This window comes from Accipiter gentilis, chromosome 12 (genome assembly GCF_929443795.1).
Source record: "Accipiter gentilis chromosome 12, bAccGen1.1, whole genome shotgun sequence".
NCBI lineage: Eukaryota > Metazoa > Chordata > Aves > Accipitriformes > Accipitridae > Astur > Astur gentilis.
The window spans coordinates 25,174,218-25,240,313 of NC_064891.1; the positions used below are offsets into that span (position 1 = coordinate 25,174,218).

The 66,096-nt window shown below is 42.6% G+C and overlaps 1 protein-coding gene across 2 annotated transcripts; it reads right to left on the reverse strand.

Annotated features, from left to right (window-relative positions):
* Window positions 1-33,982: 33,982 nt before the first annotated feature.
* On the reverse strand, window positions 33,983-57,372 carry LOC126044874 (glycerol-3-phosphate acyltransferase 3). Of its 2 annotated transcripts, XM_049815182.1 has the most exons (13): window positions 57,148-57,256; window positions 55,411-55,551; window positions 46,827-46,899; window positions 41,312-41,582; window positions 40,751-40,825; window positions 40,163-40,252; window positions 39,865-39,958; window positions 39,325-39,440; window positions 37,782-37,837; window positions 37,208-37,293; window positions 36,545-36,673; window positions 35,974-36,053; window positions 33,983-35,154 (listed from the first exon to the last, which is right to left on the reverse strand). In XM_049815182.1, exons 3-13 carry the CDS (start codon window positions 46,849-46,851, stop codon window positions 35,028-35,030), a joined length of 1,149 nt encoding a protein of 382 aa, XP_049671139.1. In that variant the 5' UTR covers window positions 46,852-46,899; window positions 55,411-55,551; window positions 57,148-57,256; the 3' UTR covers window positions 33,983-35,027. The 2 variants fall into 2 exon arrangements, with proteins under 2 accessions (XP_049671139.1, XP_049671138.1); XM_049815181.1 differs by lacking the exon at window positions 55,411-55,551 and having other exon boundaries at window positions 57,148-57,372.
* Window positions 57,373-66,096: the final 8,724 nt, after the last annotated feature.

Below are 66,096 nucleotides of genomic sequence, written 5' to 3' on the forward strand. Positions count from 1 at the left end.
ATATATTGATAAAATCTTATCTGTTCCCAGGTGTAACTTACTAAAAGAAATAAAAAATATGAGTCTTCGTAAGCTGGGGATGAATGCCACTGTGTATGTAGCACTTGCGCTCTTTACATTACATATGCTGATGCAAGGAAACTATTAAGCTAATATTTTTAATACTTGTTCAGGATTCTTTTCTCATATATCTGTGTTTATTTTGCTATTGACATTTTACTCTAAGTCTACTAGTAAAATCTCAGAGGGATGGCAAAGTTAGAAATATAAAACATGTCAAAAAATGATCTAAAACTATTCCACCCACTAAAAATGCCCTTATTTCATGATCATACCTTCCATTACACAGAATGTTACTGTATACAGCACCTGCCTAGATTTCTTTATAGAAATCCCTTTACTGGACTTCGCCAGACCACTGATGTCCCCTTACTACAAAGATTCCCAGATGTTTTAGACTGATGATTGCTGTCAATCCCAAATTTTCTCCACTGCCAGCACTGCTGCTTAGAAATCTGTGATTATATGAATGTTATTCCAGGTTACAGGTCTGCAGAACTGTCACAGACCACTTATCATGACCTCACGGACCGCAGACTACCATTTGGGAACCAGGGCTTTGAGACTCAACTTCCAGCTGTGCACGTTTACATAGGGTCCACCAACTGTATACAAGAAACATCTATGGAATAGATAGTATTGCTGCTAAGCATTCAAGGACACCCATATTAAGAGGCACAACTCGGCTCTCGATTACAGCACTGTATATATAAAACCACTGTAACATATCTTTTTTATTTCCTGAAATCTTTTGGGGGCATTTTTTTTATCATCAGCAGACTCTTAAAGAAAGTGGAATTTCAGACTTCAGTTTTTGCCCATCAGATTTGACTTACAGTGCTTCTGGCTGCCATTCTGCAACACTGCCACTCTACGGGAACCCAGTCCTCTGCTTGGAGTCCCAAGATTTTCAAAACTCTTCTGAATGCTGTTTCTGATTTGGAACCTGTAACATTAGAATCCATGACAGTCACAGTGCACTGGAATGTGAAATTGAAAAATATCTGTGTTGGTGGGTGATAGTAACAATTAGCCCATCAAGCGGGAAAACACACCCTAGCACCCTCATTGTCCTCTGCAAGATTAACACTGCTTTGTGAGCCACCTGGACGTCAGCAGCATGTCCCAAACAGGGACATGGCAAGCATAGTTGTTACGCTCTTCCCTAGAAAGTAGTACTATTAATGAAGACCTGACATCCCTCAGCCCCTAAAGCTAACATTTTCAAAACTATTTGGACAAAACTGCATTCTTTGGTCAACATTTTAATATTTGATGTTTTGATCTTGCAAAGCACGTACTCATTCTTTTCTGTGTGACAGTATATTTCACTGCTAGAGGGCCGCTGCTCCACTTACAAAGTTGATCACTGTTTTCAATGCTTTGCTAAGATTCCAAAAACTGATCTAAGGATACCACTGCAGGAGGTCTGCGCAGGACACAGAGCCTCCATCCAGCTCCCTTTAGCTACAGTATCCCTAAAGGCATAGTCCTGCACATCCCCCACCACCCACAAAACCCAGGGGGTGCAATTTCTGGAGGAACTATGAATGTCTAACAGAGCTGGTCAACTTACTCTTGTAAGTTATCCAGCAAATTGAGTGACATTATTTGGGTTCATTAACCATTTCTGAGCAGTCTTCAACTTTTTACCTATTCATTTACTGTTTGTAGCCATGTAAACATAGCTAACACAAGCAAATTTTAGCAAGCAGAGAAAACATCTAAGTCTCACTGCTTATTTAAATTTCTTGAATGCATGACTGTCGTGGTTTAAACCCAGACGGTAACAAAGCACCGTGAAGCCGCTCGCTCACTCCTCCCCGCCCAGCCACGGTGGAATGAGGAGAACATATAAAGAAAGGCTCCTGGGTCGAGACAAGGACTGGGAGGGATCGCTCCCCACTTATGGTCACGGGCAAGAGACAGGCTCAACTTGGGGAAGAAACAAAATCCATTTAATCTACTACAAATCAAATCAAAGCAAGGATATTAGGAAGTAAAACCAAACCTTAAAACACCTTCCCGACTCAACCCCACTCCCGGTTCTCTCCACCTCCTCCCCCCGGTGTCGCAGGGGAACAGGGGACGGGGGTTGGGGTCAGCTCCCCACACCTTGTCTCTGCCGCTCCTTCCTCCTCAGGGGGAGGACTCCGCACTCCTCCCCTGCTCCATCGCGGGGTCCCTCCCACAGGAGACAGTCCTCCGTGAACTTCTCCAACATGGTCCTTCCCACAGGCTGCAGTTCCTCACAAACTTCACAGGCGTGGGTCCTTTCCACGGGCCGATCTTCAGTCACAGGCTGCTCAGCACAGGCTTTCCCATTACGGCAGTTGTCAGGGGCATCTGCTCCCCTGCTCACCTCCATGGGCTGGGGGGGGACAGCCTGCCATCTCTCCACAGGCTGCAGGGGCATCACCTCCTCCTCCACTCCTCATCCCCCTCCTTCACTGACCTCGGTATCTGCAGAGGTGTTCCTCACATTCCAATCCCCCTACTCACTGCAGGTTCCCCTTCTTAAATCTGTTCTCCCAGAGGCGCTACCACCGTCACTGTCTGGGTCGGCCTGGGCCAGAGGCGGGTCCGACTTGGAGCCGGGGAAGCTTCTAGCAGCTTCTCACAGGAGCCACCCCTGCAGCCCCTCCAGAAAAAAACCCTCACTACACAAACCCATAACAGTGACTTAAAACATTTGAAATAATGAACACAAATAAAGAACATAGCAAAAAGTATAGAACAAATATGGATAAATATACTTTTATACAAAATTTTGTTTACATAAATGTAAAAATATTGTTTATGTAACTAAAATATCATCAATATATAATAACAGAAGTATATATACAAATACAAATAAAGAAGATAAAAAACAAAGAACATAAAAATCAAGCTAGACCCTATAAGTATAAAAAAAAAAGGAGGTTCATCATGAACAAGTCATCCAAAAAGAGAGTATACTTTTGCAATATCTGACCCATTATGATTTCTAAGAGCAAGACTGACCATAGAACACCACAGTTTGTGACCATTCAACCTATATAAATCTATATATCAACTTTCAAGTTTCCCTCTTAGTTTTTACCCTCATTCAATACTTTTTATCCTTGATATGTATGTATTCACAGGTTTGGGATTTTCTAATACAGCTGTTTAGACTGGATTATTCTCATATATCACTGAATACAGTATTGTGCCCTTTAAATTTTATCTCAGCTGGGACAGTATAGTGACCAGAATCAGAGAGCGTGTCTGTCAGGGTGCAGAGCAAGCATGTCCCATCACCTTCTCAGAGGCACTCCATGCTCCAGTGACTGTGTATTTAAGGATAGAATATGATTTCCTTGTGGTACTCTTTTTAAGTAACACATGAATACATACTGGCACTCAGATACAGTGATAATGGATATGGGCTGAGGAAAAAAGGAAAACAAACCTGTATAGAATGGAGGATATTGATATTTTTCATCAATACAAGGACACTAAAAACACATTTAAAAAAGCTTCATCAGACCGCCTGTGTGCATTCCTGCCACAAATCACCACTGTTCTCATGAATTTACGGAGGAACCTAGTTAAGTAAATACCTCTTCTTCACTTCTATAGTAAAAATGGAAGAAAAAAAAAAAAAAAAAGGTTGTGAAGTGTCTGCTTGGGAGTATATACAAACTAAATCAAAGGTATTGTTCAAAATTTACAGCAGGTCATCTCTTCTTTTTTCCTGTTTCTTTTCAATATCGAATGAAGGGCTGACCAGCAAGGTCAAACTTTCCTTATTAATGAGGCATTGCTAGAGCTTTGTCTCATTAGGGCACTCAGAACTATGCATTTACTGCAATTTGCAGCACTTAATAGAGAAAGGTCAGAGCGGGTTACGTTCAATTTCCACTTGGCAGAGGGAGAAAAAATGGAAGCAATTCATTTGCACAAATTTGAATAATTCTTCTCAGTCTCCTTTTCTTTATCTCTGTCTAGATAATTCCTGCATCTTAGCCCACTCACAATCATCCCAAACCTGCCAACAGCCGGCTTTCTATGAAGGCTGTAATGGAGCTGACAGATTCTATGAATCCAGGTGTCAAAATAAAGCCATTCAACTCCCCCCCCTCACAACAGGGAATAGGAGCTGCCTCTAGTGAGCTCTTAAACTTCTCATAAATGTATCAAGATTGCTGTGGGCCATGAAACAGCTGTAGACAATTAATCTTTCCACAATTCTTCGGCATAAGAATTGCTTTCCCCGTGAAGTAACATCTGCCATGCTGAGGTGATTATTCATGGGCAATGGGCGCCACCATAGTTTTATGCATAGAGCCATCAGTGGCAATGAAGCAAAATTTATAGTTTTCCCTGGTTCAGTAAAAATAACATTTCAGCTGCATTAAAATGTCATCCATCAGCATTGTCCCAGAGCACAGAGCCCCATCTCATCCAGAGAAATTAAAAAGTATTCATTTTAATGGTAACTTGCGAAGCTTGCAGTGACATTGCTTCCCCCCCCCTTTTTTTGTAAGCAATATTGAGGAGGAGGACTGAAGGAAAAGGTTATGTGGTGCAGCGAAGCTGAGGATTAAATGTGCTGCTAGGGAGTAATGATATACCAATTACTGGGCTGCTGGTTCTTATTTATTCATAACCCCTGAACGCTTAATCAAAAATCCTTGAATCAAATTGAACAACTAAAGAAGGAAAGTTATTTCACAGAGATAATGTAATTCTTCAACTTAAAAAAAAAAAATAAAAATATACAGAGCCAAATGGATATAAAGGCAAGATGTGGCTCTTGCCAGAGTAGTAGGGTTAGTCTTTTAAAACATTAGCTTAAAGGAGTAGGGAAATTTAAGCCGGAAATGTAATGGTCGTAATTTACAAGCGAGTTGCTATTCTAACTCCTAGAGTAAAGCTGATTAATGTCTGCTTTGGCAGCATGCTCAAGGGAGAGAAGTGTGCAAAAACTTACTGTGTGAGTTTAAAGTGCTCTGTGTTGCTCATGTGTCACGGGTAGATTGCAACCATCGGGCTGTTCTGGTAGCACCTTGCACTGGCAAGCACCGACAAATTAAGGACTGCTTAGGAACCAAGGTGCCATTCACATGAGCAAAGATAACACCCCCCAGATTTAAGATTATTAAGTATTTGGATACTTACATGGATGAAAGACATCTTTCCTTGGTAAAGAAGTGACTGAAACAAAGACTGGACCACATCCGCACTTTCTGGAACTAGACCTGGTCTGTAGAGGCTCCATGGCCGAAAGGCTGTGGAGAGCTGTGGTGGGTCTAATTCACACTCCTGAGCCACTACTAGTGCTCTCGATTCATTTTAGGGTGAAAGAAACAGTGTTTAGAGCAGGATATTATGTACAGAAAAGGTTTCAAAATATCTGAGAGCTGAATCTAAATACAGCTACATTCAAATTTTCAAGAAAATCAAGCTGACTTAATATCTAAAGCATGTTAGTTCAACAGTGGTAGCAATCTGCACACACAAAGTCTTTTGGAATGAGAATTAGAAGGTATCTTATCTTAACCTTTAAGAACAGACTATTCACAAAGACACATCGGCAGTGAGATACTAGATGAAGCACAGCACGGACGGAAGAGCTTCCCCACTAGAGCAGACTTGGCTCCAGGCAGCCTGGAGCACACCCAGAGCAAGTTTTGTCTTTATCTACTAGATTTACCTCAGGGTGTCCACAGACTGATTTTACTGATCAGTTTCAGAGTTGTACCTTTACCCTCTCAGGGTTTTTTTTCCATAGCGTTTCTGTGGAGACAAGCTTTCCCTGAGGGTTCAAATCCTCCCCCTCATTACGACATGAGTGCCCAAAACAGAAATTCAGGCTTGGACCAGGAGTCAGATCTCAAATCCTTCAGAAAGTTAAGTGATACCAAAATATATGCTGCTGAGTCTGGAACAGCTCTAATTTCAATAAAACAACCACAGCAGGTAAATGAACATTTTTATTACACTACCTAATTCTGAAAGTACATCTTGCTCTACAAAAAATACCTCCTTCTCTCTTCTGAAAGTCTCTAAAAAATGCCAAATGCACAGTAAGAGACAAATTTCTGGTCTAGTGCCTTTACCTAGGAAGGCAATTAATTATGGTCTAAAAGAAAAACTACAGTCTCTTAAGTGAGAAGCAGGGCTCTCAGGAGCTGAGTGGTGATGAGCGACTTCAATGAGGAACAAGCAGGCTTGTGATAAATTGTTACCAAAAATGTTTGGGTTTAGCTTTATTCTTGTGTTTCCTATGCAGTAGGAAGACTGACTCAAGGCCCACATCTAGGATGAAGGAGCCTTGAGCTCATGTCTAATGAACCCTACACTTTTTACTGTTTGCTGCGGAAAAGAAAAAACACTTGTGACGTTATGAGACGTATCCCCAACACGGGAACAACCAAAATCATTTTGATGGTTTGCATAAATTCTTTCAGTCCCACTGCTGATTCATTGGAAAGGACAGGTTCAGCTCTTGGGTCCTGACTGACCTCACTTGAATTATGAGGGGCCTTGCCTGGAAGAAATATTACTGTTGGCAAGATCAGAAAACAGCAAGAGTGCCTGCCAGGCCCTCTTGAGACTTCAGCGATCAGCTTAAGTGGCACACTGAAGGACACGAGACTCAAGAGCAAAGAAAATACCAAAGGAGAATTGCAAGTAACAAATCCTGTATGGATTCAGAGAGAGAAGGTAACAGCTAGTGAGAAATTATCTAAGAAATAAATTTGACTTGAGGAGAAAATACAGATCAACTCATCGGTGTGGAAAGGATAAGACATCTGATGTTTACTAGACTCCTTTTTTGAGTGAGAAAGATGAAGCTTAAGGAGGCAAAAGAAACCACTATGAGAAGAAGCCAGAGAAGGAAAGCAGAGGGAAAAGCTCTGGGAAAGGTGGGAAGGCAAAGTATTTAAAATTAAAAAAAAAAAAAAATAATAAAAAAATCACGTGAAGGAGAACAACTAAGATAAAAACCTAGTAGAGAAAGCAGGCACCTGATACAGTGAATTTCCAGCAGTCAAGGCACCACCATCTGCAACCTTCACACAACTCGTGAAACTCCATCTAGGGAACACTGATCGAGATCCCTCCTGGTTTCCACAAGCAACCTGAAATTTCTGGATTCGGCCTATGCACAGGAACAGCAACCTTTGTGTCCTGCTGCAGCTGAGAAAGCACAGTAATCCAGAGAAAGTACACACTTTGCTTTTTCATAGAGATTTTACTTTCATCTGATCTTGGACTGTATTCCTTAATCTTAAAAAATATGGGGTTTGGCTTATGAATATGCAGCTCTTTATGAACAGAAAAAGTCCACAGACTGTGTATGACTAGCTCTAAAAAAAAAAAAAAGAAATTAACAAAAAAAGTAAAAAAAAATGCAAACTCTTCTTATTTTTTTTTCAGTCAGAGAGGCCAGGATAAAACAACCCATAAACTTGAACAAACAAAAAACTCTGCTAAATTTCATATGCTTAACTCTGGGAATGAAAATAAAGCAACCTTTATTTTGCGAGCTATGGAGCTGCCTGGAGGATTATATCAAACTATTTCAGTTATAAGGTAAGAATTGGGTTTCACAAGCACTAAGAACGAACTCAAGATCCATTCAGTACTGCACTTATCTCTGACAGCTACAAGTAGTAGACTCCCCAGGAAACTGCATAAGATCAAGATGGAGCATTTGTTCTCCTGGGTGTTATTTTGGGTTTCCAGCAATGAATGTTTCGGGGATCTCCTGAGCCAGAGGCTGCCTCTTCCACACCACTCCTAATATCCAATCCTTCTCAACAGTGTAATTGTGCTTTTGATGAACTAACAGTTTTGAGCAGCTCTAGAGAGCTGCCCTTAACTCAGTGATATCCCTACCCCTTCCCACTACCACTCACCTCCGGAGAAGGGCATTAAGACATCTGTTGGTCAGTGCTACTGGCAATGGCCGAGGAAGAAGAGCATCATGTGAAGGGCTCATGGAGAGGCTGGCCTTCCTCAGCAATAACCCACCTTAAGCTCTCTGCTTTCCCCAGCAGCTCCCAGGGCATTTGCCTTCCTAGGAGTCTAGGTCTCTTGTGCATTCAGAGAAGAAACAGAACTCCTCCACGTGACTCCTTTGAGTCTCAAGAGGTGAAATTTGCTGAGGTGTTTAAGTAGGTGAATGCTTTTCTGGAAGTTAACAATACAAGCATGATTTGGCTTTCAATTAAAAACGTTTCAACTCAAATGGTAAGCCACAAGGCTTTTAAAATTTGGCTCTTTTTTAAGCTGTACAATTACCCTTCCCAAGAAACGTTAGGACAAGACAATTAACCATGTTATTGATTTTCTAAAACAGCAATCTTACTGTGACTTCATCAGGAAATCTGCTGATGCCGGGCCATAACTGCACTCACTGGTCACACCAAGCCATCTTTTCCAAGTGAGAAGGTCTCTCTCACCTTGAAGAGGCCTGGGTTTCACCATGACACAGGTTGAATTCTTCGAGCGATTGATTAAGAGCTTTTAACTATCATGTAGTATCTGAGGCCCAGAAACCCCAATGGCAACTCATGCTCATAATACAGATCAGCACAACATTATCCAACATCCCTGTGCTAACTAGCTCTAACAGAGTAAAAATGTGCAGGGAAGCGCCAGTCTCATAAGCTGCAGCACATCCTAGCAGCATGGGTATGTCCCCGGGGTCCCCAGGGAACCTGCGTCTGAGTCGCTCAGCCAGGATGAAACTGAACCTCTGTGTCCTCCCATCCAAGGTAAGTCGTGCATTGGATTTAAGTCACCAGGCTCCACAAAAAAAGTACACCTGTACTTCCCTTTTGCTGGGCAATCTACCAGTGTAATTAGGAACAACGTGTCAGCTCCAGCTGGAGGAGCTACCCATAGGCAAAAAAACATAGGGAAATCCTGGCAGATAAGTGCTCTGTTAGGCACTTGACAGGTGAGGTGATGAGGACATTACAGATGATCTGCTTAAAGTCATGTGAGACTGCAACCAACCTGGGAACTGTCCTTAGATCTGCAGTCACACTCATCTATCAAACACTCCTTCATACTCATCTTTCTTCTTGGTACATGGCAAGATGCACTACCATCCAGCAATTTCTCAGCAGCAACAGCCATGTGCACTGAAAGAAGCAATTTAAGGAGAGCTGGGGGTCTTCTGTTAATTTAGCAAACTGCCTTTTTTTCTATCCTGCCAAAGTCACTGCAAGGAGAGAATCTGCAGTGAGAAGGAACAACATGTTTCTGCAACGTCAACTCTCAGCCAGCAGCACCCATTCGTTCACTTTCTAGCCATAACAAAAAATATGAGGTGTTCACATTTGGAGCCAAGGAGTGGACAAATTAAATCTTTTCTCATATTCTTCCCATAGAGCTAAACACCCTTCTTTTTTTTTTAATATGGTTATTTACTATAACCTTACTTCATTAGTGTTAAAGACATTATTTCATGTTAAATGTTGTGGGTCTTTTAAAATAGGAGACACTGGGAAAAAATAGAGGGTAGCTTTATCAAACACATTAAACTCTATCCCTATCTGATTTAAAAAAATTGTGAAGCACAAATTATCCGGAGCTTAGCACTCAGTGTCTCTTCCTTGGCCTATAAAGTCAACAGTTATGGTGTTAAAGTTTAATCAATCCCATAAAATGTTACTCAGAAAGTGACCCTGATGTTATGGCTGAAGTACATCTCCTACATTAAAAAGCACTTTCGTGGAAGCCAGAGCAGTGTTATTGAAAGAGAGAGCTAATAGGTATCTAGATGAGGTTATGAAAGGGAGGTGGAAGTAAAGGAGAGCATTGGGAAAGGCAGTGGAAGGAGGAAAGTAAGAGGAGAGGGAGGACTGTGGCTCCAAGTGGCTCCCTACAGAGCTAAATGTAAATACATGAATGTTCAGGTTGGAAGGACTAAAAGCTTTTTTGACAGTTGCTCAAAAGCAGAGTTCTTCATGAATTTCATAGCAAAGCCGGATGCAATTTTCACAGTCAACACAGGAAAATTACAGCAAACAAGACCGATGGTAACATCGCTGTAGACAGATGACAGGGCATGACTGATTCCTGCAAAGAATAGGGTTTTGGATGCTGTTAAGATGAGGTTAATTAAACTACAACTTCATCAGAACATTATATTTGTTGGCCAAAAAATAAATCCAGAAGATCACTAATTATGGTCCGTGAACATTCTTTTTGATAATTATCATACCGGCTATCGATTCATTTCCTAACATCCAGCTACATTCCACTGCAACATGCAAGCACTAGATAGGATATACTAGCCCTTGCCACACATTCTACTTCATACATGTTTTGGGTTAGAAGAGCCAGCATCCTTCGATATTTATATCACAGTACTTGATAACTCTCTTTGGATATCGTCATCGATGAAGACAATGAAAGCACACAAACACTTCCGAGGGAGGCAATATGGCTTAAAATCACAACAGTTAAGCCTACCAAGAAGTTCAAAACTGCAGAGCGTGCTGCCAGATCTCTGTATTTCACCCAGAAGAAGTTAGACTCCACCATTCACCAATAGATTCGTAAAAGTCTGCCAGATTTCAGGTCAAGATTACTAACTATGCTGAACCTTTGGTGCAATATATCATGTCTTCCAGACCCATGTCCAAGCATATGCAAACCACTAACATTATCAGAGGCATTCAGAAACTACTTAAGTTAGTACCTTACCAGAAATAGTCCCCTATGTTAGATGTTATGCAGGAGGAATGAAATAGAGACAGAGTCTGAGGACAACTCAGTTTTAAGAAGCAGCTGAACAGAAACTTTAAGACAGAAAAAAAAAGATTTGTCTTTCAAAGGCCTCTGTCTCCAAATTACCTGCCAGTGATTAGCAGTGTAATCCCAAACCCTAAAGAAAACAACATTTGTTTGCTTACTACCTATGAGAAATTCCAAGTGACTGTTTTCTCAGCGCTACGGATGAGGGGAAGGCCATATTGTAGAGATTATTTCAAGTTAGTTATACCCTGAAGGAAGAATGTCATCTGTAGCATCATCACATACTAAGGTGCTAGTGTTTCAGCCTATTTTAGCTAAGGTAGTTAGTACTTGCTATTTTATTAAAAGATTATCCAAGCCTGATCTGGGGTGGATTCCAGTGCTGCTATTCCAGAGGATCTTTGACCGCAGCAAGGATTTGCGTGTAGTTCTGAAGAGGAAAACAGGAAAGCTCTCATCTTAAGGAAAGCAAAAACCTTATTGGAAGCATCATCGTTGCAAAATTCGGATCGCGAACAACGCTGGACAGCTCCCTCAGCCTGCCGGGCCCTCCACGACAGACCCCTCGGCAGCCATCTGTTACAGCATCCAAAAGGAAACATTGTCCAAACTAATTTCGGTTACATCTCAAATAACCATATGTTGATTATCAAGTGAATAATTTACAAGGAAGCAGATACCTGCAATGACTCAAGGAGAAGTACTGACTCCGAGGGTTTTGCAGATTAGACTGCATGTCAGAAACGAGCACAATCTAAGGAGTAAATTATGACGAGTTATTCGCACTTCCTTCACATTTGCAGTTCTACACAAGTTAATCTGTAAAGTCTACTATATGCTAGAACTCAGCTGAACAAACTTGACGTATAAAGGCACCAGAATGTATCGTCCAGGCTCATACCAAATTATATTAATCTGAATTTCACTTTGAACCTCTCAGTTCACACAATTTGGAATTCTTCCAAGTTTTTATAGTGTTCAGAGCGGAGGTTTGGACTAGTTTAATCTTGAAATGTGTGGCAGTGCAAGAAAGATTTTAATAAATGTAATCCTTTAATCAGAAGGGAAATCAGAGTAAGAATTCAGTTGTTACTTCTAAGCAGCACTCACAACTCAAACGCTGAGGCATTCTGTACAGTGTTTATACCTAACTGTGCCAAACTTGTCTTTGATTCTGACCGCAAGGCAAAGGTATTGTATAAAATGATGAGACAACCAACCTTATTAACTCAAAGACCTTGAATTGTTCAGGTGAATTTGCAAACATGCAGAATTTGACATCAATGAAACAACTTCAAAAGTCGTCAACTTGCTAATGGGTCCAGATCTCCAGCATGACCAAAGCTGCAAGCACAAAAGACCGATTAACTACTTGTATCCATCTTCCAGTCCGCTGGGGCAGTTTATATGCTTTTTTTTACCCACCAGGCTGTCTTTAAACAGCTTTAACCACAGATTTTCATCCCTGCCAAGAGAACACTGCAAAGCCACAGCTGCCACCACCAAAGTTTTCCTTCAATATTTAAACTAAACATTTGACCCTCTTTTTCATCTTGTTATTCTAAATTTTTATGTCCTATATACAATAAATAATTCTTTCCCCTTTTTAAATTTTTTTCCTGATGAAAAATATTTGTAGACTATGGTTTCTGGCTCAAAATGGAGATGTTTGTAAGGTAAATCATTCGTCTCCCTGCCATGACTCAGAATAACAAAAATCAAAGTGAAGTTCTCTTTAAATAATTTCACACCAAAATAAAGCTCTTTATCGTCATCTTGACTAGGACCATATTGCTAGTGAACACACATATAATCTCCAATGGGAGGAAGGTCTAGTAGTTAGCAGAGATGGAATGAATTATGAATAAATAAATATAAGTAAGCCTTCACTACAAAATTTAGATACAGATTAGTGTTTGAATCTCCCCAGCACAGAGGGAGGGTTGCTATTTCAATATTCTTCTGACCAGTCTATTCAAATTATGAGCTTAAAAGGGCTTCCTTTTTTTTTTTTTTTTTTTTTTTTGTTCCCTTAAATAACTTATTAGTTAAAAGGATGTGAATTAACTTAGAATGAATGTTCAATTCATATAGTAGAATCGCCATCATCATTATTACAGGAAGCTCTAATCATTACGCAGCCACTAATATAAGACATTCTGCTAGCTTGCCTTTAATGAACATGACTCACATTTCACTTTAATGATTCTTACACCCGTGTCTCCTCTGCTCCTTCTCCTTCTACCCAACCATGGGGGAAGGGTGGCCTCCATAGCTTTTTAAAGATGAAAGGCTACCTTTTAAGAAGGGAGTCACTTCCAGTACCTTTATTTTATAGGCGCTCACACTGCAAACCCCTGGGGAAATCTGAAGTCCAGAAAGTACTCAGAGCCATCTCCTTTCAAGGAGTCTCCAACTCAGCCACCCCAAATAGTGGCGCAGCAAATGAGTGATCTCCTCAAAGGGGTTAAAGACTCTGCAGCATTTCCTCCTGAGGAGTCACCTTCTCATCTTGCTCAGTCAACTCACTATTTTCTACAGGAGAATGCAGCAGCTTAAGCAGAGCAGAGCTCACAGGGAAGAGGCTTGCAGAGGTGACAATACAGAGACATAAGCACATTGCATTAAGGACACACCATCCAAACAGCTTGTGGGATTATTCCAAAAAGAAGCCCAGCACCTCACACCCTCCTTTCTCACCCAAATCTAGCCTCACTGCAAAAATCAGGTATTGAGATACTGAAGCTTCAGATGGCTAAAACAGTCCACATGGTCCACTTACCTCCACCTCCTAAGGGCTTAAATATCTTCACAGCATAGACCATTTCTCAAAAATTCCACCTCAGTCAATCACGTCACAGTCAGAATTATCTCTGTGGCAACAATAAGCTATTGTTTGAGAAGCATTACTAACAACAGCCAGGGATAAGCACAAAGCTCTTCATGTGTCCACCACACAAAAACCCCCACCCAACTGCATTCATGGAATGAGGGATAAATAAAATTACTAATTTTCACAGGACTTCCATTACATTCCTTAAACTTCTGTTGCCAGTAACTACACAATTGAACTGCAGAATTAATTTCACTACAAAGCCCATCATTCAAACAGAATGCTACTCCTATTAACCTGACTGCTAGAGCCAATTCTATGCCCTGTGTTACCATGGCCTTCCCAAAGGATAAGACTTTTAATAGTTCGACAGAGTCAGGTTCTGGCTTTATGGGTGGTGGTTACAGGTGTAAATAAATTACTTTTTTATAAACCAAGAAATTCTCTATTGCATTCCTCAGTCAAATAGACTAAAACATTTTACAGCATCCCTGGGAAACAGATAAAGGAAAAGCAGAGACAACTTCACAGAAGTTCCCTCACATCCATCCCATCCCGGTGTGATGCCTGGCACCTGACCACAAAGCGCCCACCCACCTGAGGCCAGGGCTGAACGATACTACACCCACTTAGAACATTGGCATTAGTCTAGGGGGAATGATGTCATCACTAAAACTGGTTGAAAAGTTTAACATTACAGTTTGCTTCCCTTTATTCGGTAGTCTTTGGGGTTTTTTCTTAACTTTTACAGACATAAACTCCTTTCCTCCCATCATTAAATATAGAGAGGCTGGCAAAGCTAAATCTCACTAACTTTCTTAAATTACTTTAATTGTCCAGAACCTGTTTAATATTCAGTCTTATAGGCAGCACTGTATAGGAATGAGGCTTGGTCCACTTCTGACTTAGAGGCTCAAAAATATAACTGTCATTCATACTCCACGGGGTGCTCCTAGCAAGGGACAAGGATGGGGCACAGAGTGCAGTTCCCTTGCCAAGACACTTGACCGCAAGCAGGACAAACATAACATTTTAGGAACAGCACAGGGAGCAAAAGGGGTCTCTGGTACTGCATTAAAGCAACAAGGAACCCCCTCCTAATTACCCAAGAAAGACAAGAGACTGCCCTTTGGCTACCGCTATACGTGACATTTATGCCCATGCTTAGCTCCCCAGTTTCATTTGTTGTCTGTTTACACATCCCTTTATGCCCAGTGCTCTTAAGAGATACAGGACTGTCTTCCATTTTGGTTTTGGAGGAACAACAAAGTCAGCTAAAAAAACTGTTTTGGTATGAAATGTTGACTAAAAATTTTAGTGATCCTAGAACAAAATGTTTTCCTTTTTGATTTTGATGATAACAGAATTAAGATCCTCTCCCCAGTACTCACGCATTGCTGTCACCCTGCTTCACGTCTGTTACAACCAAGAACAGAAGCAGAACTGCTAATTACCACCAGAAAGACCGTTTTCTAGGTTGACCGACAGAAGGAAAAAACAGTTAATCCAGAAGAAAATGCTGTACAAGTTCAGAAGTCTGCAAAACCATTCCAAGACACCCAAGCATTGCCTACATAAAGTCCCCGAGTCTTGCGGGCCAAATTCAGACACGTCAGCTGGTGCTGAATAGAATCTTTCTCAAGTGGCTGCATAACAAGTGACTGTGAGCCCGCAAGTTAGACTGACTCTCACAGGCTTGTTCAAGTTTGCAATTGTCCCAAAATATATCCTTGTCAACCCCACACAATTTTCAATACATCACTTGCTTTTTGAGTCAAATTAACACTTCACAGTCAGATTCTGCTTCCTAGACAACTCTATCCTAATTGAGACTTCCGTGATTTTATTTCAAGTGAGAGAAAGAACTTTCATTTGTGATTTTAGCTGCAGAGACAGATAGATAATGAACTGCGTAGGTTTCTCCAAACAAAATATCACGTCCCCTGAACGCAGCTACCTGACAAAAGACATTAGACTACAGGAGCTGGAACTGTGCTTAAGCTCAGACATGTATTGTTAAATGTGACATGCTCAATTTATCATTAGTTATGAAGTGAAAACGGATGAATACACATTCAATTTAGTTCAGCTGCTTTCTTCATTTATCACACTCTTTCATCATCCATCATTCTTCCCTGCCACCCTTTTGATTTCAACAAATAACACACTTTCATAAGTTTAATCTAATTAATCATAATTGTAAGGTAATGTTCCCTTAATGAAGCGTATATTGGGCTTTATAAAGTTTGTTGCAATTTTAATAAAATCTGTCCCAGATAAAATCTACAAATGTTTTCCATGGAGCCAAAACCAGCCCTATCTCTCTCCCACTCATTACTAAGGTTGATGATGATGTATCAGTACAAAGAGTTGCTCAAGCATATTGTTCTTTTATAGAACCACTGTTTCAATAAATTGGAAAGCGTTCATCATTTTATGAGACAAGACATGCAGTTAAAAAAGTTAATTGAAGTAGAAACAAATTAGAAAACCAACCTAAAAGATTTTTCACACATTATTGCTATGAAATATACAATAATCACTATCTTCTGAGGGCATCTTGCACGCCAAAGACAGTATAAAGAAGAAGTTGCTACTTCGCAGCAGAAGCGGTGTACAGAGCTACTAAGTTTTGTTGCAGTTCTCCAACTGCAGTTAAGCCAGAAGAGAGACACTTTCTAGCAACTTCAGTGAACATGTATCTTTGTGCATCAGATCAAGCCAAGAAGTCTCAGTTCTTCTCAGGACAACTCGGCTTTGTTCACTGGAAGTTTTTGAGTCATTATGACATCAGATTTTATTTCCCACCACCACTGCCTACGCTAGTCAAAATTTCTTACCTCGTCTTCCTGTGATTTTCAAAGGTTCATGAAACATTTCGGAGCATCTGGGTGGAAAGTGCTGTGGAGATCAATATTGCCTACAAAGACTATTAATGAGCACTTTTATTTGATCATTATTAACATACATGGACTCTTCATACCAAGATTAACATAACCTCCATTTGCGAACCATAGCATACTCATTTCTATCTGTTTCCACTTTTATATTGGCAATTATTTCTAAGTTGCAAAAGCAGAAGCAGCACAGTAGAAAATTTACTTATTTTCCCACTGACAGGATTTCACATCTCTGGGAGACTAATGACAAATGTCCATCCTTTTCAAAATCTGGTTGAAATCTGTACTTCTTCGCTCCAGGGATTTTTGCCCAAGTCGCTACCCTGGTCATAAAGATTGCTGCAGAAGTATTGGCAAGTTCATGCTCCACCCACCCAAAAATTTATCCACAATGTAATGTCCGTATATTCATTTTCAAGTGCAGTTTTACTAGGTTTACTTCAGCCTTTTTCCAAACTAGTGAGAAATTTCAGCAAGAGGACCAATTCTAACCATTATGTGCTACTACCACCACCTCCATTGAGATGGTGGCAAGATGACGGGTGAACAGCCCAGAAAGCATCTATTCCAGCATCTTATTCTGATGCAAGTCATTATGGATCCTTTCTTCTTTCATCAGGAAGGAGGAAAGACAATGTAGTTCTACAGCTTGTTCCCTGGTTTATGTTGAGGAGTTGCAGAGCTTTTTCCTTCCACTTTGTGAAATGAATGTGTGATGGTTTCTGGCAGACTGTTAGACAAAATGTGATTGAGACTCTCCCTTGTTGCACACAAGATTACAGCTGCACAGTTGCCACTGCTCCCTTTAGACCTGGCAAGTTATTTTACATACCACACAAACAGTGGTAGAAAAATAGGGATTTACTGATTACAAACAAAGACAAAGGCAACACTAACAGGAACTAACTTAATGTCTAACATTGACTTACTGTGGCCGATTGCCTCTTTTAACAGCCGCTTATTTCTGTAACTCATCCCTTGAAACACAGAAGTACAGGGTTTAATAATCCCCCAAGGACACAGAACACCTAAGCAGTAATGCCAGGGAGAGGAAATAACACACCGGCAGTAACTAACCCTTGTAGCTGGAGCTCACTGCAATAAATTCATTTGTAAAGGAGCAGACACCCAGGAGAGATACCTGGGTCAGTCTGTTTCTAGAGAGGCTGAAACAGTGATATTATGTGAGAGAGAAACTTCAGACATTTGACATAGTTCTGCATTCTTCTGAAAAGAGAAAAATTGAGGTCTCAGCTGGTAATGGAGAAGAATGCAATGCAAGCCCTTCTCTCCAGACAGGGGAGTTTCCACATCTTCCCAGCTGGGAGCATTCCTGCTGTAGTCCCCTTTCGCAGCTCTTCCCCTTCCTCCCATTTTACCCACAACAATTATGTGGGCCAGTGAGGTGGCACTTTCTGTTCCTTGTCCTATGCCCCTTCAATTTTTTTTTTTATTTTTTTTTTTTATTATTATTTTTGACTCAGAATGAGTAAATCCTCTAAGGCCAAGTTGCTACAGCAGCCAGTGTGGCCAAAGCACTGCTACCAATTAAGTTAAGTACAAAATATGAGATCAATTAATCATTCATTATCTTTACAATGCAATAGTTGAAGCTCCAGGGTAGGCAGCCCAATAATCCTTACAACCCCCAAGGTGCTCATATTCTCCTAAACTGATCATTCATTATCCAGAGCATATCAGCATAGAAAATTCTTCATTTTTCAAGGCAATCAGTCTAGTAGAAATGACAAGTCTTTGAAGCTCTGGTCCATTCAAACACATGAAGTTTAAGAGGCCTATAAACGCATGTTTAAGATTAAACAGGTTTAAAGCCTCGTCCTGCTTTCAGTGAAAGCAAAGGGAAAACTCTTACCGAGCACATGGTATTCAGGCTCATTTCACAATACTGACAAAACCAAGTAATCTTTACAAATGCACTGGTCAGCCCTAAGCGCTGCGTCTGTCCTAAGGCAGACATACCTAAGAATCCAATCCAAGAGATGCATATGCAGTGAAGAAAGCTGCCTTCAGTAAACTGAATGTAGGCAAGAAGTGCCTTCAGGTTTCTGGTGTATGAAAGCTAGAAAGCACATGTGCAAAACATCACAGCTCCGACCTTCCTTGCTCTGAAATGACCTGCAACCTCTGACGCAGAACACATAGCAAGATGGCAGCACAAATCGCAGAAATCCCAGGAGGTACACATGTAAGTTAACTCCCTACTAGAAAACATTCAGACAGAGTGTGATACTAATTGTCTTGGGGTATGGTGCACCCATTCACTTTTTTTAACAAAAAGGTGCTTTACAATGAACCATTTCAACTTTACAAAGAAAGATTCTGCAGGGGAAAAGGTAATGCAATGCATCTCTGCTCCTTAAAACAGGTCACTAACAAGGAGAAGAGAAAAAACAACTCTATGGAAATGGTGATGCCTGTGACCTTAAGCTCTCGAAACAAGACCATCCAGAGCAATATAGAGCATTATGTAGAGAAAAGTCACTGCCAAAAAGAGAATAACTTAGATGATGTAATGGGAGTGTCCAATTCAAAGGAACATGCTGGTCAGCACAGACTTTGATTTACCACCATAAGATCACACAGCTGTCTCCTCCTACTTCCCTTTGCCCCCAAAACCTCCTTTCTTTCAGACTCCAACCTCCAAGGCCTCCCACATAACCCTGTGTCCCAGTCAAACCACAGTTCCTGACATGGAAGTTGCTGCACAGGCCACCAAACAGCCAGAGAGTCTGGGACCATTCATACCAGGGCAAGGCAGGCATCAGGGCGGGATGGGGGTGTCTGTGTATATGTGGTCCATAAGCACCACCTGTAAAAGATGATTTAACCCAAAAGTGAAGCAGCAAGCAAGGAAACAAGAGTGTTTTCAGCGCTGGGGAGCATAGAGAGCTCACAGATTTGCAGGGGCTGTAGGGCTTGCACACGCTGTCCAGAGATGACTACTTACCCCAGTAGTTACAGGAGAACTTACACAGCCAACTAAGTGCCCTGGATCCTATGCAGCTCTTACCTAGCTGTGACTTTGCCACAGTTTTGGAAACTTTTCAGAGGTAGGATGGCATTCAAAGTCCACTCAGACATCAGTCTAAAACACCTTGCTTCTAGCCCTTTCCCTCTCTTTGTGGGAGCTCCTTCCATACAGTAGGACTAAAGAAGTTTGCTCACATCTGGGAAATGTAAATGAGTAGCAATGATATTCCCCAAACTGGTAAAGAAATCTGGTTGATCTCCCATGTAAAAAAACACACCTTTCTTCTTCTTCAAAAAAAAAAAAAAAAATTAAAAAAAACTCAGAATCTACTGTCTTTCTATCTTTTCATAATTTTTTTTGAAGGAAACTGTTGAGTGGGAAGATTTTTCTGGGTGTCAAAGTATTTCTCCTCCTGCTTTTCCTTGGAAATGAAAGGGGAAGAAAGGAGAAACCTTAACACAGCTGAGGTCTAACACAGTATTTTTGCTAAGATTCTTCCAAATTAAATTCTTTGTTTCCTCCAAAGCACATAAGAAAAGGAAATGTGTGGGTTTTCCATAGCAGTTTCCATAAGATTTCCGCCAGCTCTCATGCAAAGAGGTAGCATTCCTGGAGCAAACTGCATCCCTCTGAACATATTCAAGCTAAGGGTCTAGATGCACCTTCTCCATCTGAACAACAATACTGCCCATGCGTGCTCAAGACACAATTGCTGCAGCAGGGCTGTTTCTCTTCCAGTACAGCAGGCAGCGAGTGTGCAGGAATTAGCCACACACTTTGACTTCACCTGCCCAGCAGAGATTAGAGCTGCTGGGTGGCTCCCCTCACAGCTAGACTTGGCACTTTGCTCGGAGCCAGCGGCCAAGACAACCTCAGCGCCTATCATTTTTTCAGTAATTTCCTCTTCTCATTTTCCCACCCCTACAACTCACATACCACAAAGGACTTCAGGCCACTCAGGGGTTGTGTTCTACTTATTATTGGCAATTGTGTCCACTTCAGTGCACTCATTGAGTCAGGGGGCTTCATCCAGGGAAGCTGGTGGAAGACCCTTCTATTTAAGAACTAATTTGTTACAAAGAACTATCTCTTGCATTGGGTTGTTGTTTGTCCAGGGAGTTCCTTTGTCATTTACTTGCTTGGTGCAAGGTATTTACGGAGCACCGCATTCTTGGCAGCAGCACAGAAACCTCTTGGACTCAATTCATTAGCATTTAACATTATATTCATAACAAGATCCACCACTTAAAAAGCACTAGCAAACATTGCCACCATATTATGCTGCAAGTACAAGATAAGAAGCGAAGAAAATGCACTAAATATCATCTTTGTTACGTATCTGCCAATGCTAACTTTGCTGTACGTGGCCATTATAACCTTGCTTTCAACTCTACTGAAATAGCTCATAAAATCTGCCTCTGCCATACAGAACTGTCTGCTCACACAGTGCTAATGTTTAATTAAATGGATACTTCATAAGAAAAGCATAAGGAAGGACAAGTACCCTTCCAGTTTCAGCAAGACCGTAACTCACTCACTTGCACACAGACATATCCACTGTTTCAAGTTTCAGCATATAACAGCACACAATCAACACATCCCAGCTCCTGAGTTATGCAGGTGTATTTGTTCAACACCCATACTCAACAAAAGAAAACATTTCATTTAGGCAAGGGCTTGACTTAAAAAAAAAAAAGTTATAAAATCTTAACAGCGTGTTAGCATTCAAATTTTCTTAAGCAAGCAATTATTTTTTCTTTTGTTTTCCAACTTTTTGTTAAAAAGGTGTTTTCTTGGAATTGTTTAAAAGAAAATTGCCAGGGAATGGAGCTGACCAATTAACACCAGGAAAGAAGAATGGCATGCATATGGGTAAATAGGGAGGAAGTGCAGGGAGAAAAAGAAGTGGTAAGGAAGGGATAGAGAAGGAAATGAGTTGAGCTTTCCTGTGAACTGTCGTCTGTATGTTGGCGCCTTATCCCAGCTTTTAAAAGGAGAGATACAATCTAGAGACAAAATTTAGCAGTGTCTACTTGACAGGTAAGAGTAAACTTAGACCCTGACAATTACTAAATAAGAACATAATTAATTATTTCTTCAACTGAATAGTCCTGAATCCTACCACAAATCAATCAGCTCTTCTTGCCTAAGAAGCTCTGACTCTATTTTAGCTCAATGAAAACAAAATCAATGAAGGCCAATTATAGCCCATCTCGTTAGAGTATGCAAATAGTGCACCAGATAGACGAGCTGCTATTGCTTAGGGCACCGCCGAGGAAGACACCTGTCAGGCAAATGCAAACGTGAGCTGGTGCTGGCCCCTAGCTGCGTGTGCTGTAAAACACCAGCTCCTTTCCAATTTATTTGAAGGGGATGCGAAAGTAGCAGAAACCAAATGTGCCCAATAGCAGTTCTTCATCAGCTTCCTACTCAGTGATTTCAGGTGCAGAAAGCCCACCAATGTGTCTCAAAGCAGATTCAAGGTTAGTTATGCGAAACGGTGCGTGCAAAGCTACAGAAAACTGAGTGAGCCTACCTTCCTTTCGTTGTCTTACATTAAGAGGAAAAGGCACTTTAAGAAGCACATAATTATATTCCAAGGAAAGGATTTCATCCAACTGCCACCTACATCAGCTAAATACCTTGCCCTCTCAAATGACAGCTGAGACCTCTGAATATCTAGAACAGATTTCTGGCTACCAGCACGGACAGCACTATACATCCACCCTGCCACCACTCTAAGCTGAGCCTGCTTTTCCCCCAGCGTAACCAAAATCAAAGCGGTAGCATTTCAGGAAGCTCTGTCCTCTTCCCTGTGAAAATTCAAAATGTGAAGGAAAAGTTTGCCAAAATTTTCACGCGTGCCACGTGTGCTCCATAGCTGTCTGGTTTGAGTTGAACCTTTTTTTCCTGCCATGCTTTACAGCTCTGCATAGCACTGCCACTCGGAATTATTGACAGCAGTGGATGCAGCATGCGTGGGCACTTGCCCACCAGACCATCAGATCCAATTTCATATACCCGCAAAAATCTGGCCTTCCTGGATCCTGTTCGTCCTGACTGATTTTCCCATAGTTTGCCCACAACAGACAGGATTATTCCTTTCAAGGAGTCACCTGCAGTGACTGAGTTTCCCAGTTCTCTGGCTAAAGCCCAAGTAATTTTTGGCCAAACGCCTCCTGCACAGTGGCTTTCTGCCCATGTAGTGGGAGTCTACTCTTGGCTTTATAGACAACTTTGATAGACAGCTTCATCTTTCCAATAGTTGTCTAAAAATTATGATGTAATACTTTCTTTACCACCACACTTATCGGTGTTGCCAGAACTTGCAGTAAAATACATAATGGCAGCTACAGAAGGACTTAAAATGAGGTATGTGACTTTCGCAAGATCAGGGTGCCTCCAATTTTGTTTGTGGTGTTGAAACTCTGATATCACAGCATAGTCCAGACTTTTGGGTTGTGTGTGTTTGGGGTTTTTTTCTCTTATTGTTATTTTTATGTTAGTCAGATTATAGCTAGGGGGTTTTTTTGGAGTACCTTGAAAAGGAACATAATTATGCTATGTTTGAAGCATGGAAGGAAAAACCACTACTGCTTTTAACACTAAATTCTTGACACACATACCCAAGAGATGCGAGAAGTCAAACCTGGGGGTTCAGCTGCTCCAAACACAGTTGACCCTTACTCCCTTTGTATATTTGCAGGTAACTGATTTCTAAGCTAAATCCAGACATTAGCATTTTTGTCATTAAAAAAAAAAATCTTCCTATTTAAATACTGGACGTCTCTAACCTCAAGAACTGGAAGTGTTAGAACTGAAATCTTTAAAGCAAAAAAAGTGGAGGAAAAAGAATTGTTCATTAAGTTATAAGCAGCTATATGCAATAAAAGGCATCCTCTTCAGACAGATTTGAAAACAATGAGCAAACCCTTGCGCAGCGTAACATGATGCTCAATAGCATAATAGCCTCCTTGAAATAGTATCCTTAAAGAGTTTATTTTACCTTTCTGCTAAGAGTATAGTGCAAAATAACTACTCTCATTTCAGGATGCACACATAAATGCACGCAATTAGAAGGCTGCCTAAGACACTGCAGTAAGGGAATTCTATAAGCTGTAATGAGGTCTGCTGGAATTGTCATCACAAGCCCATGAAAAATATTTCAGGGCTATCAAGGGCATTCTTGAGACAGCATTTCTCCTGTTGCATCCTGGGATGTATTTCTTCTGTTTTCTCTCTGGGTCACAACCAATTCAAGTAGCAATTTTCTTAATGGCCAAGAGTTTTACTCCCTGCAGAGTCCATCTTCTTAAAGAACCACAGCAACATATACAAGCAACCTTCTTCTTTATCTATTTACTGATATCTCGCTCTCTCTTTTTTTTAAGCCTACAGGAAAAGATGCTCCACAAACAGCCAGAACATAACAGCAGAGGAGATGAGGAAGGCTGCCTTACTGATGGAAAATCCCAAGGACAGCAGCAAGCCTGCAATAAGCCCGGATAATTGGCAGGAGTAACATAACTTGCTGTGAGAAAGGCAGCCCTATGTAGAGTGGGCTAAAATGCAACACCATGCAAGTCTTAACAGCGGGCCCATTTACACAGATTCCAACTTTGCCCAATTTAATTTCAGTTGGTGATGTAGCAAGGCAAATAAAGCTATCTCAAGCAAAGATTAATCCAGCTTAAGGTCCCAAATTGTTAAGTCACTTCAACTCTGCAAAGCTGGGCAGTACAGATTTAAGTAAATAATTTTATCTTTTTGACAATAAGCCTGTACTTGGCTGACTTCCTAAACTGGATTTCTATTGTATGAGTTTACTATGATTTAGCTAGATCAAACTCAAACTCTATGTGAGAAGCTGATGTGTATTTCTACCAGGAGGAGCCAAATGGTCTTATTTGCTCCTACAAAGTAAAGCCCAAAGTGAGAGTACCAGCGTCCCCAAAGCAGCACAGTAACTGGTTCCTGGTGCTGCAATCACCAATGACTGTAAAACTCCCACATTCCATGCAGTCCATCAGAGAAGCAAGGTCTGATTTGCTACATACAGATTTGAATAATCTTAGAATATGAAAAAACCCCACATTTTCTTATGTATCTGATCCTCTACAATACTGCTACAATATTTGTCATTAAATTATTGGTGCACACAATTGGTGGGGTTGGGGTTTGGGTTTGTGGTGGGGTTTTTTTGGTGTTTTTTTTTTTTTTTGGGGGGGGGGGGGGGGGGGGGGGGGGTGGGATACTCTAAAGCCTCAAAAGATTCCAGTGCAAATTATGTCATTGGCATAAGCCTTGAGGCCACAGGGGAAGCATGTGGATCTGGTTTTACCAAGTTACATGCAATTGTTTAATTCTTTCAAGAAAATTTACAATTAATCATGTCCCTAAAGCTTGTCTAAAGAGCTGGAAGGGTTGCTAGTGAACCTCAATGGCCCCAATGACTTGTGAATTTTCTTTATCTAGGAGTGCTATCAGAACACAGATTTCCAGGAGCTTTTTGCCAAGAAATCAGTCAAGATGTGAAAATGGAGCCTGGTCGTTTTATACCATGTACATGACTACTTACGTCAAGGGCATATTCATTTTTCATGAAACATGGCAGATTCAAAGCGGTAAAACTTATCTACACAGTTCATGGTCTGAGATTTTGTCAATGGATTCTGGCAGTATTTTTGGTTCATATCCACTCTAGGCTGTGTGAAATAGATAACGATCATAAGTGGAACTTGAAACTTTATTATCTATCTATATAGATAGATTTTGAAAAAAACCCAATCAGACACTCACTGCCAGTGTCCTGCTGGAAAACGCACTATCTGAAAAGAACCTGAAGTGAGGAGTATATGCAGTTTAAAAGGATGTGAAATTCATTTGACAGAAATGTAGTTATGGCAGAGACTGATTATTGTATAAAACTCATGACAGTAAATAAAGTAACAGCATGCCTTAATTTTGGTAACTGGAGATCACACCTATAGTGGTGATTAAATAAGACAGGCTTGTTAGTACTTGCTAGTGAGCACACACATACACCTCATCTTAATCTTTTCTCTACACTATATAGTAACATGACAGTGATGCCACTCTGGGTAAAAGTTAATTCTCAGTCTTAGCCCTTAGTACAAACCTTAGCCCTTTTGCCTAACCACGCGAAAACCTCTGCAAACACAGCAGTAAACACCCTGTTCAAATAACTTAAGGACCAGAAATCAACATATCTATGGAAACTGGAAATCCTAGCCCCGAGATAGCACTGATTATCAACTCCCCATGAATTCTCTTAAGGAGATAAATGAGTGCATGCCATTTCAAGGGAGGAGCAAGATGCAAGACAAACACTGCTGCCATCCTCAACATTTATTTTGAGCTTTGAAACATAGTAAATCCTGTACTGACTGAAGTGGAAGCACAGGTGAATCCTAACCAAAACACATTCAAAACCATGAGGACAACATCTCAAGCTCAAACACAAGTAAAGGTTTTGCCCCTTTGGTGCATGAAGAGGTGGTTGTTAGTCTACCCAGCACAGCTCCAAAAGATACCGAGATGAGTACAAACTAAGGATGCAGTGTGGCTTGAACACTGCATTTTCTGAGCAGCAAGTTATTTCAAAAGCCATAGCAGCACTCCCTTCCCAGTCATGTCTTCTTTTTAATTCATGTGTGGTTTAGGGTGGTTTCAAGGATTCCCGAGAAGGCGAACACACACACACTGACTATAAGGGGAAAAAGCAAGCATTTATTAACTACAGATGTGCATTACGCTAAGGGTATTTTGCAAAGCAAATTAGCCTACTGGCGCGATGACTCTGAGGAAGATGGACCATCCGTACATTCTTGTGCCGCCTTGCGCCGTGAGCTCAGCCCAGCAATCAGTAGGCATCAGCTTTACGTGGGCATCCCCACGGAGGCAACAGTGGCCTCACCATACACCAGCCCCGATGCTCTTCAGAAAAATCCCGGTATTTATACCTTTGCAGAAGAATGGGTTTCGGCACACATAGCCAGCGGGTACCAAAACATGCCTCGATCGTAAAATACGGAGCCTATGACGCATGTGCTGCATGAGCCACAGCCACCCTGTCTCTTGGTTCTTGGGCTTTGTACATGCAGCATATTGTCATCATCCAGCCGTCACGCACGATCATGCACACAGCTGTGCTGTGCAACAGCCCGCTGCCCGTCCTCCCCCGGTATTGCTCAGCTCTTATCTCTGTGGTCAGCATTCCAAGCAACAGGCAACAAACCATCCATTTTCTGTGCTGACTGCATTTTCCTCAGCTATCTACCTCTCCCCCAGTGTTCATCCACGGACCAAAATCCCATCATTTAACCCATCCGTATACAATGCGTTATCTGTATTTTCACAGAACTAGTCCGAGCCTATGCTACTTCTGAACTTAAGGTTGAAGACTTACATTTGGGTGCTACCTTTCTCAAGGTGTCAGGGACAATTTCCAAAGATCTTTTGGCACCTGAAGATTAAGATACAAGGTTTTTAGGCATCCCAAGCCAACATCTAATACCCACCAGGCACTTATCAACCCTAGAAGCCTAAGTATATGCTCCCTCACTCCCCAACTCCTCCCCAAAACACCAGACAAAATTATTTTTTTACCCTACGCCAGCCCAGCTAAATAAAGAGGTGGGTTTGGGACTTCAGCTGATCACTGGTTTCTTCATATGGCTAACTTAGGGATTCATTACCTCCTGAACAAGATTATTCCTCTCCCTCTCCAACAGGTATCGTCATTATTATCAAGCAAGACAAGGAAGAATTTTCTTCTGCTGACAAGAGACCATGCTTCTGAATTCCCATCCCTTCCCCTAAGCACGCACCCAGCATTAGAGTGCATGAGTGGAAGTTTGATTGCAATTGTTGGAAAGGATTAATCCTTGCCCAGGCAGCCGACTTCCACAGTGCAATAATTAAGTGGAACCGTTGCGCAAGATGAAGCATGAGGAAGAAAATTAGAGTATGCCATGCAAGGGTTGTTTTGTGCTAGAGCTGTCCCCACATGGGTTTGCACTCCATCACGCTCACTTTATGCAATGCTGTCAAGCATCTGGACTAATCCATTATCCTAGGATGAAGTGAGGAGAACACAGGGCCAATCTCTTCATTCTTCTATGTAACTAATTGCAGGAGACAGTGACTTGCTATTGTATGGGAATGGAGATAGAGAGACAGAGCCCACAGGCAATCAACATGAGAAAATCAAACCTGAAAGTACATAGAGACATCATTCTTCAGTGACAAAACCTGGGCCTTCCTTTTGGGAAAAAAGAAATCAGACATGAAATTGCACAGCCAGAGAACATTTTAAAAAAAAAAAAAAAAAAACAAACAACTAGGTTACAACAAATGCATGACAAAAAAAAATATGGAAAGGTGGGAAGCCCTGATAAACAAAGCACACAAAAACCTGCCACTGTTCAGTAAAGCTCTGACTTGCGTCAACAAGTCCTTTCAGAAGCAGGAAGTCTTGGCATGTCTAGCCTAACACCGACACAGGGCCCCAAACTGTAGGTGGCAGTGCACTGATAAGAACCCTCTTTACCTGAAAGCTCCAAGAGCATCGAGGAAGATTTGTAAAAGGCACGAGTCCCCCGCTCTCATCCTAACTCAGCACCAGTTCATCCCCAAAGCCCTCTTTACTACCCAAAGCAAGAACGTTTCCGCCGTTTTGTAGAAAGATAAAGTTATAAGTTACCCCCCAGCCAATTCATTGCACAAGGATGTAACTTGGAGGGGGGGGAGCAAACCACAAAACCCAATAAACCTTCATGCAGTTGTCCCTTAAAGATGGGACTGCTTAGCAAGGAAGTCTCTTTCCTGCAATGTATTCAGTATGTGGCTGGATTAAGGCAACAGCCTCAAAGTTCCAGAGCAAATTTCCTTTAGATTTCTGTGCAACTTGCTTTTACATGAGACAGCTCTGGAATTAGCAGGACTTAAAATCTTAAGTACTAAGACAAGACTCATATTCAAGGTATAGCTAAAAACCTCACTCCTGAGATCCATTCTTGTTTTAAACTGACATGACTCCAGTAAAATGAACCAAGTTACACTGGGGTAATAGCATCAAGACATCACATGCCAGAGCAATTCGCAGAAGTTACGGGTTATTAATCTCTCACAGTCTTTCTGAAATTAAAATCCCTTCAAAGTTAGGTCCCCAAGACATGCTGTGCACACAGAACATCATCTGGTGCATGAAAAAACCACCAAACAACTGGATGTAGTCCAGCCCATGAGTTGTACGCTACCATGGCATAAGGACATGACAGTCACTGCTGCTGATGGGACCACTAGAAATGTCCTGGAATTCAGTGGGGCCAGGTCCAGGCCAGGTGGCCCTTCTCACCATGGAGATGCACAAACTGCAACCCAGCTACTGCTAGCAGTTTCCACCCCTGTGCCATGCCTGGCCTACAGAGGAGAGGTAGGAAGCCGGCAGGGAGATTTCTCTCTGCCTCACCATTTTGTGGGGCAGCTCCACACTCCCTTACCCCAAATGTGGTCTCATCGCCAGCTGGAAAACTGAGCCAAGCACTTGCCCGTCCCATGGTATTTAACAGAAGTATCAGTCTTATCTATGGAACTATCATATCTTGTGTCTGTCTTGTATTTAAAAACAGTATCATTTTTCTTATTAGCTAAAGGGTAAGAAGAGGTCACACAAACCATTATAGAGCCTAAAAGCCCGATATTAATTTTGAAAGACTGTAATAGCTTCATGATCTGTGCAAAAAAAAAATTTAAAAATCACCATCATTCTAGATGATGTCTTACATGCACTGACTTCTCTGTAAAATGCATTTACCTTTTCATTATTATTTACTGACTGTGCTTGTATTTCATTTGTATGGATTTTATCCAGCAAATCGGGGGGAAAAAACCAGCCTCAGAAAATCTAATAAAAAGATGGAGACAGTGAACAATCATTGGAGTCCGTATCTTGACTCTTGAGGTCACATTTCTGCCTTTTTTGTTACATTCATTTTGGGGAAACAAAAAAAAAAACCCATGCTGGATGGGAACAAATCAGAGCTGGTAATGGCATGGACACATTCTTCAGGAGCAACAGTTCCAAAAGGCACAGCTGTGACAAAATCAAGACTCACTGTCACTGTAAGCCTTGAACAGCTAGTGTATCATCCAAATCAATATTAAATACCCCCAAGACTTTTTAGCAGCTTCCTAGTCCAACTACATATGCTTACACATGGCTGAGTCAAGATCCATGTTTTGCAGCACATACTGGCCTACATCTATGCTCCAAGTGGTGTCCCTCAGGGGGCCGTATTAGGACCAGTACTGTTTAATATCTTCATCAATGACATAGTGTGATCAAGTGCACTCTCAGCAAGTTTGAGACAACACTAAGCTGAGTGGTGCTGTTCACATGACTGATGGGACAGGTTGCCATCCAGAGAGACCTAGACAAGCTCAAAAAGTGGGCCCATGTGAACTTCATGAGGTTCAACAAGGCCAAGTGCAAGGTCCCACACCTGGGTCAGGGCAACCCCTGGTATCAATACAGGCAGGGGGACAAAGCAATTGAAAGCAGCCCTGCAGAGAAGGGCTTGGGGGTACTGGTGGATGCAAAGCTGGACATGAACTATGAATGCGTGGTCACAGGCCAGAAAGACAATTGCATCATGAGCTGCATCAAAAGAAGCATGGCCAGCAGGTCAAGGGAGGCAATTCTGCCTCTCTACCCTGCTTTGGTGAGACCCCACCTGGAGTACTGCATCCAGCTCTATGGCCCTCAGAATAGGAAGGACATGGACCAGGTGTCCATAAGCTGGAGCAGGTCCAGAAGAGGGCCACAAAAATGATCATAGGAGAGGTGTTCCATCCCTCTGAAGACAGGCTGAGAGAGTCAGGGTTGTTCAGCCTCGAGAAGGCTCTGGGGAGACCTTATAGCAGCCTTCTGGTACTTAAAGGGGGCTTATAAGAAATGGGGACAGACTTTTTACTAGGGCCTGTTACAATAGGACGAGTGGTAATGATTTTAAACTAAAGGGTAGATTCAGACTAGATACAAGGAAGAATTTTTATGATGAGGGTGGTGAAACACAAACAGGTTGCCCAGAGAGGTGGTAGATGCTCCACCCCTGGAAACATTCAAGGTCAGGTTGGATAGGTCTCTAAGCAATGTGATCTACTTGAAGATGTCCCTGCTTACTGCAAGGGAGTTGGACTAGATGACCTTTAAAGGTCCCTTCCAACTCAAGCTATTCCATGAATCTATGAAACACCGTATTATACCACAACTTCAATTAGAACTTGCAGTCTAAGTTGAGGCACAACTACATATAAAATCAGGCTTCATTAGCACTAGTACTGATAAATTTTTTGCTTATCCAACAGCTACTCATGTCCAACATTCACAAAAAAACAGTAACTAGGAACCTCCTTCTAGGGCATTAGTACTGGTACCTTGGACAAGGCTTCATAGCTGAAGTCTACTTTCATCTTAGTTATGTGTCTTTAGGGTGTTCTTTGGCTCTTTCTCTAAATACCTCAATGCCAATTAAATCCTTTCCATTCCTCAAGGAAGAATTTGCAGATTGGGTAACATCTGGACTGTCCAATTCTTGAGAAGTACTAGTCAAAACAAAGAACAGCAGGAATATATCACATTTGCCAGCCTGGTGCTTAAAGTCTTTTACAAGTTATATTAAATATGGAGCTGGGGGGGGGGGGGGGGGGGGCAGCAAAGACCTAAATCTTAACCAGAAACCTCTATCAATCTGCTCAGTAGTGGAGAGGACAAGGACATTAAGTACCTTACATCTCAGGGTAAAGCAATTTAGATTTTGGTCAAGGAGCTTTCAGAGTCAATACTGAGATTTTTGTAACAAGATTCCAAAGACTCTCAATTTGAGTATTTTCATTAGTCTTCAATGTCAAGCATGAGTTTTCTATAATGGCAGCCTACATATGTTTAATGTATTTGAGGCAGAGCAACTTAATAGGATACAAACAGAACCCTTGGCTAAACCCACTGTGCTCATGGTAGAAATAGCATGAATACTTCAACAATAGGAAAATAATTAATGACATTTGAATTGGACTCCATCACCATCCTTAAAACCAACTACCTGGTTTTTTGCCAAAGCCACTGAGGAACATACATGTTTTGTCAGACCTTGAAAGGGGCCACCCCTTCTCTAAACATGAAGGTCTTCCTCTAAATCTAAACAAAAATACTATGTACGTAGGTCCTTAAAGAAGAATCAATGTTCTATGTGCCCAGCACTAGGAACTAAGACTTCAACTGCTGCATGGATTTCTTGAGCTGTCTCTACTGATCCAACCCAATTCAGCTGCAGTATTTCCACATCTGTCAGGGGAAAAGGAAGAAATTGTACCAAAAAAAACTTTCCAAAGGCAATAGAGAGTAGCTTAACTGGCACTGAGCCAAGTGGTATTTTCTATTCACTGTCCTTCTGTTATTAGCCATTGTGGTACACACTGCTGCTCTATAAAAATACTTCTCCAAAGTTAGACTCATTTCCAAACCACTCAAAGAATGCAGATCTCACATCTAATTTGGAACATGGTCCAGAGCCATCTATTAGTAGTCATCACTGCTCACGCAACCTCCCTAAACACAATGTTTCCAGAGATATGAGAAGTCTAGGGACACAATGCCGAAAACCTATCAAGTCTTGCCAGGAATAGAGTCAAAGAACAAGCATGACAACATTTTGCTTAGTAAAGATGTATGAGCAACTGCAGCTTCAAGAAGCCTCATCAGCTTATTCATTCACCCACGTCTCCTCCATTCATGCAGCAATTAACTGAACTCTGCCTCTTCTCATGGCCATACAGATATACTCAAGCAGTCCTTAGCACCACTCATACAGCTAATCTACAAGTTTTCTTGATAAATTCTCTCCAAAATAAGGCAGATTTTGTCTGACAATGAGTTCAGTAGAGACTATTTGTAAATCTGTTGAAGTCACAGATTCTAAAAAAGTCACAAAACTCCATTTGGCTTGCCAGACAACATTTCATTACAATGTCATTGTATTACCTTATTGTCATCATCCTTTGACTTAGCAGGGCTTTTTACCTTAAAATCCAGTTTTGCCCTAAGCAAGAAGCAAACTGCAGTTTTTGGCACTTCTCCCCAATCTCACAATCCTGTTGCTGTAAACATGTGCACCTAACAGGGCATCCCAGTGAGCAGTTGAGATTTCAAAAACCACTGCAATTCAATTACTGATGATCAACTCCAACAGCAGGAAGAAAGCAGAGGGACATCAGCCCCTAAATTGACTGTGAAAATACTCTTAGGAATCATATTTAAGCCTTTACAAAAACAATTCTGCTCCATCTACAGAAGATTACATCACAATCTATACCTTCAAAGAAATATTCTATACATATATACACACACCAATATTTATACATAATAGATTTTTAAATGTGCTACCTGAATTGTATTTTATGTGTGTATGCATGTGCGCACTTGCAGGCATGTTTTTAAAAAGGTAAGTTGCCCTTACAAATCTTCCTACCATAAGTGCAATCCAGGAAAGCTCAGGCTTGCAGCTAATATCCATAAATTACAACAAACACATTCCTTAGCCAAAAGTTTGCATACCAGTTCATCTTAATAGCAATAATATAACTCCGTTCAAAGTTGAACTAGGCTCACATTCAGCAAAAAACCTTTGCTGTGTCTCTCTTGTCTTGCCACTCTAACACTTTTAATATAATCAATTTTATTCTTAAAGGCCTGCTATGCTATGCCTGAAAACATTTCTCTAAGCGCTTCTTCCCAATGTTTTCTTCTAAGGTCACATACCGCCAGCAGGCTTCACAACCAGATTTCCAAGACAAAGTATGATAGGCTGCATGCCTATATAATATTCAATGAATAAATCTATTTGTCCTTGTGTAAGTGCATGGGCTGAGGGGTAATGGAAAACAGATCAGAAGCCATTTTTTGGGATACAATGTTCTAACACATTTTTAAACTTGATTATCAGCTGTGGAACAGTACTTCTTTGTTAGCATTAAATTGAAAATATCTTTGCTACAGGAAAAGACTACTTACAAATTAACTCAGTTGTTATAAATTTAGCAGCTTATAATTATTTTCCAGTTAATTAGAGATTCATTAGTTGAGTCTCCCTGATGTGTCTTCATGTTGTAATTTCAAGTTCAGAAGTTCAGTCTGCATGAGTCACTCCTACTCCAGAAAGGATAAACACTAAGCCATATATATTCCTTAGAGTCAGGGTGGGGCAGAAAAAAAGTCCAGTCAGAAATCAGTAAGAGCTCAACTACAATTGGTCCTTAATGTCACAGTGACTGAAGTTTCCACAACCCTAATTTTAAGCTTTCAGGAACTATAACTGTTTTATTTACACACATTTAGAGAATAATATAAATGTCACACAAGACCCATTAGAAATATAGAATTTATTTCTCTTTACATTCAGACAGCAATATATTGTAGATTTGAACATGCCACGTCTTGTATCATAGGTGACTTACAGATCCTATGTTTATAGTTGTGACAGCTACTGCTAGCCCAGATCAACACAAAATGTGTTTCTGGAGTGGCTCTCTTGAGACCTTTAAGCCATTAGCAGTAATTTTTGCAGAAGGGTAGTCTTGAAAAAACACTTCATAACTCATCTGTCATAGTCTACATTATCCAGCTGCTTACCATATCTTACCTTTACAGCTGCAGATCTCAAGAAAGCAATTTCAACAGTAGCAGCAGACAGGGAGATTGAGGACTTGCCCCTTATCTTCCCTCAGGTAGCAGTTCTCAGTAAAGGCAATAACATGTTATAAGGCCACCAAATTCCTTGTGTTCCATGAACTGTGCTTTTGGCAGGGCAGCTCCTTTCCCATCCTTTAGGGTGTGCAGCAGCCCTTGCTTCCCTTCCCTCCTTGCACATCCAGGTGCAAGCTAACCAAAAGAGTCAGTCTTGCAGTTTTGACAATGTCCTAAAACATGTTAAGTCATCTACAACTAAAAGTCTGTGAGCAACAGGAAAAAAGACAAAATTTTGTTATGTTTAAAGCCTCAAAGTACCGTGAACAAGAGGTATCTTCACAACCAGTGTCCTGAGAGCAGCTGTTCAGTGTACTTCCCTTCATCCTTACGAACTCAGAAAAATCATGGTGCTTTTTTCCTTTTGTCTCTTAACTCTCCACACATTCAGCTCAATAACACCAGGAGCTACAGTGCATCATCTCATGAAGATGGGGAGGGCCAGGAGAGTGAGAGGAGTAAAAAGGGAAGGAGAGATACAGAGACACTGCTCTTGGCAGGCTCTGCACCAGCCATACAGAGAATATGCATACACATGAGAGATTTTGTTGCTCCAGTTTTTGTGGGTTTGGGGGGTTTTTGGTTTTGTTTTTGGTTGGTTTTTTTTTTTTATTAAAAACCATTATTCCTGCTAAGGCTGGTTGTGCAAAATTAATTCTCAAGAATCACCATTCAGTCTGACTCTGTTCCTGTAGACAGACTCCCTATTGATCCATTTCTCACTAGCATCTTGCTGTAGTTTTTTTGCTGTTCTTCTCTGAACATATCTTTGACTTTCGCTCGTTTCAGACCTCCATCCCTGGAACAGAGCAAGAGAGAAAAGTAACCCATCATGATTGTTACTACTATTGTTATCGAACTATGTATTATATTAGCTACCTTAGTCAACTCGAGAATCTTAGCCTAAAAGTGTTTTTTCTTCAGAACTTCTAGAACATCCAAGTTCAAGCATGTTTATTAAAACATTTACCTTAAGCCATAATGCTTATGCAGTCCAAATTTTGAGTTTAGCCCATTAAAGCAGCCTACTCATGTTGGTAACAGGTTGCACCTACCATAGAAATCTTTGCCAATCTGGGATGCTATTTCCCTAGACTGTAGAGGCAGTCAATCTTGTGCACCACCATAGTTGTCTCCTGCCTTACATCATTCAGAGGGCCACCTGGGCATCATAGTTGAATCTGTTTGCCCATTCTCTTCATCAGAATCTTGCTCTCAAGTTTGTTTCAGTCCTATGAAATCTAGGCTTTATGCTGTTACTGAGGTAGGACACGAGAAAGTTGGACTAGAAAGCCTCAAGCCCTGTGTTTTTTGCCAAATAACTTCACTTCTGCTCCTTAATCTCAGCATGACTCTTAACATGAGAAAAACTGTGAAGGGACCCTCTTCAAAAGCATCAAGTCTTTAGATGAAACTCACTGCATGAGAGCTACATACTCCAAAGACTTCATGCATGTTTTTTAATTTTTACTTTTACATACACATATGTGCTCCCTCATTTTCTCCTGCGTAGAATAAAGTTATGTAGAATGTTATCTGTCACAAAGCTAAGGGAGAAAGCACCTCTCAAACTAACAACAGATAGTCCATGAAGCCTAACAAGGATGGCATCACTCACCAGGGAAGTTCAGTCAGTCCTCCTTGGCGAGCAATGGCTGACTTCACTCTGTTGGCAAACTGAACAGCATCTTCACCTTCCTTCAGGGGTCATAAATTCAACATGATCAAAGCAGAGAAGTGAATTGAACAGACTTCCATAACACTTTTCATCTGCTGCCTCATTAAATTAACTCACTGCCAAACAATCCATTCCTTATCATGCCAACACAATCTGATGTTCCAATGTGATGATAATTTACCTCATTTTTCCCCTAAAGTGATGAAATTAGGGGAAATTTTTGCTCCCACAGGATGGAACATTAACAGCATTGCTACTGTGAATAGCACTATAGTTACTGCTATCCTTTACATATTTGATGCACTGCTGATGGTACCAAGCTGCATCAGAAAAAGCTAAGTCCAATCATACAAAGTCAACACTAACAAAAGTCCAGTATAAAACTGATTTGGAGACATGGGGTGGGTAGGGGGGGGTTGGGGGCAGGGGCAAGGGGGGCAAGAGTAAAAAGAGGCACTTGCAGACACAGTCAGGTTCTTCTATAGCAATCAGTAAACCAGATGCTAATTACCTTTCTAACCATTGGTGGCATGTACCACACATTGCAAACAATGGCCCAGCTGGTCATTAATCGCAGCAGATAGCTCACAATGTTATACTTGCTGCTGTTCCAGAATGCATCTCCAAACTGAGGATCATACTGTAAGGGATCACAACAAACAACTGATAAAACCCTTTCCCCACAGACCATCACAGCCTGCCTCAGATCTGAGGTAGATGCTTTTAGTCACATGCCAGAGTAAGAAAAAATTCACAACTGACATGTTGCTTAGAATGAGGCTTTAGAAAAAGTAGCCTGTGCTTATTAGCACTGCTTGTGATTACATGACAGAAGCAGCAGCAGATGTCACCCATTTGCCTGAACAGCCAAAAGAACCAAGTCTGGTGCAAGCTGCATGCTTCTCTTCCCTTCAGCTTTGGGAAGGACTAGCTGGATCTCCCTTCCTTCCATCTTTCTGGAAGAAGCAGCTGACCCCACCAAGGTCCTACCAGCCAGGCTCTATAGGCTGAAGGACTTCACTTTCTCATTTTGGCTGGTTATACTCTACAGCATGTAGCCAATTGCCAGAGCTACTGTGCTTTTGTTAGCAGTTGTGCTGAGACAGCTTACTACCACCTTGACAAAAAACAGATCCCAAACTTTGAAATTCAGCAGTCAGCTATTTCCACTTACTTTGATTGCAACAGGATAGATTGTCCCTCCTATTTCAAAGCTCCCCTTCTTGAACATCATCACAGATGTGTTGTTTATGCAGGTGCCTGTCCAGAAGAAAAACTGAAGTCATTACTTCACACAGCTTACCACGTTTCAGCAGCAATACTACATCAATGTACATGTCTTACGCTCACTGAGGAGCAAACACAGGCCCTTTATGGGCAAGTTAAATATTTACTCCCCTGCTTACTTTCATTCTTTGTCCTGTGACTGACTCCCTGAATGAAGCCAGAACATGTATGAGACAAAATGCACAAGGCTGATGTTAGATCTGTAGGACAGTGAATTGATATTCACAGGGGAAAAGAAACAATCTTCCCATTCTTCTGTCTTCAGCTTCTGCCAGGAGACCCAACAGCCAGGGACAGTATTGTGTTGTCTTTGTGTAATCTCATATAAAAGATGAAAAATAGGAATGCCCTAATAAAATCTAAGCCAGAGGTGAAGATACATTTGAGCACCAGAAGCTATGAAAAGAGAACAGGGATGACATCTACGCTGAATGGACATAAGGAGCAGTTCAGCTTCTTACCTTCTGGAAAAATTAAGATCGGGAGTTTGCTTTTATCTGCCACATGTTCCCTGAGCCTGTGGAAGCAGAAGGAAAGCTTAAAAAACAGCTCCTTTCCACCCTTCTCCAGGCAGATGCATTAAAATATCTTTATGCATAACACATTTGTTTGAAATCAAAACCTTTTACTAGACACTGATTTGTACTTGCTTTTCTGTTTCTGACAAACCTGAAGCTTTGTGCAAGCCATCCCTCAGGCTCTTGGTGCATTACACTGAAGCAACATCCTGTTTCCTTTCCTCCATATTATTTTATTAATGACTGTCAGGGAAGTCAACAAATGTATGCCATTAAGTCAGTCCAACTAACTATGATCAACTCAGCCTGCAAGAAATTGCCTACATAAGAAAAAAAAAGTCTTGTGTAGTGGTCCATCCAGACTCTGCTTACTTAACATTTCTTAAAAAGAGGACTCCTAAATGCCTACAGCTCACACTACTTGAATAGCACTTGGATGACTTGGCAGAGCTGTCCTGCTGTGCAGAGGCCAATGAGGTGGTAAAGAAGTTAACCTCACAAAATTAACCTAAAAGTTTTTTAAAAATCAGGAAGAATTTCTATCACTGTACTACAGTATTCATGGGTATGCCTTTGATGATATTCTGCAAAAAACTGCCTTTGTAAGCAGCTCAGTTTTATAATTAGACACATTTTTGCCCCTCACCCAAACAAGCAAAGCTTGTTATTTCTAGTGGCTCACAATTTTGAATGAAGTCAAAACAGTTCATGTCACAGAAAGCCCATTTTTTCATCAGTACTTCTCTTCAAGAGAAAATCCCAGAATTTGAAGTATCTTCACATCCTTTCAAAGTGTATACCTGAATTCACCAGACATTAGTTATTATGCTGATGGATACCCAAATGAGATGTTCTGTGACAGTCTGCTGCAATCCAGACCTTACCAGAACCTTTGGTCTGAACCATTTCACCCTGTATAGACTTTTCAAGCCTTCCTTGGTGACATGGGAACCTGACATTTTGACCACAGCCTACTGTACCAAAGCCCACACAAGCAAGCATATTCAGATCATTCTGAACGATCTGATTTGCTGCATACCACCCCTTCAACTCACTCCAAGATCTGCTGTTGAGCCACTACTATACTGGCTGCTTCTACTCCCACCTACATCTTTGCAATACCTTGCATCATTCCAGCCTACAGTAGTGTGGAATTACAGGTAACTCGTAACCCTGTGATTAGCATTTATAAGCAGCAGTCATCATTTGGAATAAGACAACTAGATATGGCTCCTGCTGAAAGAAGATGCTTTTGCAAGTCAGCCTTTTGCCCTCTTGAGATCCCAATGTTCGAAGATCCCCTTTTCCCATTGCAACCTCATCAGCTTCTTGGGCTTCTGTCTTTCCAAAGCTTTAATTCCTCATCAGGGTCTTTGATTGTTCAATGACTCTTTGGAGATTACATACCCAGGCGTGACCTCTCAGGCAGTAGTAGGTACTGGAGTTACATTTGCACTGCGATCCCCTGCTCCAACCCACTCCTCACCGTTTTGTCACTAGATGGCGGTCTTTGATTTCCGAGCGTTCAAACCAGACATGAGGACAGGCCTTGACTGTGGCTCTCTGAATAACTCCCATTAGTCCACCGTGAACCTGGCCAACCTGCAAGCCCAATAAGGTATATCAGCATATGAGACACCTGAAAAGCATTCTGCATTCCCCTCAGAAAAAAATCCAAACATACTGAAGACTGCAAACCAGGATTGGGCAGTGCCCACAAAAACTGTTAAAATGCATTCACTTGAAAGGATCGAGACACACGCATGGAAGCATCTCTCAAGCATATGGAAGCAAATATCTGTATTTCACCGGATGAAGAGCCTAGCATTGACACTGCCAGGACAACTTCACCAGCATGTAACTTGTCAACCAACTTCAACACAATTCATACTTTTCCCCACTGAATAGTGCTCAAGTTTACTTTCACAGTAGAGATGTTGAGTACTCCAGAATAACCAATACCCCACAATCTTTCTTTTTCCTGGTCTCTCCCCCTCTGCTGTGGTCATCATGGATCTCCTCATACCATTGCATAGCATCCATCATTTGTCAAAATGATCGCGTCTATCGGTGATGTATGGTTGGCAACACAAATTCCTCCTTTCTGAGGTTTGTTTTCCCTGCAATTACATTAATTTTTTGTTAGACTACTAGTGCACTACATACCACATTACACACACAACAGTTCCATAAAGCTGTCAGGTGAGTCAGTGTCTAGTGTGACATTAACCTGCAGGTCAGGAAAGAGCTGCCCCATTTCAAATGGCATACTCACAAGATGAAGAATACACAGGCTTTTGCTATCATAACATCAGGTCACTCACTTGTTATGGTAATGGATAGTACCAGACAGAGCTCTGACAAGGATGCGGGAGCACGTGAGGTGGACCACTTCACTCAGATAGTTTTTCACACTGAAAGAAAATCACAGGCATCTGGAAAGCAGCTAGACACACATGCAATATTCTCCAGCCTACTCAACACAACTCAGGGCTGAAATTTTCCTGGTACTCTGGAGCACAGAGGGATATACCCAGCTCTACAACTCACTTGCTACAGCAGCTCAGCCAAGACATGTCACACCCTTGGTCTCACTTACCTAGACAAGGCTGTCATCTCCTCACTAAGTATTTTTTATCCCAGCACCATTATCTCCCATCGGACACTCCCTTTGAGTTTCTCATGACAGCAAGAGGAGCCCATCCAAAGTCACCAACCTCAGTGCCAAGCCTGGCAAGAAGCCAACCTCAGCCCAAGTTCAAAATGCCACCAAAAGCAAGGGCCCAGGTTTGTGGGTGGAGTGGACTATCAGTAGTTTGTCACTTGTAAAATCTGTCCAGTCCTAATCTTGAGCTGTTTGCACTGATGCAAGTTGGCAAATTCATTCCTCACACACCACACACAGCACCTACCTGCTGTTTGGCAGCTGTCCCACCATTGTTGTCCCCACAATCATTGAGGTAATCCCAATGGCGGCAAGGGTAAAGCTACGGAAGAAATAGACGTTACATCAAACTAAGTAGTTTTGCTCATTTTAATATCACTTTCCCCTTTAAAGTGGAAAGGGATTGCAAGAATTCAATTATTCCTCAGATACTTGAAATACCCAGCTCTCTAACAGTAATTCCCTGACACATTGCTCAAAATCATGGTCTAGCAAAGGCAGGAGATTCAGATACCCCAACGCATATAGTTTTAGAGCTCGCCCAACTTACACTAAAGCTGTCAATAGACATGACTTAGGGGAAGAATCCACAGAACAGATGACCAGTAGCCCTAATCTACTCTCCACAGTAAATGGCAAGATAGAAGTGTTCTGAATGGCTTCTTAACTATTTACAGGAGAGTTTAAGCAGGTTCATCTTCTCTATCTCCTAATGCTGCTTTTGGGTTAAAAAAGCTCAGATGGCATTTCCCAAGAAAACACAGCATGTTCCAAGACTGACAAAATCCCTCAGCACCCATAAGCTTACCGTAGGGGCAGCAGGAAGCAGTACCGCACTATAACCCCAATGACCCACACAACAGTCAGCCTCAGGCTGATGTAGTGGAAATTGACATTAGTCCGTGTGAGGAGATTCCAGGAGACCAGCTCTTCAGAGGAAAACCTTTGGGTGACTTCATCTTCCACAATGGCCTCAAACCCTTTTCTGCAGAAGTAGAATATGTCAGAGAATTCAAAGTCCACTCGATGTAGATGGGCAATTTCTTTCTCCATAGGCGTTTCATCTCTTTCAATGATACCTTGGGACAGAAGGGGTAACCATATGAGGAAATGACTCTATACAGTAACAGTAATCCTCTAAATCTCTCACTGCTCTGCATTACTCGAGGAGACAAATTTACTGTCAGAGCCCCTCCTACAGGTAGGAGATGGATAGTTGAACATAGCATACTCTTCAGTAGGCCAGTTCTAGCTCCCCTTCCTCACATAAACACCTTGAGCAGCAAATATGTCAAGTTCTGTTCCGTACTGAAGATGAAACAAGAAGGCAAACCCTTTCCCACCATCTGACAAGTCCTCAACTCAGCAACTTTATCCAAGGCCATCTTATGCTTCCAGAGGAAACCAAGTGAGACCTTGGCCTTTCCACTCCCCTCTCCTGGTGATTTGTGTATTTAAGAGCATTCAGTCTCCTCCATGAAGGCTTCCCTGTTCCCTAGGCCCGTCTCGTCAGACATTATGGTGTCCCACAGCCACATTGAACTGAGACATGCTCTACTGCTACCTGCCAAAGCCCCAGACTGCAACAGCTACCTGACATCTGCGCATGGGCCAGCTTTGAACCAAATGCACCTCCCTCCCTTCACAGCACAAGTCTTTTCTATAAGCACAGACAGGAACACACTACTGTTTTATTTTAATTTAAATCAAAGAAAGAAAAACCCTCCAAAAAAAACACAAAGAAAGTTGTGCCTAGACATAATTTAGTTCAGCTCTAAGAGTTGTGTTTCAGTTGAACTCTGCCCACATAATGCCTGGCACTAGAAGAGAAGCCTGGAGAGTTCAGAATTGCAGTATAAATAGCAAGTATTCCCTCTCCTCCCACCTTTTCATTTCTTATACTTATGGTCTGATAAGCACCAATTTCTCACTAGAGCTTTCAAAGGCAAGGACAAATTGTGTAAGCTAAATATAAAGATCAAGTAGCTGCTTTCTGGTAAGGAAGTCTGGCTTTAGAAATTGATGACTGAAGAAATCTAGAATAACATTTAACCAGAATCATCCCCTGAGACACTCAACTAGGATTACAGAGGTCCAAGTTCAGATCGCCACTCTGTCAGACACCCTCTGACAAATTGCATAATCTCTGTGCTTCCATGTTGAGATAAAATGAGAAAGGAGTAAGCACAACTGTTTCAAGCTACTAGGCACTTTCCCACAAATACACATCCCACAATGTGGAAATATGCATCCCAAAGAAGTCTTGCCAGCAGAAAAACTCTGTAAATGTATTTGCTGTGCAAATCACGTGCAACATTTAAATTACAAATGACATGGAAAATCTTTGTATTGCACTGTACCATACATATGGGATAACACAAGAAGCTCCAAGATACAACTCCTTCAAATCACTGAGGTAAACACTAAAGAACAACATGCAAGAGAGAAGTCGCACTGCAACAAGACCTATTAGCACCTTCAGCTCTGAACTTGGCAGCCAGGACTTGTAATTCCACTAGCGGACCATCTCAGTACATTGTCCCATTACAAGCCTAGAAATATAAATGGTTAATATGGCACACCCAAACACCTGCATGCCCTTCCGGATCTAAATTGTACAAACATGCATCACATCAAACATCTAGCAGGATGGACTACACTTGTGTCATATTTTAAACCCAAACCAGAGCTCTAGTTTGTGGTTCAATTTTTCTCTGTCAGTCCCTTAAACCTCTAAGTTCTGAAACACCCAGCCCACCTGTCTGCTCCATGCTGCTGCTGGAGTGGGAGACAGGTTATAGCCAAGAAACTGGCCAGGGGAACTCCCCAGCACCCATCACACAAGTACCACTCTTCTCTCCAGTTCCCAGGAGAACTAGGAACACTTCCTCCTTATCCAGCCCCCAGTTCAGCATCACCCAAGCAGTTGGCTTCCCTGGCTCCTACTTCTTGGCTGAAACCAGCCAAGGGTTCAAATTTAACACACTGCTGGCACAGGCTAGATAGCACACATGTAATGTCTTGCCTCACCAGCCTGCACTGTCATTGTCACATGACACCCCCATGGACAAGCTGCCCTGCAACCCTGGGACAAGCTACTCCAAGCCAAGATCTCAGCAGCACCTGAAGGTATTATGAACAGAATTAAAACACATGCTGCTCAGGTGATGTACTTAGCCTTCTTGTAACCAGAAGGAACATTTAATGGTCTTTAATCCCTTGGCCGTGGGCAGACCCAAGTTTGCCAAAGACAGCTAAAAGGCAGCATTATGCAGAAGCACAACAAATATCACTCTTAACCAAAAAAGCTGTAGCCACTGCTTTACTCAGCATCACAGCACAAGCCCAAAGCCTTCAAGCTCACATACTCTAATCAGCTAATCATACCAGGCTCAAATTTGACACTATCTATTTACAGTCACATTATTTGCATAAGCTTTTCTTTTAGTGGATGTCACTTTCAAAACTCTGACTACACAGTATTTTTGTGGTTTTTAAACCCACCAACTTGAAGAGGACTGCCTTTTGACACAGCCAACACCCACAGAGAGCTGGTTATTCAGCTGCAATGAGATAGACATGTAGCCTCCAAGTATCTGCTGAGCCAAGAGCTAACACTGGGCCCAGCACATAAACATGCTGCACTCTTAACACAGAAGGACCTTGAGGCAACAGCACCAACTAATTCCCCACATAGCAACTACACCACCCGACATTTTTCTTGGGTCTACTCCTTATCATACAACCAATGCAGGGGCACTGGCTGCCATTTCTGCCAAGAGATGTGAAATACACTAGATTTAGTACTGCAGAGAAAGGTGGTGTCTCCTCAGTCATGCTCCCTCTTGTCTTTCATATTGAGGGACACTGGATTTTAAGGTCTTTGGAGAGGACTATTTTTGCTCTGCCTGGGAACAGGAAAACTCGCCCATGCACATTCATCTGCAATGCTCCCTCCTATCCTGACCTACCTACTAGCGAGGACTGGATGGTCAAGAAAGATGGAAGAAGTGCTATACATTCCCTTTCAGCACTTAACACACATATGTGTACACACATATAGACATTTAACCTTTAGCCTGTTTTAATCAGCTACTCCATAATTCATTATCACTGTGAACTTCTCCCTCATTAAATATTGTGTAATGCAGTTGGGCCTCTCCACCTGCTCATGTTTGGTCACCTCAGGGGATGCCAACTTACACACTGCACTGTTAGACCTACACCTACCTTGGCCCTCAAGTACTTTCACCCGCATACAGGAACCCAGACTCCTAATCACAAGTCAGTCCTATGCTTAAAAAGCTCCAAGAGCAATATACAGAGCACAGCTTGGCACTGCAGACACCACATCTCCCCTGCTCCCATACTTTCTCAAGTAAGGAATAGTTAGACTCCAGCTTACTGCAGTAAGAGCCACCTACAGTGGGGAAAGGTTTTAATTTTAATTTCAAATATAAAAAGGACATCAAAAAGTGTGCTTCAGGCTACCATTGTGATTGTGTATCCCCATCCACAAGACTGCTTGGACATAGCCTGCATGCAATCATCTATATGAATTACCTCAGGCCATTTTTACTATCACTAATGCTCCAGACAGTACAGTGCACTCTGATTAGTCCAGGTTCTGAACTACAGCACATATTAGCAGTGTACAACCCTCAGTCACATGTACAGGGGAATAGGTACTTGTAGTTTTATGGAAAGATAGCTTATAGAACATGATCTACCAGCCAGGTCCTCTCTCCCTTTCTTTTCTAGAGAACAAAAAACTACGTGCCAGAACAATCAGACATCTAGGAAGACAAGAGCTCCTACTATGCAGCTAAAGCAGCGTAGTTGGATCTCTTGCCCTCTCACTGACCCATGACAGGATGGGACACTATCACTCTTACAGGAAGAAAGAGAGTATCTTGCTGCATCACTGACAACCTGTGCAACATAGACAGCAGGGCACTGATATTATTTGGAAGGATCACTCACTTTGCCTTCCCCTCACCCCAACAAAAGAAAACCCCACAACTTTCAGGACACTGGTGAATGATACGGGACATACTTTCTCAGCCACTTTAAAGTCAGCAATTTAATAAGACAAATTTTAACCTGTTTTAAGAGCTGCTGTGCAGTAACTCCAGTTTATTATTACAGATGTTAACTGACAATTGGATCTGCTACCATCAGAGCCTGTTTCAGGCCTGCCCTGCAGATAGTACAATACCAATGTTTACAGTATTTTTAAGGATACTCCTTTGGAGATGAATGTACACGACCAGTTCAGCAGTTCAGTCCCCATTACCGTATCATGTTCACATGAGCTAATTCATAGAATCAGGAAACAATTGACTTGTCTACTAACTGGCAAGCTAGTCCTGTTTCCAGCTGTGCTGCCTAATGAGGGAGCACACAGAAAACACTGACACTGCTGTCCATTGCTGACAAAACCAAAAAAATCAACAGCAATACCGAGGCAGTCAGGAACCAGGAGAAAACAGAGCACTAGCTGCAGCACCTTGTCAGCCTTCTCCTATTTCCTGGGCAAACTCATACTGCTCTCACTGCACTTACAGCTCCAAAGTCTTACAGCCAACTCTGACCTAGTACAGCTTATCACAACATATGTACAATACGGGTTAAGATATAGTAGAAGAACTAATTTCAAAATTAGGCTAAAGGAAGAAATATGAAGCAACTCTTCAGCTGTCATTCTACAGATGCGTGTAAGAAGTTCATCTGGCAAACACTGAGGTAGCCGCAGGGGGCAAAAGGTGAATAGCAGGGGACTGAAAAAAGCAACAAGTATAATAACACCACACACTTCCACCCAGCAGTCCTACAACAGAAAAATCACCAAGCTTGGGAAAGAAAAGTGCCATCCGCTAAACATTCAGACCTCCTCAGAGATTAAGTGTACTCTGATGCTGTTAGGACTGAGACAGTTGGCCAGCAGCCCTGCAAGCAGGGACCAGATCTCAAGACAAAAATCAAGCTCATAGTGTAACTCAAAAATTTCCCTCAGCTGAGAATAATCTCCATTTTAAGCTCTACTTTGTTTTGTTTAACTTAATGTTATTTCATACCCTTCATTTAATTTCATTTTCCCAGTATTTCAACCATTCAGTACAAACCAGTAAAAGCAGCATTTCAGGAACAGTTCTTGTGCCAGTAGCATCACAAAACAACTAGATTTAACAGTTAGCTTGTAACCACCTCACCTCTTCTCCAGTTCTCTCATGCACACATCTAACTTCTCCATTTGAAAAGGACTCAGTTCCCCTACTTCAGAACATTAGTCTTATCAATTTGACTTCATCCCAAGCTCTCACCATTAGCAGCAGGAGACTTTAGCATCTGTGGCTGTGGCTTTTTGACACCTTTTTCTATCCGTATAGTGGCCCACTGTTGAAGAGAAAGAAAACATTAATTTCACAAATGTAGTATTAACTTAAGAAAAAATTCACCTAAAAAAGCAACAGGTAATCAGACAGGTTGTGATTTTAAAAGCAAAACTTCACCAGGTAATCATCACCCATATTCCTCAGATGTGTCCACAAACCCATACACAGTTCCTCTGAGGAAACACTGCCTCAGTGTATCTAATAACCAAAAGAGCCACTCTGGGCTAGTCAGTCTTTCCTAACTCTGCTTGCCAGTCTTCAGAGAGCCAATTCCGTGCTTCACAGATGTTTCAGTTCCAGTTCAGATACACAGCTACCAAGAGCCGGATAGGCCTCCATCAGACTTGCTTCCTGCACACCAGCCACTGAGTCATGGCTGCATGGGAAGCTCCAGGAGCTGAGCTAGACAACAGCCCCTGAGCACACAGCACATGTTCAGAGCCAACAGACACATCACAACTCAGCTTGTGTTCTTTCAGAGTAGTTTCACCATACTGAAGCAAAAAAAGTCCTAACTGGGTTAAGTCAAACTGAGGCCTGCACACAGCTAACTCCAGTAAAAACCAAAACAGCATTTGCAGTCATGGGAAGTCTCATTTAAGTTCAGCCTCAGTCCAAAGAGGATTGCACCCAAGATTTTTCCAAGCTGAACAAAACTGAAATTTGCCTTGACTCTGCAACTGCTCATTCTTGGCATTTTAGAGCTCTGAGCAGCAAACAGGCCAAATCACTGGCTCTAGTGTACAGCTGCAGAAAGCCCCTTCCCCTGCCCTTGGGAAGGGCTGCCAGCTCACTGGGGTTAACCTGCTCTTTTCTAGTGGGTGGGCTGGGAGAATGAGATTGAAATAGGTGATAAAGTAAGCTTTACTCTCTGACAAGTATCAAACCTTCCCAGCAGCTCTGCTCCCTGCAAACCACAGTGGCAGAACAACATGGGCATCAGGAGACTTCCTCTCATTTCCAGCCCCAATGGGACTGGAGCCAGTTTCACCTGTTCTTGGGCCAAAAGGCCTTCTTGGCCTTCAGCTGACTCAGTTCCACACAGTGCTTTTAAATAGCCTTTCTACCTCTTACATCATGCTTCATTTTTACTGGGTTAACAATTACAACTCCTTTGCCACCCCAAAACCTGCCTGTGATTACAGTATAGCCCTTTTGGCCTGGATCCTTCCTCTCCCTATGTGGCAGCTTTGCAAAGGGATTGAAAGCTCAGCCAAAGAGGACTGAATTTGTGGCTCCCCATTATGTGCATTAATTCCTCCCCCACAAGATTTAATCCTATTTCTAGGAATACTGTTATAATAGGCATTTCCAAGACAGACAGGTGACCTGGCAGAAATGAGCTTATATCAAAAGATCAGAATTTTACCCTTTTCAAACCTTAACAACCTAAGAAGTATCAAAGGCATACTTTGTTTTAACAGAATACAGATGGTCCTCGCTGGTCTGCACTGAACGGACCCAGACCAATGCTAAACCATGCAGTTTCCACCTCTCCCCTCCAACAGAGCTGTGGGGCAGTCAGGGATGCAGTTCCCTTTTGAAGGGTCAGTATCCCAACTTATGGCATTATCTCCACCACACAACTTCCCAGAAACAGCCAGGACTGCTTACTGTATCAGGTCTTGCTGAATCACAACCTACCCTGCCAACATATACACTTGTTTTCTCAGTTCTGCTGCTGCTAAGGCAATAGCTGTTCCAGGAACTAATTTTACCTGTAGGAGTAACTCAGTACTTTCTGGCTACCCATCACCCTCAGCAGTTCTATAGCCATAAGAGTTCTGGGAAATACCAAAACAAAACATTGTTCAAGGAAGAAACTATTCATAATACCTCAATTTCTTCTACTAAATGGTTTTGGGGCTACATGCAGACCAGCAAATACATTGACACAATCATTCTCTGACCAGACTTGAACCACTGTATTCAATGAATTAAAATGTCCTTAAGCAGGTAAGTCACTTATCACATAGAAGAGTAAGAACATACTTAGCTAATGGTCTCAGCAACATACACTAGCTGAGAAAGTAAGTTTTAATCTTCCAAATCCTCTCAAACAGGTAATCAAAACCTAGCATTGCCATGCTTTGCAAAACCTGGAAGAAGAGTTTGTTTGGTGCGCAGAAAGAGCATGCAACCCTCCCTTCACAATGCTCCTGCTACAGAAACCTGCAGTTACAAGTTCATGCTAGACAGTGTCAACAAGTTTAAGCCTCAGCACAAGCCACAAGGACACAGGCTATTGAGACATGCCTTTGTAATGCTCAGAAGCTTGCAACATCCTACTGTACTGCAGTATCTTTTGACACTTTGCTATGCAAAGGAGGCAGTGGACTCTTCCCAAAGCAGAAAGAAATTGCAGGGTTGTGTAACCCAAGTAAGTTTCTACTGCTTAGATGAATATATCTACCCTATTCAGAAAAGTACATTCCTGCTTCCAAAGTAGTCTGACCATTGGTCCACAGGTTCATGTAACTCCAGAAAGCTGCAGTACCCCACCTGGGGGATGGGGAAGCAGGGGCAAAGTAGGATAGTTCACTTTGCCCTCTACCCATGCCTTCCCAGGAGATGGGAGCTCTGCCACAAGCTTGACACCAGTGTGGCATCTTGTACAAAGGTTGCACAAAGCATTCCAGGGAACAGCTGACTTGTTTTACTTTTGGTGCCAGAGCTCCCAGGGGAGTTAAGCATGCTTCATAACAACAGCAACGATGAGACCAGCTCCTCCTCTTGCTCCCCCCCTCTTTGCCAGGAGCCTTTGGGCATTCAAAAGGGCCCATGTCTACCAGATGCTACAGCAAACCAGTTTTAAATCCTGTATGTCAGCTTTCTTCTTCCCTCAATCCATCATATTTTCAAAAACTATGCATGTTCCAGCAACCAAGCAGCAAGACGTTTTTACTTAACTTTACTTAACCTAATCCTTCCACTTACTCTCAGACACCTGAAATAAAGGCACTATCATCAAAGCCAAAACTTGAACTTTGATCAAGTGAAAATCTTGTTTATATCCAGTTTGGAAAACAAAAAAGACACCACATGCAGCAATGCAAGTCATTTCCCTTCCTGCCTGCTAGCTAAGGATTTGCACCATCCATTGCCATTTCAGCTGGTTCCCATGCTAAAGAACACCTTTATGCTACAAAGAGCTATCACAAGGTAAGCTGATCCATCCCACAGAGGGGAAAATAATGTGTTTGTGTATTAGAGATCAAAAAGCACGAAACAAAATTATAAGCCATACCCTCCGTTCTAGTCAGACAATGAGCAAAAAGCAGACTGGCAGGTCTTTTGGATTTATCACTTATCAGTAACACTGACACAAATCTAAGTGGCTTCTCCCAGCTTGCAAGCTGGTGCTGAGCAGGCAGTCTTGAGTACCTTGGTGCAGACCTAAGTCTTTAGCAGGGATTCCTGAAGCAGTTTTGGGGAATCAGTATAAAAAAAAACAGGCTCCTGAACAGATTAAAAATAGTTCTGCAGCTGGGGCTATCCACTGAACTAACATGTAACGTTAGAAAGCAGCATGATCACAGAAACTACACAAACGCCATCACAGGTCTGAGTTTGAAATTTTGGTATTCCAACTGGTCAAGACAAAATAGCTTGGATGCTTCAATCACACAATGTATGATCTGAAGATACCACACTTTACTAAGCAAGGAAAACATATCAACCTTTCCTTGAGGTTTCCCTCCTCATGCTCATATGAAAGACTTCTAATTTGTCAGCATATTAAAAAGAAACTAAACACACAGCAAGTCAACAGCCTATACAAAATGGCCAAAAGATCAATTTCAGTTATGCATCACTAAGCAATGCCCACATATATAGGACCTATGCAGTACTTGAGAAAGCTCCTGTTAGACTTCAGAGGCAAAAAAAAAAAATAAAAATAAAAAAAAAAAAATCACACATTATTTACAAGATTTAAATGTCAAAAAAACTTCTTCTCTCCGGATATCTCCAAAGCCAAGCTTGACATGTTGTTTCATGAAAGCACATCTTTGTTAGGATCAATCACAAGTCAAGTTATTTGCAACACTTCAGGGACTTGCCCTGTTTTCCTAACAGAGCTTTGCCTTTCACACCGTTTACCACCTTTACATCACTTCTGGCTTAATAGCAATGCTTGACAATTATTCAAAAGAGGAGAGAATTACTGACAATGACTGAAATTTGCAGTGATATGGAGTTAGATCACTGGTGTTCCCCTATTTAAAGGCACTGCCAGGTCATGTTCAGAGCAGAAGTTTATATGCTTGTGCAGGTGAGCACTCCTCCTTGGAGGCTCTCCAAACCTCAGTAATAACAGAAAGATTCCATAGCACCTCCCATGCAATGCTACATTGTTAACACAGCAAAATCTGCATGCCAATTATTTGGTGGTTTTATGCAAGGAGGAGAGGAAAATGCAACCAGCAAGAGAAGCAACCATTTCCAAGTGAGGGCAAAAGGTCTCCTAGTCTTCCATGCTATCTTTTCATCATTCTGATGGGATATCCTGGTCACTGCCTCCAAGCAGCTTTCCAAATTCTTCTGCACACACGAGTTGTATAGCAAGTCCTTCCTGGTGGACAGGTATCCAAAGAACAACAAAGAGTCCAGCTTTACAGGAAAACACCAAGGGCACCAGCAACAGAAATGCCAAGCAGCTTCTTTTACACAAGCTTCACAAACTGTTACTTTAAGGCAAGCTCTGAATACACCTGCTGTTATTTAACAGCATTTGCTTATCAACAGTATCAGAAATCCCAGTGTTCACATGCTGCAAAATTAAGAGCAGTTTTAAATCAGAGTTGTTGACCAGAAAGGTTCTGTGTTAATTATTGATGCAACCCCAGCAGTGGGTAACCACCAGTTCTGCCAACCTTACCTATGTGCAATGAGCCTTGATTATTAAATCTGTGGAAAACATACATAATAGCCTTCATAGCACTGGGGTCTAGGTGGATACAGCCCAGGTATTTACTTCAAGATTATAGACCAGATTTGCTAAAACACTATTCCAAAAGTCAGTCCAAGCCCTGTAAACAATAGTGTGCCATTCACATCAGGCACATCTCCAAGACATGCTTCTTGTTAACATCTGAGCTGGCAGTCTTCAGAGTTACTCTCTCACTTCAGAGGTCTCAGTTTTTCCTCTGCCCAGCAGTCCTTGAAGGACACCAATTACACAGAGGCCTTCACTGACACTGCACAACGACATTAGTCAGCAAAGCTTGCTTCAGAGGGCAGTGACTTAAAGAGGAAACCGTCAAAAACCCACAATGATTCACCTATTTATTAGCACACACAGTCTCCTTCTCCTTTCCCTGCCCTTATACCCAACACCACATGCAATCCTGATGGTGGCTGAGGGGAAGAAGCTGCAGCCTGATATACTTGGGACAGGACATAATAGCCCATCCCACCTACACTGTGCAGCCACCACCTACAGTTTGACCACAGGCACCAAAAGGTCCTTTCTCCCCCACAGGTATATTCTTCTCAAGTTTAGGTCCATTCACATTGTCAGGATCATCTGCAACGCAAGTAACTTCAGCTTCACCTCCTAGCTACTGAATAACGTTACACCCTTGTCTAGCAAAGCACATTCACTGCAGGGTAACATAATAAGCCATTAGAAATTGCTTCTGTTACAAGGGGCCGCTATTCACCCAGATGGATCAGTTACAGAATGTGAAAAACACCTATGACTTCAAGCATCTGTTGTGCATTACAGCACAAGCAGCAAAACCAAGAAATGCTTTCTCTGCTAACTGCAAGCCCCACAATCAAAGAGCCTCGAGAGATCCGGGGTGGGGCAGGGGGCATGCATTCAAAGAGCTTGCAGGCATCAACAAACCATTAGCCTAAAAATACGGAGTAACATGATGTTAGTTTATAGCCGGGCTGTTTCTTAACACAAGTGCGACTTAGTAACTTCACTTCCCTCAGGCTAGCTCATTTCTTAAATATTTCACAAGTAACACGCACCCCACAGTTCAAAAATACAAAAAAACGTTTCCCATTAGAAAGAGGGAGCAGGGCAGTCTGTACAAGTGTTCCTGACAAATCAAGCCTACTGTCTCAGGGAGCTAGACACACCCAAAAAACCCCCACCAGACTGGGGAAAAAACCCAGAGTATTGGAATTGGTTCTTAACAAGGTGAGCTACCATCTGTCAAGCAGAGATAATGACTCAAGGGGGGGTCATCCCTACTGCCAAATATATAGGCACACAGTCTAAAGTAGTCCTCCAGACTTTCTACAAATGTATGGAAATAAACAGATTGCTCTGTGGTAGAGGCTGCTCTGTGGGCCTTAATGAAAGACAAACCACTTTCTGAAAGGCTGGATTTCTCTGCTGCTTGGAAAGAAAGCCCGAATGGCATGCTTGCAGGGGCCTTATCAGCCCCAAATCATAGTAGAGCTTATAAAAGAGGCAACAGACTAAGACAGAGGAAAAAGGAGACCAAGAGGTAAAGATGCACTGTTTAAAATTGGAAGCCACCTGATGATGTTTCAAAACAAACAGGGAGAAATGCAGCACGCTGTGATCATCCCAAGAGGCAGTCCCCAGCATTCCAGCAATAGGAAAGATTTCTGTGGCAAGTGATTTCACAAGCATTAGCATGGCAGGTGACTAGCCCAGACTAGTTCCTTGTAGGAGCAAACAGCTGCTGGAGATGCTTTTGTAGCAGTAATCCAACATTTAAAAATCCATGCTAACATGGTGCCAGGGATCCTTCTATTAACACTGAAAGGGAAGCCACAGGCAGAAGTGAGCAGCTTCCTGAAAGTTTGCTTAGTTTGGTATGGCAATTCAGAAGCAAGTACTTTAAGGAATACCTACATGATAGGGGATGCAGGTTTTGTAATAGCAAGTAGTCTGCCTGGTGTACTGCATTCCTCTGGTATTAGCATAGCTGGTCATGCTTTTTTGCTCTTTTTCCCCTTAGCACAGAGGAAAAAAATATAATCACATAGGAAAAAAATATGCTTACATACTCCATATAAAGCTGGTGATCCCTAGTGCAGTACTTAAGGGTCAAATGCAACCCACAACGCAAGCCAACAGAATGATATCGTCAACACTGCTGTCTGTACATGCAGCATTTTGCTCAGAAGCATGTGCCTTGCTGAGGCAGACCAGCATAGAGAAAAAGCTATTGTGCACCAACTAACCTCCCTTGTCAGTGATGTCAGGTAGTCAAAGTACAAGAACATTTTGCTCCTAAAAGGAGCTTTTCCCCTCCCTTTTCTTGGGCCATGCTTGCAGCACTGGAAACAAGCTTCTGCCCTCCTGAAACAAGTGGGAATAAATTTATTTTTATTGGCAGGAAGAAATTCAAGCACAAGTCCAGTATCATCTGCAATTTGCTCCATACCACAGCCTAGATGACAAGGGAACACCACAGACTCATTTTTATACGCCTTGTTTCATCTGACATGACAGCGGACCAGCAGACATACCACAGCAAACTGTAGAATCTCCATCTACTTAGTCCTTGGACTATGGGTGCCCAAGTTGACAGATTTGGACCCTCATAAACAGGTTAGCTTTAATAAAACATGTTATTACCTGACAATATATGCTGTGTAGGAAACAAACCTCATAGTCACTGTGTCCTCCCACTATGCCAACATGTGGGATATAAACAGGCAAAGCCAAAGAGCAACTTGGTATTCTGCTGGGGTGCCCAAACACCACCACTTTGCAGACAGTTCCTGTGATCTAGCCCATCAAAGAGGCAACCAAAGCAGCAGCAGCACCATCCTGACCGAGCACTGTGCAGACCAAAGAGCCCACCCTCCTGCAAAGAGACAAGGGAGACTGCCTGGAAGATCCAGAGCTGGAAGCCAAAGAGGAAGCTTCAAGGAAGCTATTAAGCCAACCACTGTGCTGAAAAAGGTCACAGACATCAGAGACTGCAGCATCCTGTGATTCAACAGAGCCACAAAAGAGACTACTGCTTCTCAGGAGAAAGCCTGCATACTCAGGAATTTTCAGACACCCGGGCAACTGCACAAGGCTAGCAGCTATGTATTTAACATTTCCCATTGTTAGCATGATTTTTGGCAGGGAAAAGTCAGGTGCGACAACACATATCTTCAGGGCCTCTTATATGTGCTGCTTGGAACTGACTGGCAGACTGTCAGCCTGTCTCAGGCTGCTAACCAAGACAGACCTGTAAGCCAAGGAACAGGAGACATTTCACAACAAATGGGGATTTTGGGGGAGATTCTCCCCATGAAGGTATTCTGAGGGCATAAAGAATTCACAGACAAAGCAAGGCCAAATTGAGATAAGTAGATTACCTAGGTGGATTGAGCTTCTTCACTCTCCTGCAGCAAGCCCAACTTAGCAGACTCTTTTCCTCAGAACACTTCCCAGTTTGTCACTGCCTTTTCTTTTTATATATACATATTTATGTACAATATAATTGTGTATTAATAACATATATTTTAAATATAATTAGTGGCATGTAATTCCAGAAAGTATTTCAGGCAAAAGTAATGGCACCTCTCACGATAAGTCATTATTTCCTCCCTTCTGCATCAGAAGAGCTCTTACAAGTCACCATCATCGATATGTCATCAGCTGCTTCTCCATACTGCTGCCCAAGACATTTTGATTTACTTCTTGTCACAACACTTGATGACACTAAAAAATAATGATTAATGATCTAAGAATAAAGAATGTAAATTGTGGTTAAGCACAGGTGAAGGCAAGTCATCCAAACAAGACTATCTTACTAGGCCATCTGGATTGCTCCCTCAGGCCAGTGTGACCTTTACCTCCTCAGCTTCTTCTATCCAAAAATTTTTTTCCAGTAACAACTACATCTTCTACCCTTAACAGTTATCCTGATACCATTCAGGACCCCAGAAAGTACTTCAAGCAGGTTCATTCTCATCAAAAGCCTTAAACCTTTTTAACTTAAGATGCACTTAACAGATACTGTTTTTATTAGGTGGCTGGTGGTTTGTGGGGTTTTTTTTAGCTGAGCATCAAAGATCTTCAAGGTATTGCAGTACATAAGCCAGGTTTGACTGAAAATCTCATAGAACAAGATGAAATTAGACAAAACCTACTTTCCATAGTCACATACTGATGTATATTGCATTGCCACAGATTATGCCTTGCATCATTTTACTTTTCCTCCATACAGCTGTTTTGTTGGTTTGGGTTCCCCTCCTCCTTGCAAAAAGCATAATAAAGAGTTAAACCAAATCATTTCCACCAGCCATTTTAAAACGCTCTTCTTCACCACCACTATGAGCTTCAAAGGGAGTGTTTTCACACACACATGAGCTATGCCCCATCCAGACAGCAGTTCCTTTGTGAGAAACTCGCTTTCCCAGAGAATATGGGGGAAGATGGCAACTGAGGTGCTGGACATGCTTGACTCAGATGGGGAGTCCACATCTCTGAGCATCAGCACTCCTGGCACTCACCATCGCAGGCACTGGGCATGCTGCCAGACATTTATACCCTCCAAGAGCATGACCCAGCACCATTTCTCTCAGGTGGGGAACAGCTGACACCAAGCAGAGACAACCGCACCCAGGACACGGTACAGCCATAAGTAACAAGGTTTATTTTGCGCTCCTGCAGGTTCAAGGAGGGCACACCACCCTGCACAACCACTAAATTCACACAGATCCAGGTTTCTGCCTAAAGGCTTGAACTCCAAAACTACAAATGGACACAAATGACACCAAACAGGACGTAACCTACCCCCTTTCCTCCACAGCCCTCGCTCCCCAAGGCGGGTGGGGGGCACAGACGCCTCTCTGGGCTCCCCAGTCCCGGACAGGTCCTCAAGGGCCCGAAAGACCGTCCCCATCCCCTCACACCCGCCCGCGGAAACTTGCCACCCGCGCCGAGGGCCCGCCACCGCCCCGGGCGCGGCTGGAGGCGGCGGCGGCGGAGCAGTTACGCTTCCCCCGGCCGCAGGGAGCCCTGCCCGGCCAGCGGAGCCCGCCAGGTCTCCCCCGGACGTGGCACAAATGCGCCGGCGCCACTGGGCTGAGGGGCGCCGCCAGAGAGGAGCAGCCCAGGCCGGAGGAAGGGGAGGCGGGCCCAGGCCCCCGAGGGTGCCCCCCTCCTCACGCCGGCCCCGGGCGACACCTCACCGGGGGCGCCATTTTGGAGTCCTCCTGGGCGGCGGGACAGGCCCCGCGGGCCGCCCCCACGCCCCGCGACCCGGCGTGTGATAGAGGACACGGGGCTGAGGGGACGGTGGCCCCCGCCTACCTCCAGCGTCTTCACCAGGACCCACATGTAGGCCTCGGAGATGCCCAGCGACACGCCCAGCGCCGAGGGCAGGACGATGAGGGCGAGCACCAGCGCTAGCCACACTGCGCCTACCCACGCCACAGCCGACCCCACGTCCTCCATCGCGGGCAGGGCCGGACGCCGATACCGACTCCGCCACCGAGAGGGCAAGCGCCACCTCCCGCCGCCCTAAAGCCCCGCGGCCGTCCCCGGCCCGCCCCCGGCCCGCCCCGCTCCGCCCGCCCGGGGCCGGGCAAGGGCAGCGGCGGGGGTGGCAGCACCGCCCCGCCCCGGCGCTGCGTGAAGTTGGAGAGGGCTATAGGCATTTAATTAAGGAGGTGTTTCCACAGCGAGTGTCTTCTTGTAAAGGGGAACAGAGGGTGCTCCTTACCGAACACGTCCTCTTGGAAGCACAGGGCTAAGGAGATGGGGCTTCGCCTTGGGAGGTGATGCTCGGAGTACGGAAAGCAGCTAAGAAGAGGCTACGTCCACGCCAAAAACTCCTCGTGTGGGAAAAACGGCTCCAACGGAGCTGGACGGGAGGACGGCAGTAGGGCCACAGCGACCGTTGTTCTTCGTGGCAGGTGCATGGGTGTCGTGGTTTAACCCCAGCCAGCAACTAAGGCCCACCCAGGCACGTGCTCATTCCCTCCCCGGTGGGATGGGGGAGAGAATCGGAAGAGAGAACGTGAGGAAACTTCGTGGGCTGTGATAAAGACGGTTTAATAGCTAAAGCAAAAGCCAAGCACTCAAGCAAAGCCAAAAAAGGAATTAATTCACCACTTCCCATGGGCCGGCAGGTGTTCAGCCATCTCCAGGACAGCAGGGCTCCATCACACGTAACCGTTACTTGGGAAGACAAACGCCACCACCCCGAACGTCCCCCCCTTCCTTCTTCTTCCCCCAGCTTTATATGCTGAGTATGATGTCATATGGTCTGGAATATCCCTTGGGTCAGTTGGGGTCAGCTGTCCAGGCTTTGTCCCCTCCCAGCTTCTTGTGCACCCCCAACCTACTCGCTGGTGGGGTGGGGTGAGGAGCAGAAAAGGCCTTGGCTCTGTGTAAGCACTGCTCAGCGATAATGAAAACATCCCTGAATTATCAACACTGTTTTCAGCACAAATCCAAAACATAGCTCCATACTAGCTACTATGAAGAAAATTAACTCTATCCCAGCCAAAACCAGCACAATGGACAGGAAAGCCATAGGAAGCCCAAAAATAGCAGCTCAGGAATTAAAAGAGAAAAGGAAAATTGGGGAAAGTTCCTGGATCTGTGAATAGTAAAGTAGATAAAGACAGCTAAAAAAGAAAAAAGGGACAAGGTCTGCACTTCAGCCAGCAGCACGCTGGCCCATCCATGTTGTCTCTTATGCCTTGAGCTGGGAAGAGAAGGGATTCACTTGAGGGACCAGCCTGAGGGTACCCAACCAGGCACTAGACACATGCCAAGAGAAATGAAACTTCATGGAAAACAGCTAAAGGAGGGTTTATCTGCCTGGGCCTGTACATGGCAGTCATATAGCACTTGATATGACACAATCTATACCAAGAAAGCAGTGTTAGCAGAAAGAGGCTGAAGTAGAAGAAGGGTGGCCAAAGCATCCTTGGGGAAAGGAAGAACATTTTCCTCCAGGAAAAAGGCCTTCAACCTAATGTCCGCATGCATCTTTCATAGGTGTTGCCTAGAAAAGGGACATTTGATTTGCCTCCATAATCGAGAGGTCAGAAATATATCTATGACCCAAGTGCTTAGGATGCAAGGAAAAACCTGAATTAGACTCCAAGGCCTTAAGAACTATTTCCAGGAGAGTCATGTGGACAAGGGCATTGCATTCTGGCTCCTATTTTTGGCTCTGGCACTGCGTCATCTTGGACAAGTCTTCTCTGCTCTCAGCGTCTCACCTCTCCTCCCACTCTTTGCCTCATCTAGTTAGATAATTTCTCTGAGGCAGAGAGAGGATGATCCCCGATGAAGCCTTTGGGCACAAGAACCACAGAAACAATGATCCAGCTAGATCTGAGGTCGCCAACCAGCACTTCAGTGTTTTCACCCCTGTAAGTGTTTAATTGTGATCCTGCCCGAAAGGCCTAGTTAGGACTGAAGGCTGTAGTGTTGTGGTTTAAGCCAAGCTAGCAACAAAGCACCACTCACTCCTCACCACTTCCCCCTCCAACTCTTCGGTGGGATGATGGTGAGAAAATATAAAGAAATGTTTGTGGGTCAAGACAAGGACAGGGAGGGATCACTCACCACTTATGGTCACAGGCAAGAGACAGGCTCAGCTTGGGGAAGAAACAAAATCAATTTAATTTGTTACCAATCAAATCAAAACAAGGATAATGAGAAGTAAAACCAAATCTTAAAACATCTTCCCCCATACCTCCCTTCTTCCCAGGCTCAACTCCACTCCCGATTTTTCTCTACCTCCTCCCCCCCCCAGCAGCACAGGGGAACAGGGGATGGGGGTTTCAGTCAGTTCATCACACCTTGTCTCTGCTGCTCCTTCCTCCTCAGGGGGAGGAATCCTCACTCTTCCCCTGCTCTTGTGTGGGGTCCCTCCCATGGGAGACAGTTCTCCACGAACTTCTCTGGTGTGAGTCCTTTCTGTGGGCTGCAGTCCCTCAGGCACAGACTGCTCCAGCGCAGGCTTTCCCATGGAGTCATGGCCATCTTTGGGGGCATCCACCTGCTCCGGCATGGGGTCCTCCACGGGCTGCAGGTGGGCATCTGCTCCATTGTTCACCTCCACGGGCTGCAGGGGGACAGCCTGACATCTCACCATGAGCTGCAGGGGCATCACCTCCTCCAGTGCACTTCCTCCCCCTCCTTCTGCACTGACCTCGGGGTCTGCAGAGGTGTTCCTCTCACATTCCAATCCCACTACTCACTGCAGGTTCCCCTTCTTAAATCTGTTCTCCCAGAGGCGCTACCACCATCACTGTTTGGGTCGGCCTGGGCCAGAGGTGGGTCTGACTTGGAGCTGGGGAAGCTTCTAGCAGCTTCTCACAGGAGCCACCCCTGCAGTCTCCTCCCCCGCTACCAAAACCCCACGACACAAACCCAAAACAAGTAGCCATTCAGTGCCATACACACATTAATGCAAGAGTCCCTGCTCCAAAGAGCTGTACTACAAGTGGTTTTCAAACGTTACAGGGGTGTGATTCCAAGTCAATTAAAAGTGCCCAAAGTCTGGAACAGAAGCAAAAGAACATTACTTTCTAAACCAGGCAATATTCACACTACATCCACCCGTGGGTAGCTTATTTTAAATTTGTATTTTGTCCATTGCTTCACAAGCAGAAAGTGATACAGGGCATTTAGTACTTGACCATGAATTTTTATCTGGGGTGCAAAGGCTTGGTTGGTTTGTTTGTTTTTACCTGCATTAAGAAGCAGAAATCTCCATACAAAGGACAAATGTAGCCCAGGTAGCAACAGTGGATGCTGTTTAGCTCCTGAGGAAAACAATACGGCGTTCACAGTAACTTGTCATACAGATTTCATCTCCATTTCATTTCAATATCTTCATTTAGATAGTAACATCTAAAATTGACATCTGAAGCAAGAACTGCAATACAGATAATCCTGTGCAAGGCAAAGCTTTTTGTGTTTGTTGATAAAACGTTGAAAACTGAAAATAAAATTTTGTTTGACTTAGTCCATGTGCTTCTGCTTTAGTAAAATGCAAAAAAGTCTGACTGAGCACAGCATATGTCAAATTTGGTGGCATACGGCAGATTCCTGAGTCTCAGAGGGCTGAAATCTATCAGTGTCCCTGAAGCATCAAAAGAAAATTCTGGAGACCTCTACTTGTAATATTCATCATGTGGAATTAAGGCATTGCTTTTCTGCTGCAATAGCGTGGCTATTAGATCTACTGCCCGTGTCCACAGCCTCCTTAAACAAATAGTAGGAAATGAGCCTTCTCTACCAACACTGGTGTTTCAGAGCAGGGGAAGGTGACTGGTTTGATCCTTGCTGTCATTATACACACCAGTGGGGCAAAAACACTGGTGAAAAGGTATTTTGACAGGAGGCAGTTTTAAGCACAGACGGCCATTCTGTATGAGCTGAACAGAAGCAGGACAGAGACAAGACTCACGTGTAAACAGAAACTCTTATTTTATTGCATCCAGGTTTCCCCTCCACACTTGCATGAATAATTCACAAAGCCATTAATGTTAAATTTGAAAAAATATCAATTCTGTTCTTGAGCTGCTTGAAGAACCACCTTCTCTGCATGGTACAGCAGGGAGGAAACATGCCTGCTAACCTGACAGCCTCCTCCTAGTGATAGAGCTGCTGGCAAAGTCCTATCATGAACATGCTGAAGTTCATCCTTTGCAAGTATCTTGCACTCCCATCAAAGAATAGCAGGCTGTTAACTGCAAAAACTGTTGACTTGTCTAAAAAAACAACAAACAGCTTGCTCTCTTTGCCAAGTGGCCTTTGTCTTTTAAAAAAATACAGCTGTTATAAACCACTGATTGCCTATCTACTGATAAATTTGTTTCAAATTAACACCATCATTACATTTTGTTTGTTTACTTTTAGTCTGCGAGAACATACAATTTCTCTGCCTCCCTTTACCAGTAAGCCTGTTTTCCTAAGAGGAGGAGTTTTTTTTCTTTCAAGCACTAGGACCATACTTCCAGCACAGGTAAGTGTTGGGAAGTGGCTTGCTGAAAAAGGACATGGGCCTGTGGAAAAGTTGTGCGAGCAGAGTTCTGTGTGAAAGAATGTCAGTTTGAGCAACAAGACTAGGCCTTGGCTGAAAATAGCTGGCTTTACTGATATTGGGAGAAAAGCAACAGCTGGTCTCGCTGTTATCGGGAGAAAGACAGGGACGGTGTGACCTTGGCATAACTTCACAAGTAACTTTTGAAGAAGTTCTCATGAGAAAGTTACTGAACACACGTAGCTGCCAACCACAAGTGGGTGTGTTTTAGTAATGAATAAACATTAGCAATGTACCAATCATATTAGGACTAGTAGGCATAATTATCGCAAACTGTATAAATATGAGCTATCCGTGCAAATAAAGTGGAATCACTTCTATCACTCATATTGGGTCGACTTATGTGCATTCCTCCGCCGCTCCAACAGGTAAGAGTATGATTCCACTGAAGACAGGGAAAGAGTGCTAGTTTTAACAGTTCATGCTGTTAAAATGCTTTCATTTTTTGAAGGCCTATTTTATGTAGAAAGGCTATGAGTAGTCATGCTTTCTAGTGGAGTATTTTCCAGTTAAAAGTGCAAACCATGAGAAAGAAACATCCCATGAGAATGTATCAGAGTTGATAAACTTGGAAGAAAACATTTTCATATATCCTTATTTTTCAATTTATTTCACAAAGTACAGTGCACACAAAAAAGCTTCAGTTGAAATTATACGCTTCAAGTTTATCTGTTGAATGGACTCAGGAAGAGAGCCTGGATGGTGTCACCTCGTGGCAGTCACACTCTCCCTTTGCTAGGTTTTCATTTGTCTCCTGTCACTGGAGCTGGGCAGCTTCAGAATGTCAAACAATTTCACCTCATGTAAATATCTGTATTTTATTTGAAATAAATAGGGTCAGGGTAGTTATCCTAGTACTGCCTTTTATCTTCTGCCATTGAGAAATGGCAGGTAGCCAGCAAACCACTTGCGGGAATTCTGCATTCTCTCGTCTGTCTTCTGGCTGCAGGCAGGTCATGATTTCTATCCACCACTGTATTTGCTATAACTCACTGTAAAAATTGATACCCTTTATACAAGGAGTCAGATGTTTTCAGCTTCACTTTGTATCTGGGAACCTAAGTGGAATTTTACCTTCTGCTGTCAGAGACCCCCAGTTCTTATTACACTAAAAATAAACAGGAATAGCCTGGCTTCTCCATACCCTTTAAGCCTAGGAGCATGTATTGACAGAGCTGCAGCCTTGCATGTTGTCTCCAGCAAGGATAAGGGCTCATAAGCACTGTGTGCTTCATAAACACAGCACCCAGGCGTGCCTCACCTCAAAAAATTTAACTTCCGTGATTTAGAAATTTAGGTTTCTAGGAGTTCAGCAATCCAGCTACAGTTAAAAGCCCATTAAAAGCCCCAAGCTTACTTTCTCCTTACACTGACTGGGCAAATTTGAACACCTGAGAAGGACATTAACAGAAGCAAGCAGAAACAGGGGGGATTCTAGCCAGAACAGCTAACAAGGAAACACACTGCAGTGGAGACAACTGCAGGCCGCAGAAACTGCACGTGTTCCACACGACCTTAAGTGTTTCAGAGGTGCATATGCTGAGGTGACCTGGTGATAAACTGAGTCTTTAATGCTGGAGGTGGAAGAGGGAAGAGAGAGATATTCTCTAATGCAATGGCCATATGAATAAATCTTAGAGGCAAATGTTCCCAGGTATTCAGCATCCAGCACTTCATTTCAATACCATAAGCACAGGCTTTGTGGCCATGTGGCCTCCCATCTACAGCAGGATTTTATCACTTGGAGCATAACAGCTGAGACTCCCTGTTAGTCTTGGAAACAGGACCTTGAGACCTGTCTAGCAAGCAATACACTTGCACATTGTCAGGGAGACGTCTCAGTGCTTGTTCCTGCAAGTTGCTAAATATGCTGGCCTTTTTACAACAAAAAAACCCAAAACTTAAGTGCATAATTAAAGCTTGGTTCCGTAGTAATAGAGGAGCATCAGAAGGCAATCCAGCAATGGTCTTCCCTTCATGACCTTAAAAGCATCTGTGCACAACTGACCAAACCACCTAGAAACCTTTACCACTGTGGTAACATGGAAGGGGTTTTGTGAGTATCTGAGCAGTTCTATGCATCAAGCACAGGAGGACATGCAGATACCATCTTCAGAGCAAAAATGCCACAGACAACCTGTGAGACATGCAAGCATCTGTGGAATCAACGCAAAGAGGACACCAACAAGAATGGCACCTCCTTTTACTGTCCACCATGGCCTAAGGCCTGGCAGCCTGGCCTTCTACTACACTTGGAGAGGAGAAACAGTGAAGAAAAAATACATGTGTATTACTCCAGAACTTCATGATCTCTTTAGTGACCTAATCTTCCAATATAACAAAATTACCACTTAAAATTATACTGTACTTTTCTGTACATGCCAGTATTTTAAGGAAGGACAAAACATGCTGTTGTCCAGTAAATTAACTTACCTTTTCATCTTTTTTTTTTCTTAAGTGATATTAAGGCTTATACTTCCCAAAACAGCATTAATAAGGTTCTAGCTGCCACCTCCTGGTCCCACAGCAAGAGCCACCCATCCCCATTTGCCACATGAAGCAGACTGTGCAGTGTATTGTATGCACTTGATGCACCCACCAGATTCCCGTGTCACACGTACAATGCAAAGGGTCAGGGTGCAACATGCAAAGAATAACTTAAAAGCCAAAAGTGCAAGACAGTATTTGGCTAGAAATCAGCCTCAGCTCAAAACTAACATAAATGTATTTTTTAACATATATATCTCTCCTTATAACCCCTTGTAGGTGTATTTTATAAAATGATATTAATAAAACACAAGCTGAATGGAGCAGTTATTTGAAGTATAACATAGAGTTTATTTTATTAAACATGTGTACATACTTACATCTTATGTAAAGTTATAAATTATATGAGTAAAGGAGGCAGTCCATAGCCATATATGATGAGCAAGTTTTTTACAAATCTATTATATAATTGATAAACACAGTATTTAATGTATGAACAAATGAAAGCTTGTGATGTAGTTACAAAATAAGCTGTTTAATAGATGTCTCTATAAACTTAAAAGGTAGTATTTAATAGCTATCCCATATAAAAAGAAGAAAAATGCCTAAATTATCTAATAACCTATTTCTTAAAAGTCTGATATGCAAGGATATATTATTTTGCCCAATATTATTCTATTTAATATCCACCATGTAGATATTAACTGTGTTTCACCACATGTGTCTTTCATATAGTCAAATACAAATACCAAGGGATATCAACTGATGTCAATAATCTGCAACTGCACACAAATCATGACTACTGATTAGTAAAGCAATTATCATATTAAAAGAGTTCAACAGGGCTCAACATACTGTAAAATTAGAAATCAGTCAATACCACGGCCATTATATAGAACATCATTGATTGGATGTACTAAAAGCTAGCCTTGATGGCCATTGATCATGATGAACCCTGCTCTCAAAGGGGTCTGGTACACTAATTGAGGAGCCATCGTTAAATAGAATAATGAATATAGGAGGAGGACGGGAGAGGAGAAATGGCTAGAAAGCTAAGGACCTTCCTGTCTGTACAACAACAACAACAAAAGCAAAGAGCCAGGAAGGCCTCTGTCTCTACTGTATGCCCACTAACTTCTAATCCTATTTTTCCAAAATCAAATGAACCTGTGAACCCCTTGCAGGTCATCTCCACAATCTGCACCACAGCTGGGGAACAAGCTCAAAAGAGCCTGAGAAACAGGTATTTCACCTCAGCAGAAATATTTCCAAAAGCAAATCCCACAGAGATGCTAGAAAGCCCAGAGGTGCCATCTGTAACACATCTGTGACCTCTCTCCATTGGCCTGCTTGAAATCAGGCCTCAAACTGAACACATAACCAAAATAGGTTCCTTAGAGTGCCTTGAGGCTAAAACAAAACATCAGGTGAAGAGCTGCCCAAGCTGCTTTCCTCACTTTCATTCAGGGCAGGCTGCACAAGGAAGAGTTTGAGTAAAACGCTGGGTCATCAAACTCGGCACTAACTGCTCGTTGATCTTACTACAGCTCAAGGAAACGTGCTAGTAGAAGACAAATTCAGAACATCTCCCTTATCTTCTGAAAATATATTTTCTTCTGAAAGTGTCCCCAGTCCCAGATCAGGAGCAAAGAGTATCAAGGTACTGAAGAAACTCATATCACAGCAAATGCAAGTGCCAT

What these genes read in the sequence shown, in the direction of transcription:
- LOC126044874 (XM_049815181.1), bottom strand. Translation starts at nt 57,291, where the DNA reads ATGGAGGACGTGGGGTCGGCTGTGGCGTGGGTAGGCGCAGTGTGGCTA. An exon ending in ACTATCCATTACCATAACAA is followed by an intron (nt 39,959 to 40,162) that starts GTGAGTGACCTG and finishes ATGTAATTGCAG; the next exon opens with GGAAAACAAACCTCAGAAAG. An exon ending in GATCTTAATTTTTCCAGAAG is followed by an intron (nt 37,294 to 37,781) that starts GTAAGAAGCTGA and finishes TCTTCTGGACAG; the next exon opens with GCACCTGCATAAACAACACA.